The following is a 72,089-nucleotide window of genomic DNA, read 5'->3' as shown; positions in this document are numbered from 1 at the left end:
AGTCCAACTCCTAATCTCCAGCTCATCCTAATTTTTCCTCTATCACTCCAACCCCAAGGTCTTCCTCTCCCATCACAACTCACCCCCAGCCTTCAATCGAATCTCCCAAAGCCTCCAACAAGTCCCCAACCCGCACCCAACTCTTTACTCCTAAGCCCTCTCCCAAGATCCCATCAGGGAATACCATTCTTCCCTTAAGTGCCAGGTGCACCAAACATCTCTCATCCCACCACCTTGGCAAAAAAGAATCAGGGAGAGATGTGGACATGAGATGATCAAGGGAAAATCTCCCAAAGCCACATGAAATGAGGAAAGGTTTCAGATGCTGCCCACGGTGAGGGGAGAGGGAAAGGGGAGAAGTTCACGACCAGGATCCCAAATGCTTGAGAGAGACCCAAGTCACCTGATACCACTGGTTCCATGGCCAGAAGGATGGCAAGAAACAGGAAAAGAAACTTCATGGCTGGCAGGTCACAGGAGAAGGAGGTGGCTGTGCTGCAGGAGATGGAAATAGAGCTCTCTGCTGCAGGGATGAGTCTCGCTTTTATTGGCAGGGCCGTGGGCAGTGAATTATAGCAGGAGAGGATTTATATGAGATCAGCCAGGCCAAAGGACAGTGTGTAGCAGATATTGTAGCAAAGCACAAGATGCGAGTGTGGGCAACTGGCCAGCACCCATGCCAAAATGGCTTTCCCTCCTGGTAAGGAGATAGGCAATTAAAGCCATTTGGCCTTTTGAGACCCACAAAGGAATTAATTAAATTAAATTACTTAATTAATACATAAATATATCAAGAAACATTTAACTTTTAAAAATACTTATTCTTAGCTTTCTAACAGAAGGATACACATGTGTATGTCTTTCTGAACCTTGAACTTGCCCATCTCATTCCCAGCTCAGGGTGTTAGTTCAGGGTCTTAGCACTTGTCATTTATTCTTCCTGTAAAGTTCTTCCTTCATACCTTCCCATGGCTGGCTCCTGTTCATCATTCTGCCTCATCTCAAATGGTGCCTCCTTGGAGAGGCTTTTCCTGGCCACCCTAGACAACAGTACTCCTACCTGCAGTCGCTCTGTATCATAATAACTTGTCTTGTGACATTAATAGATTTATCTGTTCTTTTTAAATTTATTTTACACGTTTAATCTTTCTCTCTCCCATTGGAATGTCGTAAATTTGCCTTGTAACCCCAGTGCCCATAACATCACCTGGTGTATTAGTTAGGATATGAATTCAACTGTCTTAACAGATATTGTCTCCTCAAACAATGATTCCAAAAGACAGGCATTGAGTTCTTTCTTGTGTAAAAGTCTGAGCAAGCAGTCAAGGTAATGGCTTCACAATTCATTCAGCAGGAAGCAAGATTCCTTCTGGGTTGATACTCTGCCATCCTCAACAGGCATCTTCATTTGATGATCGAAAAGGGTTGCTCCAGACCGATTCCACTGCAGTCCATTGGCCAGAGCTCTTTCAGATGGCCACCCCTACCTGCAAGGTAGGCTGGAAATAATTTCTTTATTCTGGGCAACCACGGCTAGCTAAAATTCGGGGATGCCTTACTAAGAAGAAGGGGAAGACACACATTGGGGAACAGCTAGCAATCTCTGACACATCTGGCACATTTCAGGTGCTTAATAAATATTTGTAGACTGATAAATAACTTATACATTGAGTAAGACTTTGATAAGGGGAGACTAATTGGGGAGACAACCCAAGTCCTTCCAGAGGATAGAGAAATCACATGGACTGTGTCCTTTCAGCCAAGCTTCTGAAGAAGCTGGATAAGGGCTGGGCCTCACACAAAACTTAAGAGACTCTGAAGGGAGACAGAAAGAAGAGAATTCTAGAATCCTAGAATACTAGGATTGGAGAACAGGTTTTGGTTTCACACAGATTTGGATTTGAGTGTTGGCCCTGACACTTGATGCTCGCTGACCTTGAGTAAGGTAAATTTTCTGAGCCTCCTATAATAAAATATAAATCGTAACTGTATGTGATTTAATTAAACAGGATAACTTATGCAAGTTGCTTAGCCAAGTACCTAACATGTAGTAGGTGCTGAATAATTATTACCTATTATTATTGTTGTTTTTCATTATTGTAATCCTCATATTTATCATTATTATTATCCTCAGAAAAATCCTCAGAAGCAGAAATCATAAATCTCCAACTCACATATGACAAAATTGAGACTCAGTCAGGTGAAGTGAACTGCTCAAGGACTTCCTGGGTGGGGAGCAGAATGGAGAATAGAAAGCAGATTTCTATAGAGGCAGGTCAGGTGAGTGACAGTCAATACGTGTGGCTGTCAGTGTTTGAGACAGAAGAGGAACATTGAGGGAGGTGAGGCAGACACCAAGTCATCATGCGGGGCCTTCAACGCCCTGCTCAAGGCTTTGAAATCCATCCTGTAAGCAAGGGGGAATAGTAAGATGTTTTAGAGAGGACCGTGGTGGCATGGTCAGATTTTTTTTTACCTAGAAAAGTCACTCTGAAAGCCTGTGTGAAGATAGTTGCCAGAGCAGAGGCGAGCAAGGGAAGGTGAGTAGGAGGCTGTTTCTCACCCAGGAGAAATTACAAGATTTGCATTGTAGCTGAGAGAGCATAAACATAAAGGGTGTGAGAGAAGAAAGACATCACTGAAAGCTGGAATCCTCTGAGAAGACCCTCTCCCCCAAGCTGTAGAAGTAGCCATAGTGATCAGCTAATGAGCACTGACTCTGCTAGGCCGATGACAAGTATTTCACAGGTATAGTCTCATTTCATCCTCACAACAACCAAATAGAGTTTTTGCCCCACTGTACTGGTTTGAAAACTAAAGTTCAGAAGGGTAAACATTTAGCCTGAGTACCCATATGGGGAATCCAGGATTTGAACCCAGGTCTGACTGGTTCTCATTTATGGTGCTTCTATTCGCAACCCTGTCTCCTGTTGTTTCTTCAGACTCGGGATAGCGGGGGTCCCAGCTAAGTGAGGAAGCCAGTTGGAAAGAAGCCTCTAGTGATTCTTGCCTGAAAAATTTGAGGAGTCTCTGCAGAGAGAAGGTAGGGGTAACATCAGAGAAATACTTGTTTGTGGCCTTCACTATTTTATAAAAGCTTTACTGAAGTATAATTTCTACACCCTAACATCCACTCATTAAGTGTACAATTCAATGAGTTTTAGTAAATTTACACAGTTGTACTGCCATCACTACAGTCCACTTTTAGAACCTTTCCATCACCCCAAAAACATCCCTCATACCCATGTGTAGTCACTACCCATCCCCACCCCCAGCCATGATGGAACTAATGTTTATAATAGTATCGTTGACTACGTATTGGGCATCATCTGTGGTTAATCCTCACAAGGTGATATGGATGACTAAGGAGGAAGCCGTGGCTCACAGCGGTGAAGCAACTGAACTGGGGCCACTGAGGAGGTTGGGATTCAAACCCAGGATCCTCAGCAAAGGGGCCCAGATCAAGGAGAAGATCCTGAGGAAATGTGTTTGTAAAGATGTGGGAGATGTAACATTTTCTAAGCTGAGGAGAAATACACTGTATAATCAACATTATTGAAAATATAAAAGAGAGAGGAGTTTGTTGATGGAGAAAAATCCAAGGGAAGTGGAAGGGATAGAATCAAAGAATTAAATGGAAATGGTGGACTTCAACAGAGGGGGATCTCTTTTGAGAGGAAGGGGGTCTCATAGAATGACTGCATAACATTGCCCTAAAACCTCAAGCTTTTATGTCAAACAGACCTGAATTCAAATCCTGCCTGTGCTACGTGCTGCCTGGGTGACTGCCGTATATATTTATCTGTTTGGTTTGGTTTTGCTTTCTCTATGCACCATCTGTATCCATCTTCCCATTTTGGGGAAATCCCCTCACCATAGCAGTCTTGGGGACAGGCAGTGCTGCGTCATAAAGTTCACATACTTGTTTTCCTGCCTCTCTTGCAGCTGGGCTCTGAGCACGTGGCCTACGCTCAGCCCATCAGATGCCCCTGTTCTGTTCTTTGAATCAGGTCCTCTTGGTTCCAGGAAGCAGGAACATGGAGGGTTTATCTTCACAAAAGAGCCCACAGCGATAGCCAGCGTCCAGGGGCAGTAGGCAAGCAGGACAAGCAGGAGTGGAGCTCAGGGTCCCAAGCAGCGGAGTTCAGCGGCAGCTCTGTCCTCGCTGAACGGGGCCCGTAGGGTGATTTTTCACTCTGCCTTCACCTACCCCACCTCCCAACCCATTCTCTAAGCCTGACTCTCTGCGTTCTCTGAGCTGCCAAACAGCCAGGGGGTTCCTTTGCTAAAAGCTCTCATTGATACAGTGACCGTGGGAAAGTTGTTTAACCAATTTGGAGATAATAATAATATCTGCCTCATGGTTTGTTGTGACCTTTACATGATAAAAAATGCCTCTCCAGTGTTTAGCACAGGCCCTGGCAGGTGGTAAGTGCTCAATGCATTTTAGTTACGATGTCTTTGTTTTGAGGTGAGAGAGAAGGGAATGGGAACCTTGAGCAGGTTCAGCCTCTACTGTCTCTGTGAAAGCAGAGCTGAGTTCTTCTGCTGGGTGGAGGGTGGGGCTCGGAGAAGATGGACAGTCTAGAGAGGCCACTGCAGCTGACGGAAGAGAACCACCGGACAGAGAGCTGCAAGGGTGAAGCTGTGAGCGGGTCTGGATGGCCCAAGAGGAAAACTAAGCACGTGCTCAGGACCCTGGCAAGGCATGGGCCAAAAATAAAGTCAGAAAATCTAAAGAACACATTTTAATTTCAGCATACAAGAATGTTTTGTATCATTTCACAGAAGTAAAATTTTATATCAGAGTCGAGTGTTGTTTTATTTTGAATTCTACTTGGACAAGACTGTAAACTTCTCTGTGTTTAAGGTCACTCTCTAGAAGTGTTCACGAGAACTTGCTCGGAGTGCAATGGAGCTGATCAGGATGAGGGAGTATGGGGGGTAGTATCCAGCAGTGGGAAGGAGAGGCCAAGTACTTGGTCTAGTCCAGAGGTGGGGACTGAGCAACTTACCACGGGCCCTCGAGCATCTTAACGACTCAGCGTTGAATGAGACAACATAGCAGAATGCTGACGAGCCTGTCTTCTGAAGTTAGTCTCCTGGCTTTGTTACCTTGGAAAATTTAACTAACTCTGAACCTGTTTCCTCAGCTATACAGTGGGGTAATAACAGTACTTTCTTCATAGGGTTGTCAATGAGGTTATCAATGAATGAACACACATAAAGCACTTAGAACAACACCTGACACTTAGTGACTGCAGCGTTAAGTATCTGCTGATATTATTGTAGTAGACCAGAAGTTCCCAGCCTGGAGATTCCAGACCCTTCCTTATTACAGCTCTTTGCAATATTTCATAAGCCCTCTTACAAATCCTTGTATATACAAGTTGCCCAAGGAACACTGCGATGATTCAGAGAATGGCCTTGACTGAGATAATGAGATATTGAAAAAGATAGTGTAATTGCTGTAGCACAGTTGTGTTTGGGTCTCTGGGTTTATATCTGTATTGCATTTTGTTTTGTAGGTACTTGTGTATATGTGTGTAAATTTGTGCATAGCTGTTTGTGCTCAAATTTAGTATATTTTATGCATATATTGTGTGCATGTGTTATTTGTATATACTTTGTGTATGCCAGTACATGAATGTATATGTGTAAGTATGTTCATGCATGCATGTAGTTTCGTGTAGACATGTAGTTGGTGTATGGGTGTGTGTTTGTGTATTTTTGTGTACCTATGTGCATGTGAATTTGTTCTCGAATCACCAAATGCCATGGCCTAGAGCTCTGTCCAGTTCAGTTCCTCTGTTCTCCTCTACCCCCTTCATTCTCTGACTCTGGAATGTGACAGTTGCATGCTGATTTGCCTGTTATCTGGGCCAAGGCTAAGGGAAGGGGCTGGGGGGAGGGGGGCAGGGAGCAGGGGCTGCCAAGGTGGCCAGCAAGCAGAAGCTACTGTGGGAGAAGGGGCCAGGAGATAGGAAAACAGGAGGGCCTTGGTCAGAGAGCCAACTTGGCTCAGAGCCAACAGAGAGCCTGGTTACTGCGTGGTATCTCCTGAGACCCACCAGGGCTGGAACAGACTGTAGCCTCAGCCTTTGTAATGCCTCCCACACGGGTACAGCCTGGCCTGGCCAGTTCTTTAAGACTGGCACCACCTACCCCCTGAAATCTGTGCACTTGCATTTTTAAGTTCTTGAAAGGCCACTCACTCCCTAGAGCCTGAATCCCATGGTTGGGAACAGGTGGGAAGGGACTAGTTGTCAAGTTCCCAGCATGGGTCCCACACTGGCCAGGCACTTTCACTTTATCTCATTCAATCCTCCCTCTAAGCTATGAGGTTAATAATATGACAAGAAGGTAAAAGAAACGAGAACCATAAAATCACAGCCTTTTACAAACTTCTGTGACTTCCATGCATTCACGTTATCACTTCACTTTTGCAGTGTGGTAGGAAAAGTATCCAAGTGAGGGCCTGCAGCTCAGAGAAAGATGATATGAAGGCCGAGGCTGCATGAAAGTGTGGTGGGGCTATTGTAGAGGGGCTGGTTGCTAGAGAGACCCCTATACCAGTATGTCCCCAAATGTGTCCTGTTTCAAGCAATGTTCCATGGAAGAAATAGCTGCTAGTGAGAGTATTTCTTCTAAAATTCATTATAATATTAATAGTCACATACCAGTTATGAATGCTCCACCACACTCAAGGCTCAGGAAATGCTTTACTTGTTTATATTTATTTTAAATTCAGCTCCAAGGTATCACTTGCAAAGCTGGTGAGATGTCCAATGTCAGCTACTGTTGAGGTTTCCTGCCTTCCTCCACTTGATCCTGCTAGAACCCCACGGTTCTGGGAAATGAGGAAGGATCTGATCCTTAGTCCATGATGATGATCTTCATTTCTCTTGCTCCTCATGCTCGGGGTATTGTTGATGAGCTCCATCAACTGTTCATTGGGCAGCTCTGGGCAGCTGGAGAATTATTCCTCACCATGGCTCTCTCCACTGACCACAGGCCCAACCATGGAGGCCTTTGCTGCTTCTCCTAGGACCATGGCATTGGGGCTGTCTCCACAGTGGTTGCCTTTCATGCTGGCATGCTTCCATACATGTCACCTTGGAATGCTTTATCGAACTCCCTTGGAACCAAACCCCCATCTCTTCTCCCAGTCGTGTGGAGATTCAACACCCCAAATGCCAGGCTACTCCTCTCTTAAACTTGAAGCAAAAGATCTTCATCCCACTCCTCCCGAGACAATCCAGTCTAACTGCCCTCCTTGAACCTAGGCATCTCTAAAGACTGTGGGGCTGGGGGAAAGGAAGAGTTATGTTCAGGGCAGCTCCTGAAACTCATACACACAACACACACACAAACACACATACACACACACATACATTTTCAATTCCCCCGTGGAAAAGGGAGGCCGCAATTCAGAACACAAAGTCCTGGCTTCCCTTCCAGTAACTGGGTAGAAAAATAATTATCTTTTTACTCCTTTTTGCTGATGCCTGCTCAAGTAAAATGGAAAAAAATTATCGGGTAATTGCTACATTAAATTCTTAATATATCACCCTGCCACAATATTTGTTTAAAAAATACTAAATATATATGTATTGTTGATCTCATTAATATGCAACAATTTTGCTTTTAAGGCAAGGCATGATATCCTCAAGAACTCCAGACATTCGGAGAAGATACCACCTGACTCATGAAAGCGTGCCTTTCAATCTGCTCAGCAATAATGAAAGCATTGACCAATGACCACCACAGTGATGAACGATGTGACCCTCATCCTTCTAAGTGTATAGTCTTATAACTTCAATATGTATTTTTAGTATCATTCCAGAATAATAAGTCTGGGTATTGAATATCAGACATTTATACTATTTCAATGTACTGCTGAAAGAGGGAATTTTCTTATGAGACCATTTCTGCTGTCTATTTTAAGCCAAACATATATCTCACTAAGTCAAACAGTTGCTCAACTAGTATTGGTTGAATACCCAATTTGTGCCAGATGCTGTTCTGGGATGCAGAAAATAAATCAGTCATGGTCTCTATCTTCATGGAGATTACAGTCTATCATGAACAAATGTGAGTACAGGTGTGGTGGGTGCTGCAAAGGAGAAGTGCAGGATGCAGCTGGCAAGGCGGGGACCAGGGTAAGGTGAAGGAGGTGCCTCAGGTGCAACATTTAAGAGGCATTTGCATGATCCTATGAGCGCACGCCTCCTTATTTGTTATACCCTGGCCACCTCCTTCTCCTTGCCCTAGTCCTGGCCCTGGCAATCAGAAAGGTCAAAGTGGAAGGGAAAACACTGCAGGTAAAGGGAAAGACTTTGGGGTAATATTCCCTGGTAGCGATCATTTGCTGCATTTTTGGACACTCAGCATCTGAACCCCTTTCCACCTGAGAGTAATTCTCCATTCTTTGGGTCTTGATGGAAAGGAGGGCTGAGTTCCACTACAGAAAGCACTAAAGGCAAATACTATTTTGCACCACCTGGAGTTAGCAGGCAGGCACATGACCCAGGCTCAGCCAACTGGATGTTCCAACAAAGGACTTTGAATCTTCAAGGACTAAATCTAAACCACAGGGAAGGTACAAAATACTCACATGGTGGCCAGCAGGCAGAAGCCACTATGGGAGAAGTCCAGGCAAGAGTCCAGATGTGACACTGGTGTCCAGTGCCAGGATGGCAATGGTGGTGGGATCCTGGTAGATTATTTATGCTTCCCACTCTCTCTTGGTCCTTCCAAGCCCAATTATCTAGACTTCGAGTCAATTCTATGAGCTATATGTTATCCTTTCAAGAAATGCACTTTCTGCTTAAGTTGACCTCAGATAAACTCTAACCATTACATTCAATAACAAATTTAAGGTGTTTCCTCATCAAATATGTTGAGGGAATGTTGCTCTATTCAATAAGGAACCCTTGTGAGATTGGACGCCAGAAGGTGGGGCAATTGAACCTGGCAGGGCAATTAAAGGACCCACAGCAAAACTCAGAGTAGAAGGCCTGGAGGATGAGGAAAGAGGGGGGAAGATGCTAATGAGGGACTGAGCTGAGAGAGCAGCCCTGAAAACAGTGAGGAAAAGTGGGGTTTGTACAAAGACATTGCAGGGGAAGAATCAGGGGGCCATGAAGGCTGAGTTGATATGAGAAGTGACAAGGAGAGCATGCAAAGTCTTACGTCGCACACAACGGGCAAGCATGAGCACTTGGGAAGGGAGACCTGTTTGAGTGGGAAAGTGACTTTCTTGAGTTTTAAATATTCATAAAGTTAGCAAATATTTATTGCATTCATACTGTGTTTCAGGCAACAAGGTTGGAATGGTGAGCAAGACAGATGAGGACCCTGCTGTCATGAAATCCAAATTCTCCTGGGCAGATAGACAAGAAACAAGTAAATGAACAAAATAATTGCTAATTTTTGAGAAGTATCAAGAAAGAAGTTGGCAGAGTGGTAGAAAGGACTTTGTTAGATGTGATATTCAAGGATGACATTTAAATTAAGGCCTGGAGAGGGGCCGGCCTCATGGCTTGGCGGTTAGGTTCACGCGCTCCGCTACTGGCGGCCCGGGTTCAGATCCCGGGCGTGCACAGACGCACCACTTGTCCGGCCATGCTGAGGCAGCGTCCCACATACAGCAACTAGAGAGATGTGCAACTATGACGTACAACTATCTACTGGGGCTTTGGGGACAAAAAGGGAAAAAAAGAGGAGGATTGGCATGGATGTTAGCTCAGGGCTGATCTTCCTCACAAAAAAAATAATTAATTAATTAATTAATTAATTAAGGCCTGGAGGATGGGACAAAAACAACCATACAGATAGCAGAGGAAGAGCCTTATTAGGCAGAAGGAGAGGCATGTAGCAAGGCCCTAAGGCAAGAAAGGAAGGACTTGTTGATATGAAGGAACAGAAGGGAGGCCAGAGTGACCTGAGTGTAAGGAAGAAGGAAGATGCCACAGAGGTAAGCAAGGCCAGGTCAGGCAGGGCCTCACAGTCCATGGTAAGGAGTCTAGACCTTATTCTTGGTGAAACAGGAAGCCGTTGCTTGATGTTAGACAGAGCAGTGAAAGGATAAATTTACCTTTTGGCTGCTATGTGGAAAATTAATTAGAGGATCAAACAAGAAACCAGTTAGGAGACGATCATAGAAATTCAGATTAAGATGACAGTGGCTTGAACTAGGTGGAAAGAAATAGATGGTCTTGAGACGTATTTCGAGGGTAGAGCCAAAAGACTTGCTGATAGATTGACTGGAGTGAGGCAAAGTGAGGCACTAAGGGTGACTTCTGGGGTTGGAACACCTGAGTACATGTTGTTACTATTTACTGAAAAGGCAAATAATAGGATAGTAAGAAGTTTGGTGAAGTGAGGTCCCCATCAGAAGTTCCATTCTAAATACATCAGGCATCCGAACAGAGATGTCACTTAAGGAGGTGGATACAACATTCTAGAGGTTTGAGAAAGTATTGTATTGGAGATATGAATTTGGAAGTTATCAGCATATAGAAGGTGTTCAAAGAACCTAATGAAAAAGAATAGAGAAGAAAGAGCTTAGAAATAAGCCCTGGAGATTGGGAAGGGAAGGAGGACCCCAGATAGAAGGCTGAAAAGGAAGGGCCTAGCCAATCAGAGGAAAACTAAGAGAATCTGGTAACTTAGAAGTCAAGAGAAGAGAGGATTTCAGTGAGGAGGTAGTGGCCCCTATGTCAAATACTGCTCAAAAGTCAATAAGAGGAAAATAGGGATGCCTCTTTTGGGTTTAGCAACATTAGGGATAGTTCGTGACCTTCACAAGAGAAGTTTCAATGGGAGGATCAAGCCAGATTGAACTGAGTTGAAAAGTGAATGGGAAATGAGAAAATGGGGAAAGTGAAGGCAGACAACATTTTGAGAAGTTTTTCTTTGAAGAATTGAAAAGAATGAGGCATTGTCCAAGGAGGGATGTGGGATTATGTTTTGTTTTAAGATGGGAGGTACTACACCATCTTCACATAATGATAGAAATGGTCCAGTAGAGAAGGGGAGAATGAAGAGAATAATTGAAGACGAAGTCCTTGAGAAGGGGAGGAGAGATGGGCTGTGGACAAGTGGAGGGGTTGGTTTCTAAGGAGTAGGCACAATTCTTCCATTGTAAACAAAAGGAAGACAGGAGTAGGACCGGATGCAAGAATATGTAGACTTAGTAAAGAGAAGATGAAGGAGTTGTTTCTGATGGTTTCTATTTTCTAGAAATATGAGGCAAGGAGTGACATTTTAGAGAAAGGAAAGGATAGAAAATTGAGGAGAGAGGAAAAAGTCTGGAATAGCGATTTCAGAAAGTGAGAAATCAAGCTTCTTAGAAGAAAACAGGAGATTAGCTGGACAGTGTTGAGTGCTATTTGAGGTTTGAGGCCCTGAATTTCTGGTGAGGACAGTTAGACAATTTTCTCCAAGAATAATCAGCTGCTAAAGTGTACCTATGGAGAAGGCAGACAGGTGGTTACATTCCCCCAAGGTGGGAATTTGACAGATTGATACCATGCAGTGTGGAACATGGGAGTTGAGAATGTCTGTAGGAGAATTGTTATAGGGCTGGATCACGATATCCAAGCTGAGTTTGGAGGGAAGTGGAGTCAGGAGGTTGAGATGATCAGTGAAAAAGCAGTGGGGTGAAGGGCTTCATTTCAGTTTTAAGAGTGATAAATTCTGGGGAGTAGGAGTTGAGGAAAAGTGGGGAAGGAGGATCTTCATTTTTTACAGGCAGGGAATTTCTATGCAGCGTCTAAAAGGAGAAGATTAGAAAGTGAGATTAATCTAGATTCAACTCACATTTATCAGGAATCCAATGTGTGCTAGACTCTATACTGGACACTTTCCTATCTGTTATTTCCTTTAATCCTCATGACAAGCCTTGGGTAGGATCAATCCTCATTTTAGAGATGAGAAAATAAAGCAGAGAGGATTAAATGGCTAGCCTAGGGTTGTGCAGCTGATATGTGATCAAGCAAGGATTTGAATCCAGATTTTCTGATCCTGAATCCAATGCTCTTCGTTTGACACTGTGACACCTTGACACGGTGGTACTTAGACACTGAGGCTGGAGGTTTTCATCAAAAAGGTGTGCTAGGGATGACTGAGTCAAGCCATAGGCTGAGGCCAGGTTCAGTGCTCTCATATGAAGGGACTGGATAGTAGGCAGGTGACTCTGAACAGAACGGTCCAACTCAGGATAAAGAATCAATTTCGCGGGCCGGCCCTGTGGCTTAGTGGTTAAGTGCACGCGCTTCTCTACGGGCGACCTGGGTTCGGATCCCGGGTGCGCACCGACGCACCGCTTCTCCAGCCATGCTGAGGCTGCGTCCCACATACAGCAACTAGAAGGATGTGCAACTATGACACACAACTATCTACTGGAGCTTTGGGGGAGGAAAAAAAAAAGGAGGAGGATTGGCAATAGATGTTAGCTCAGAGCCAATCTTCCTCAGCAAAAAGAGGAGGATTAGCATGGATGTTAGCTCAGGGCTGATCTTCCTCACAAAAAAAAAAAAACAAGAATCAAGTTCGTTTTGATTAGCCACATAAGTAGCAAGGGTGGGGAATACTTGGGACCATGATGCAAATCATGGGTCTGGGGATGGTGAAATCCCTGTTGTCTCAGTTAAGGATCAGTCCTGGAAAAGGACTAACCAGCAGTTCCAGACCATGTGGCCCCAACCAAGGGGAAAGGAAAGAGATGGAGCAGGAATCCACATGGAGCCTGATGCCAGCTCTCTCCAGGGTGAAAAAAATTCATGAGACGCAATCCTGGAGTCCCTAACATGATAGACTTGCAGGTATTATCAGGGGAGAGTTGCAGCCTTTGGTGTGAAAGTAGAGAAAGAGAAGCAGCAGACTAAGAAGGCATTCTTGTGTTCATCACAGATTCTTGATTGCCTCCTTAACTCTCCCTAAAATACACAGAGATTGAGCCCCATAGCCTGCCTCAGCCACATATCTCTGGACTCTAAAGCTATACCATCCAATACAATAACCACTAGCCACATTTAGCTATATAAATTTAAGTATAGATTAAATTAAATTAAAAATTCAATTCCCCAGTCACACTAGCCACATTTCAAGTGCTCAGTAGCCAAATGTGGCTAATAGTTACCATATTGGACAATACAGATACGGAACATTTCCATCGTTGCAGAAAGTTCTGTTGGCAGTGCTGGTCTAGAAAACAAGAATCAAATGGATAGAATGAACATTCCTTATTTCTATCATCTGGGACCAGCTATGGGCCAGCAGACTAGGAGCTAAGTGCAAGACTGAGCTTATCACCACCTATTGGTCCATCCTGTTCTCCCTAATACCCCCACACACCTTCCTTTCTTCCTTATTTATTTTTAAGTACAGCTAAGTGGAACTGCCAGACACAAACAGGGTACAGTCAAAACTGATTTAATAGAACTGTGGATCCAATGATGTTAGACTCAAGGTTGGATGAGAGGTGTCAGACCGCAGAATTTAATCCTAGTTTTCCAGTTTCATTTGAGAATCCAGTTTCTACAGGTACATACTTGGGATTTACACAGCACTTAGCCTCAGTTCTGCATAATATATAGAATACTTCACTCTCTTCACATGTTTTTCTGCAACGTCCCAACTTACCCCAACACTTTGTGGCTGAAATTAAAAAGGAAGGAGGGATCAGAGTCAGTCTTGAAATAAAACAGAGGGCTGGGGAAAGGAGAGGCCAAGGCCCAGTAGAGAAGACAGTAGTAAGGGAAACGAGGAGACACGTAGGGAAGAAGCCCTCACAAGGCATCCTCCAGGTTTAGAGGAGATTATAGGCCACTATCCTTTCTTTTCCCACTTGTGTCCCTAGTCATAAGCCAAAGTCCTCCCCACTCAGTGGCCTGGGACCTACTAGGCAGCTTCCTCTCCCTGGCCAGCTCCCTTGGGGGAGGCAAGAAGACCCCTTGCCTCCAGGGTTTCATCTTCCCCATATTATGAAGTACCCAAGTGCCTAGTATCAATCAGTCATGTTTTCCCTTTTCCCTTCGGTACTCTCTTTGACCATATCAGTGCAAGGGGACAAGAATCTAAAACACACCCATCTGGACATCTGCAAGTCTTCTAGGGTAAAACTCTAGAAGAAACTCCCAAGGTAAAACTCCCAAGAATGTCACACTCCCTTCTCCACAATATCCTGGGCCTTTTGTTCGTCTTAACCAGCCAGCATAATTAGGAACAGCTGCTCTGGGAACTCACAACCTAAAGTAGCCCAGATAAATTGAATTTTCCTGAGACAGTGGAATCAGAATCCTCAAACAATCAGAAATTCGGGAACCATTTTCATGGAGGCAACGATAGATCAAAATTCAAATCCCCCTAAGGAATGTTTTTGGAAAAACTCCCATTTTCTCTATACTCCATGCCAAAGTCTCTCTTCTTCATGTACCCTCCCCCCAAGGTCATCATGTTCAACTTCTCCAGAGCCAACCAGAGAAAGAAAGACAGAGTGGTCAAGCAATGGCACTGGAAAGATCAGCTGGTACCAGAGAACTCGAACTTCCCCTTGGCTAGGGAGATCATCCAAAGGCTCCCAGGGAGCCTGCCAGGCTGTTCTCCCAGCCCAAGCTGTTTGAGCCTCCAGAGTTCCCTGAATATGCTCAGGTTCCCAGACCCCCTCCCCCTTGGGAGAGATCCTGGTTACCTGGGGTGACCTGGGCCAAGAGCAGGGTAACAGTCAAGACCAGAAGGAGCTTCATGAGTTATGAGAGCTCAGGCAGAGATAGGAGGCTTCTGGGCTGGCAAGACAGGCAGAGTCTCCATTCTGGGCGGTCCAGACTGGTATTTATTGCCCCAAAGAGCATCGCAGAGCCCTGATCAGTGAACCAGAAAGGGAACAGTCACTTAAGATTAGACAGACAGGCAGGTAATCAACCACACTGGTTGAATGGCTATCGGATACACCACCCTCTTCCACACTTCCAGAGGAAGCTGGGAGAGGGGGAAAAGAAGTTAACAAAGAGAAGACACAGCCTTGCCTTTGAAGAGTTTCATAATACAACTGGGAGCCAAGAAGGGGGAAAATGTTTTTACTATTAATTTATCTCTGATAAATGAAAAGAGAGAGAGAGAGCAAGTAAGACAGAAGAGGAGGGATATTTCTGTGTTCCTTGGGTTCTTTCCAGCAATAAGGACATCTTAGGATGTTCCCATATATTGATGGATCATTTTAAGTATACTAAAGGAAGGGCAGAAGCAGAGGGAAATACCTTGATAGGTCCATGGCCATCACTATTGGAAACTAAAATGTCAGCATTTGTGGAGTAGGATGAGCAGGAAGGCCACAGATCTTACTTTTAATAGTTCATGTGTAATAAGAACAAGTACCATCCTCCTAGATGGCAAAGGAAAAGCCATTTACTACTATTGTGGTATTTCTTATAAGGTTTGGTAGATTGCATTATTGACTCCAATTCTTCACCTCTACTTGAATCCACCCATTTGCCAAGGTCTCATGCTAGGAAGAATGTACTTCCCTCTCTCTTCACTTTTGTCTTGTCTCTGTGACTTGCTTTAGCCAATGATATATGGGCAGAAGTGACAGTGTGCCAGTTCTGAGCCTAGGCTTTAAGGGGTGATGAATTTTTTCATTGCCCTTTTGTGCCTCTGCCATCACCATGCCCCAGGGGTCCAAAGACAATGAGAGATACGTGGAGCAGAGCCACCCCAGATGACCCACAGACCTGCAGTGAGAAACAGAGCTGCCCCTGCCATGCCAGCCTCAAGCAGAGCAATCCAGTCGAACTCCAGTTTACCTGCTGACACGCGAGCAGTAATAAAGGATTCCGGTTTTAAGCCACTGAGTTTTGGAGCAGAATGTTACACAGTAATGGCTTACTGATACATAAGGCCAGCAGATAGATCAGAAAAGAGCCAAGTACTTTTTGGCACAATGATGGCAAGGTCTATCATTTCAAAATGGGCAGAAACAAAGGCATACCAAGAGGAGGAAAATCTTCTTTCTGCTATGGAATAAGATTGTTGTGTCTAAGAAAAATTAATGCTCTAGACCAAGGTCATCAGACTTTTTCTGTAAAGCCCAGATAGTAACTACTTCAGGGTTTGCAGGCCGAGCAGTCTCTGTCGCAACTCCTCAACATTGCATTTGTAGCAGAAAAGCAACCACAGACACCATGTAAACAAATGAGTGTGGCTCTGTTCCAGTCAGATTTTATTTATAGACACTGAAGTTTGAATTTCATATAATTTTCACGTCACTAAATATTATTCTTTTGATTTTTTTCAACCATGTAAAAATGTAAAAACCATTCTTAGCTCATGGACCATACAAAATCAGGCAGCAGGCTGGATCTGGACTGGCAAACATCAGAAAGCTGAATAATGCCAAATGATGGCAGGGAAATGAGGAAAGAGGAATACTCATGTGCTGCTGGTGGGTGTAGATCAGAGGCAGAGTGACTGTGAATCTCATGAAGGTTCAGGGCCCCTCACTTGCTTGGACCCTGGTGAGTGCTGGGAATTCTAGAATGTTCTGGGTAAGGAGGGGAAACCAGGTTGCAATCAGAAATCATTAGTATGTAAGCATTTCAGGTAAACTATCTTAAGAGATTCCAGTAATCTATTGCAATTTCTTAGCTCACTCTAAATAAATATTCACTTTGGGGCCTAATTTTGTGTTCTTCTTAAAGAAAATCCCAAAATTGTATTAGGCCCCACAAAACCTAGATCTTCCTCTGAGATAGAGGCAGCCATTCTGGGGAGGAATCTAATGACACTTATTCCAATTAAGTGTAAGCATTTGTTCTGACCCAGAAATTTTACTCCTGGGTACATGAACCAGAGAAATCCCCATACACATCCATATGGGAATATGCTCAGGATATCTATTAAGGCAAGGTTCACGGTGGCAGGGAGTTAAAGACAACCTGGACTCCATCACTGGGGGAGGTGAAAGGTAAAATGTGGTGGATGCACACCCTGGAGTGTTATATAGCAATCATAAGGTGGAGAATTAAGTGTATGCAAACAAATATGGATGGGTGTTTAAAACCAGTGCTGATTGTAATGGCATCGCCACTTCAGAAAACAGTTTGACAGTTTCTTATAAACATACACTTACTGTACAACCCAGCAATTCCACTCTTAGGTATTTATCCAAAATAAAGGAAGACATAAGTCTACACCAAAAATTATACATGAATTTTCATACCAGCTTTATTTATCATAAGTGGAAACAACCTAAATGTCCATCAACTAGTAAACAAATAAATTGTGGTCTATCCATACAACAGAATACTGCCCAGCAATAAAGAAGAATTAACTAATGCTACACACAGTATGGATGAATCTAAAAAGCATTCGACAGAGTGAAAGAAGCCATTCAAAAAGAGAATATACTGAATAAGTCCATGTGAATGAAACTCTAGAAAAGACAAATCTAATCTACAGTGACAAAAAAGATCAGTGGTTGCCTGGAGCCAGTGGGAGGACTGAGATGGGGCGTGAGAGAACTTTTAGGGTGATGAAAATCAAAATATTTTGAAAATAAAAATATATACACAGTAAAAAGGTACATTAAAACATCAGAAGAGTTGCCTATGCAAGACATGGATGGGAGTTGATTATGGGGATAAAAATCAACAAATCAGGGGCCGGCCCAGTAGCGTAGCTGTTAAGTTAGTGCGCTCCGCTTCTGTGGCCCGGGGTTTGCAGGTTCGGATCCTGGGCACCAACTAACGCACCATTTGTCAAGCCATGCTGTGGCGGCGTCCCATATAAAGTAGAGGAAGATGGACACCAACATTAGCCTAGGACCAATCTTCCTCAGCAAAAAGAGGAGGATTGGCAACGGATGTTAGCTCAGGGCTGCTCTTCCTCACACACACGCACAAAATCAACAAATCAGTAAAATAAAACAAGGGCAGGGCTTTGCATAAGACCAATGATGACAAATTTGCCATAAATAATTAACTCAATCCTCGGCAATAGAGGACTAAAAAACAAAAAAGTGCTCTTTTGACAAGGGGCTTACTTCTAAGAATTATTAGTGAGGAAATCAGCTCTCTGGACTAGAACTCATTTCCTCTTCTTCCAGAAAGAGCTGCAGAAAAAAAATTTGAAGTGCCTTGTGAGTTTACAAGGCCCAGGGCAAGATTAAAGGGCACAACTTACTCTGCTCTTGAGGAAGGAGATTGTTTCTAGTTAGAAGGGGAGGGTACTGGGCTGAGAGTCCTGAAAGACTGGAGAGAGAAGAGAGCAACTCATGGGGACACCATTCTTGCAGAAGCCTTAGTCTAGAAGGGACCCTCTTCACACATCCAAAGAACCCTTAGTGACAAAGAGTTTCCCCTACACTGAACTCCTGTTTTGAGCTTACTTCTCCTCCAATAAAGAACTCCATCCTATTCCTGCATGTTTGTTCTTGAGGATGCTGACTAGCAGAGTAAGGTGGCTTAATGAAGGGATGACCTGAATCCATCATGTGCCTTATTCAGCAGAATTGACACTGGTTTTCAGCAGTAGAGAAGACTCTCATAAAGACCCCTTCCCATCGGGCACAACGTACTGCAGGACAAAATGCCCTGATTGTTCCACAAGTTAAAAAGGGACTCCCCTCACCTGAGCTGTATTCATCTGCATCCCTGGGATGTCCACCATTGTTAAGATTCAGTATCTCCACTTCTTCACTTCTACTGATAGCCAACTATTTTGCCATAGCTCTCATTCAAAGCTCTCCAAGAAAATACTCTGATTGCTAAAAAGAATCCTATTTATTAGCTAATAGAGATAAACCATTGTAAAAGGACAAGAAGCAACAGAACAACCTCCCTTACTGATATCTGCAAATGTGAGCTTTTCTTTGGTGCCAATCATGAAGTCATATGCACTTGATGAGTGGGGCAAATGCCTGTCAGTAAGAAAGGAAAAGGAGCAAAGAAAGTTATGGAAGCAAAGCCAGAAAAATAAAAAATGAATAAATATTTGAAGGAATCTTGGTAGGAATGTGTGCTTTCCAGACAAGATTACAGAACTGGAAAAGAGGAGTCTTAAGTGGTCCATTAGGAAGATTATCAGAGGATGTGGAAAGGTAGGAGGCTTTCAGCAGGAAGGGGTTCACACTCATGAATGGACTTTGCTGTGAAGCGTCCAGGAACCTAGTCTCCATACTGAAGGTGTACTTGGTAACCTGAGGCCAATCAAATGTGCTTTACTCTTTAAATAGGCTCCTGCAGTGCTATGGTCCTTTACTCAACACCATTTACCTCTTCCTAAGCTTGAAGTGGGTACCTCTGCCATCTCTGGCCTAGTGAAAGATAGGGTAGTGTCTGACATTCAGAAAACTCTGCATCTCTTCCCTGCCTGGCCATTGACCCTTGCTTTACGCAGTATAAATCTTGAGCCTCCCTGGTTGGAGTGTGCCTAGCCTAGAAAATGAACCTTCTTATGCTTCTAGTGATTTATCACATCTTGTCCAGGATCCTTCCATTCCCTTCTCAGATTTCTGCCACCCTCCCCTGGTTATTCCCTGCTTCCAGCACTGCCACAGAGGAAAGGAAATACACCTACATTTCACTTCTTTAGGGGCGGGAGACACTGGAGGGTGTTAGGGAAAGAAGACAAAACCAACTGGTCCAAATAATGCTTGGAGATTTTCTGGCTTTCTATTACTCTCCAACTCTCTGGCTCCTGGTGCTACATGTAATTAGCTATGGCAGTGGATATGCTAGGGCTTTTTTCTTTAAGTTACTTGAAATGATGTTTGACAATCTATCACCAGGGACAGTGTGGGGTAATGAAAATAACATAAGCTTTGGAGCCAGACAACTCTGGGTTCAAATCCTCACTTTTCCACTCCTTAGCCATGTGACTTTGAACAAGCCAATTAATGTCTCTGAATCTCAGTTTTGCCATCTCTAATACAGAGACAATACTACTGACCTCAGAGGTTTGCTGTGAAGATTAATTGAGGGAATACTTGTAAAGCACATAGAACAATGCCTGGCATACAGGAAGCCCCTGAAGACTGGTAGCAATTGTTATTTACTATGAATTCTCACCTTCCCTGACTTCTTGGAGCATTTGACTGTTGATCTCTTTCCTCCCTGAAGCTCTCCTGGCTCCCTCCTTGTCAACATAGTCAATATTCAATAAAGGAGACAAGGATTGTCAGTGATTCAGAGACCTCTTTGCTCGTTGTGCTTTTTCAAATCAAGTTCGAAATTTTCAAAACATTGGGTGTGAAGTCTAAGGCTCTGAGTGCTTACCCAGAATCCAGGCTCAAGGACAGATCTTTCCTCTGTGTTTGGAGTGTGTACAATGTAACTGTGTTTGAGCTCTGGCGAAAGATGATCAAGAAGGTTCCCAAATTTTTATCAGTGCAAGTTTCCAAGCTTATCCCTGTTCCTCGCTCTCCTTGTGCCTCCCAGGATGTCTTCACTGGCTTCTTATCTTTCCTGTTACCTAAACCTTTCCAGAAGCTGCTCTTTCCCTCGATACGTCATTTCATGTGTCTTCTTTCCCAGGAACTAACCACTGCTCTCTCCATGTCAGGTCCTGTTTTCATCCCTCCTAGAATGCCCCTCTCTAACCTCCCCCCATCCGAATCTACTCAGGCCATTTAAGTTTCCTGTGGACTGAGGACTAAGGTGCCGGGGAGATGACGGCAGAAGAACTGTCTAAGAAGATCCCTGTCCTCACAATGCTCACAGCTTCTTTAGGAAAATGGAAAGCAAGCATTTTTAAATGAACTTCCTATCCTCCCAAAAACACTCAAGAAATGTTTGCTAAATAAATTGAATCTTGTTAGGCATCTACTATGTACAGGGTACTCTACTGAGCACCAGAAGTTTGGAGCAGTATAACCTACTATCCCCCAATAGCCAACGATGTTAGGATAAACTAGGTCATGATGCAGTAACAAAAAAATCTTGATGGCTTATAAGAACAAAGGTTCACTTTTCACTTATGCTGCATATCCATCACAGGTTGGCTGGAGACACTGCTCCACATCTTCTCACTCTGGAACCCAGACTGATTGCATAGCCACTCAATTGTTGCTGATCACCATGGCAGAGGAAAAGAGAGCTCTGGACGGTCCTGAACCGGCCCTTATATGTCCTGACCTTGGAAGTAATGTGTAGCTCATAACTCATTGGCTACAACAGTGACATGGCCCCATCCAACCACAAGAGGGCCAAGAAGTGCAATCCTACCATGGGCCTACAATGCAGAGAGCCAGAAATATAGTTGATAAGTAGCATTAATGACCTCCAAATATATCATCACAGTGGTTGGGCAGAATGGCCACATGAATAAAAACAATACAAAGTAGCCTGTGCTGAATCAAAATCAAAAACATATCACAATAGAACACAACATGGGGACAATCACAAAGGCCAGGGTGGTCAGAGAAGGCTTCATGGAGGACCATCTCCGAGCCTCAAAGGAAGATGGCTTACAGAGAAAAGGGGAAGAAGGCGAGGGTGTGAGAGGGTATTCCAGGCTGGGAAGCAGTGTGAACAGAGGAGTGGTGGCGGGGACGCTTGTAAGCCATTTGGAAACAATGAAAATACTGCATAGCTACAGCTGGGAGTTCACGCACCATATAATGCAGGAGAACCGCAGAGCAATAAAATTTAACACACCATATAATGCAGGAGAATTGCAGAGCTATAAGATTTAACACACCATATAACGCAGCAGAATTGCAGAGCTATAAGATTTTTCAAGTCCCTGAATGCAAATCTAAGAAACTTAGGCTTGGTTCTCTGTTCAAAATCAAGGAATTGAGAGAGGCTAAGAAGGTAGGGATCTGGTTCCTTCCTTCTCTCTTCCCACTTTAAGCTGAGCAGCTTCATTTTGATCTGTTTGATACACCGAGTTCCATGTAAGTTTTTGTTTTAAAGAAGTTTCCTGCTAGTTGCTAAGAAAGTAGATCTTAAAAGGCCTCATCATAGGAAAAAAAATTTTTATAACTATGCATGGTGATGGATGTTAACTAGACTTATGCTAATGATCATTTCACAATGTATACAAATATCGAATCATTTTGTTGTACACCTGAAACTAACATAATGTTATATGTCAATTATACCTCAATTTTTTAAAAAGTAAAAGAAAAAAAGTTTTCTGCTGTTTTAAAAAAATTTTTGAAAATCCCTGGTGTCAGCAACATGGAGCCCTTTTTTTTTTTTTTTTTTTTTTAGTTTTTAAGCATGGATTTCTAGAATTTGAGCCTCAGAGGCTGCCTCATCTGTTATGTATCAAAAGCAAAAATCCTCTCTAAACGACCTTTGCCTTCATTCTTAAAACACTCCCAGTGATAAAAAAAAAAAATTAGTATATGTCAAAATAGTACTTTCCATGCTTGGACTCCTCTCATTTTTAAGAAGTTATTTTCGTTGAACCAGAATTTACCTTCCTGTCACATTTACCCGTCATCCCAATTCCTGCTCTCTAACAGCTACGACAATGAATCTGAAAACAGTTCCATGTCAAACACTTGAGGACAGCTATCACGGGTCTGTTTGGTGTTTTCTTCTCCAGCTAATCATCCCAAGTTTCTTCTCCCCACACTCAAAGTAGGCAACATGTCCTCTTGTCATTCTGGTGAGATCCTTCAACATACTCATCTCTCTTTCTTAAAGCAGCAAACACCTGAAAGCAGGTATTTTAAGAAGGATAAGGCCCCATAGCTTGATTACACAGGCCTCCCTCCAAATTAGAATATATTCTGAGTCCAAAGGCTGGGAGGTAACTTATGTGGTCATTCAATTTGAACCTCCACGATTAACCAGGAACCTAGGATAATCAATGTGCCTAAGACAGGATTCTGTCATGGATGAGAACATAGGTGCTGGGAGTAGACATATCTGGTGATATCCTGAGTCTATCACCTATTAATTGGGTGACTTTAAATAAATCACTTAGCTTCCCTGGAACTCAGTTTTCTGATCGGTAAAATAGGTTGTTTTAGGTCGTATTTCCCTAGAAACAGAGTCTGAAACAGGGATTTGGGTGCACGTGATTTCTGAAGGGAGTATTCTCAGGAAAAAAGGGAGTATGGGAACAGGACAGGACAGGGGAAGGAGCTAAGCCAGGATGTGGTCTCAGGTGGAAACCATCTTCAGCCTGATCCCCCAGGGAACTCTGGAGTGTGAATCACACCACACAGTTGGTCCTACCTTGAGGCAAGGAGGCCATCCTTGTTCGTTCCTGTCTCAGTCAGTCTTGGCTACACGCCCCTGAGGGGAGGGTGATGCAGCCTTCTGCGCAATGCAGCTCCCATTCCATTTGGCCAAGGGCAACTCTCCTGAGAAGAAGGCAGCCATGACCCACAGCTGCAAGACCCACAGCAGCTGGGGATGAGTACCCCGTCCCATGAAGGAGTTTGGTCAAGACACCAACAGCAGCCACTACTGTTGACAATAATGTTAATAATAAAATAATGGTATGTATTGCAAATAATCAGTAACAAAGATTCTCTCCTTACCAAACTCTACTCAGGCTCCCTTGAATTCTTTTTCAACTAGGTCTCAAATTTTAGATTTTTGTGTTTGTCTCTGCACTGTCCAATTTTAGCAAGAACTCTGCTAAAGTGGTTTAACTAGAATTCCCCCATCCTCCATACCTGATCACCCTCAATATCTACAAGTTCCTCATCCTTCATCATCCCACCAAGGTGATGTCTAATCCCCTCTTACCCATGATTTTTCCTGCTCTGAACTGAATGCTTGTGTCCCCTCAAAATTCAAATGTTGAAATCCTAATGCCCAGTGTGATGGTATTAGGAGGTGGGGCCTTTGGGAGGTGATTAGGTCGTGAAGGTAGAGGCTTCATGAATGGGATTAGTGCTTTAGAAAAGAGAACCCACAGAGCTACCTTGCCCCTTCAGTCATGTGAAGTTATAGAGAAAAGACAACCACATATCTGGAAACAGGCCTTTGCCCAATACTGAATCTGCCAGTACCATGATCTTGGACTTCCCAGCCTCCAGAACTGTGAGAAATAAATGTTGTTTATAAGCCACCTTTGTTGTTTATGGCATTTTTGTTATACCAGCCTGAACAGACTAAGACATTTGCTCTTAGCAATTTTCCATTCACTGACTACACCCTGCTCCTTGGCCTTAAATTCCCACTTGCCCATGCTGTGTTTGGAATTGAGCCCAGTTCTACACTGAGGTCTCTTTTCCCCTATTGCGATAGTCCTGAATAAAATCTGTTTTTACTCCTTTTAACTACTGTTCAGGTCTGGTTTTTCTTTGAGAAAAGCAATACAGGCAAAGAGTGTTACACAGAAATTACTTAACAAATGTTAACATTTGTGATATAATAAGAAATATATATTTTGTTCTTTGTCCCATCTCCTGGCCAGAGCTCCTAAAACCTTTGTAATGTCCTAAGCAATAAAGATGGTAGGAGCATCTTTTGTTCTAATATTTGGTTATTGACTCTGGTTCCTGACACAGAATTTCTAAATTCCTTTGAATTTCCTGGGTGGTAGGAGTGCCTTTTATTCTAATGAGGCAACTCTTGGTGGGCTCCTGGATAGTTTCATTATGAGGGCTGGTCACCAGAAAGACCAAGCCATAATTAGAAGCTTGGAAATTTCAGCCCATCCTCTGAGGAGGGGAGAGGGGCTAGAAATTGAGTTAATAATCGATCATGCCTGCATGATGAAGCTTCCATATAAACCCCTAAAATACAGAGTTCGGAGATCTTCCTGGTTGAAGAACTTATCAACATGCCAGTGTAACCAAGCAAGAGCTGGTTCTGCTCACCACAACCTGATGCCAACCAATTGCAAGATGAGTTGGTGGTCAAGAAAGGGATTTATTAGATTAGCTAGCAAAACCGGAAGATGGTGGACTCATGTCCCAAAGACTACCTTAATTAATCAAACACAAAATCTTGAGGCAGTCATATGGGGAGGAGGGGAAAATAGGGAGGGGAGTCAGGCTACTTCTGGCATCCATTCTTCAGACTTCTCGTCTTCTGTTCCGCCTGCAGGGTCTGACGTTATTTCTTCCCTTAACAACAGGTTTCAGTCTCCACAGTGTCCTCATCCCTTTTGGTTCCTGAAAACTAACTCATTCCACTGTCAGCAAAGTTTCATGTCAGATTTGAGAACCTGCAGAAACGTGTTAAAACACATCCCTGTGGCCTTTGCACAACAGCCTGGTTACATTACAGGTTAATGATCAGCAACGCATGATTAGCAGTTACACCAGGAGGGTGGCACACCCCAACTCCATGAAGACAGAAGTTCCTAAGGCAGGATCCTTCCAGATCTTACCCTCTGTATCTCTTCCATCTGGCTGTTCATCTGTATCCTTTATTATGTCCTTTATTATATAATAAATTGGTAAGTATAAATAAGTGTTTCCCTGAGGTCTGTGAGCCATTCGAGCAAATTATCAAACCCAAGGAGGGGGTCATGGGAACACCAATTTATAGCTGGTTGGTCAGAAGTACAGATGACAACCTGGGACTTGTGATTGGTGTCTGAAGAGGGGGCAATTTTTGGGGCCTGAGCCTTTAACTTGTGGAGTCTGACGCTAACTCCATGTAGACAGTGTCAGAACTTAGTTGAGTTGTAGGACACCAGCTGGTGTTGGAGAATTGGTCGATGTGGGGAAAAACCCACAAATGTGGTGACCAGAGGTAAAGTGATATCAGTTATACAGAGGAGAAACAGAGTTTTTTCTTTCCAGCATTGTTGTTGATATTAAGATAAGCATTATTCTCTTCAGTCTTCTCTCTCATTCCGTAGGTTGCCTTTTCATTGTGCTAATGGTTTTCTTTGCCGTGCAGAGGTTTCTTAGTTTGATGTAGTCCCAATTGTTTACTTTTGCTTTTGTTGTTTGTGCTTTTAATGTCATATCCATAAAACCAATCCCAAGACCAATGTCAAGGAACTTTACCCTTAGGTTTTTCTTCAAGGAGTTTCATGGGTTTGGGTCTTACATTTAAGACTTTAATCCATTTTGAGTTAATTTTTGTGAGTGGTGAAAGATAGAGGTCCAGTTTCATTTTTTTGCATGTGAATATCTGGTTTTCCCAACACAGACTATCTTTTCTCCAATGAGTATTCTTGGCTCCCCTGTAAAATATTAGTTAACTTGGGTTTATTTCTGGATTCTCAATTCTGTTCCATTGGTTTATGTGTCTATTTTTATGCCAGTATCACACTATTTTGATTACTATAGCTTTGTAATATAGCTTGAAATCAGGAAGTGTGATGCCTCCAGCTTTGTTCCTCTTTCTCAAGATTGCTCTAGATATTTGGGATCTTTTGTGTTCCATACGAATTTTAGGATTTTTTCTATTTCTATAAAAAATGTCATTGGAATCCTGAGAGGGATTGCATTGACTCTATAGGTGGCTTTGGGTAGTGCAGACATTTTTACAGTGTTAATTCTCTTGATCCATGAACACAAGATATCTTTCCATTTATTTGTGTCTTCTTCAACTTCTTTCATAAAAGTGTTGTAGTTTCCAGTGTACAGATCTTTCATCTCCTTGGTTAAATTTATTTCTAAGTATTTATTGCTCTTGGTGCTTTTTGGGATTGTCTTTATTTCTTTTTCAGACAGTTTGTTGTTAGTGTATAGAAATACAACTGATTTTTGTGTGTTGGTTTTGTATCCTGCAACTTTGCTGAATTCATTTATTAGTTCTAACAGTTTTTTAGTGGAGTCTTTAGGATTTGCTATATATAAGATCATGCCATCTGCAAACAGAGAAAATTTTACTTCTTCCTTTCCAGTTTGGATGTCTTTTGTTTCTTTTTCTTGCCAGGTTGCTCTGGCTAGGACTTCCAGTACTATGTTGAATGGAAGTGGTGAAAGTGGGCACCCTTGTATTGCTCCTGCTCTTAGAAGGAAAGCTTTCAACCTTCCACAACCGAGTTTGATATGCTCTGAGGTCGGGGTCTGAGAGGTGCTTCTGCCTGTACTCCATGGTTGGGTGGACATGCTGGCTGGGCTCTGCATTCAAGCAAGGCTGCTGGCTGTGGTCCGTGGTCAGATGGGACTACTAGATGCGCTCTGCAATCACCTCTGGTTGCACGAGGTCTCAGGCTGTGTTCCCTGGCAGGGTCACTGTTCAGGATCTCTGGTTATGCAGGCCCAGAGGCTATACTTAACAATTGGGCAGGGCTGCTGGCTTGGCTCCCTGCCCAAGCGTGGCTGTAGGATGGGATCTGTGGCTGCCCAGGTTCTCTGGCAGGCTTCCTGGTCAGCAGGACTGGAGGCTGTACTCAGCGGTTGTGTGGGCTGCGAGTTTGCTTCCCTGCCTGGATGGCCATAGAATGGGCTCCACAGCTGGTATCGCTCATTGGCTGGGGACCCAAATCAGGTAGAAGGGCAACTGAGCTCCCTAGCCAGATGGGGGTCAGCAGCTCAGCTCTGCATAGGGGCAGAGCTGCTGACTGGGATCATTCCCGGGGCTTTGCTGCCAACAGGAATGTGGTCCACCAAGACCTGAGCACTGGTTGCTGTAAGCCCCACCTCCTTTGTCCATCTCTATCTGATCCCCTATAGTCAAGCCCAGCAGATTCCTCCAGTGATCCCCATGACTATCCCTCTCCTATCTCAGCAGAAAGCTAGAGCTTTATTGTCTAAGGAGACTAACACAAAGAGTCTCTGGATAGGGGGACAGGGGACATGATGGCAGTTGAAAGTAGGGGTATCATATTGAACACAGGAGAGTTAAGTGAAGTTTTACACATTTGATGTTAAGACTGGGCCTCCTTTCCTGTCTCAGCTTTGAGGACAGGGACAGGCAGGCTTATACACTCTGAGCAGGATTGTGGAGGATTCTTCCCAGGGAAATCTGACCAATCTCAGAAAAAACCTGAAGACACAGATACTGATGTGGTAGTCTGTTTGGGCTACAAACTATCATAAACTGGACAGCTTAAACAATAAATATTTATTTCTCACAGTTCTGGAGCCTAGGAAGTTCAAGATCAAGGCACCAGCAGATTCAGTGTCTGGTGAGATCCCGCTTTCTGGTTCATAGACGGCCATCTTCTCACCGTGTCTTCACGTGGCAAAAGGGGCGAGAGAACTCTCTGGGGTCTCTTTCATAAGGGCACTAATCCCAGTCAGGAGAGCTCCACTGTTATGACCTAATCACCTCCCAAAAGCCCCGCCTCTTAATACCATCACATTGAGGGTTAGAATTTCAACATATGAATTTGGCAGGGGGATGCAAACATTCAAGCCATAAAGATTGTAGAGGGTTCTTCTCAGGGAAATCTGGCCAGTCCAAGAGAAAAAGACATGAAGACACAGGCACTGTGTGTTCTCTGATCAAATAAGCCAGTTAGTGGAGGTCCACTCCAAAATATAAGCATATAACCAAGAACTGCTAACCAGATGAGGGAAGCTTCTAACATTAAAAAAAGGTCAAAGAGAAAAAAAACAAATAAAAAGAAATAGATTAGGTAGGGGATAATATCAGAAAAATCATCAAAATCCTCAGAAAAATAAGAGAAGCTATTGGAACCCTGAAACAAGAACAGGATGCTATTTTTAAAAAGAAAAGAAAGACAAATAAGCAACTACCAAGGCTGCTCATTAATAGCTAACTGAACTTGTCTACATATTGAAAAAAACAGACATATCATTCTACTACAACATACAAGAAAAACAATGTTAAAATAAATTATGTGGAGTAATAAACAATGAGAAAAAATTTTAGAGTATAAAAGTACAAAGATGAAAGTTCTAGAAATTTGATTAAATGACAAAAGTAGTAGAGAAAATATAAGAAAATTAGAGAATCGGTCAGGGAACCCAACATCTGAAAAATAAGAATTTCAGAAATAGATAACAGGCAAAACAAGGGGCAGGAAATTCAAAGAAATAAGTCAAGAAAAAAAATGGCCTTGAATTGAAGGACATGAGTTTCCAAATGGATGGGGCCCATTAAATTCTCAGCAATATTGATTAAAATAATCCTACAAGATATTTAGGCACATCATCATGAAATTTCAACACCCTGTAGTTAAAAAGAAAATTGTAAAAGCTTGCAGAGAGACGTAACATATCACATACAAAGAGATGAGATTCAGAAGCGCTTCAGATGTCTCCACGGTGACACTAGATGTTGAAAGATAATGGAGCAATGCCTTCAAGATTCTGAGAGAAAATCTTTCCAATACATAAGGAGCAACGAAACTACTAACCAAGTGTGAGATTAGTGCACTGAGGTCAGACATTTTCAGAAAGCTACCAGGAGGTGTTCTGCCAAAATAAAGGAGGAAATTGAGAAAGTCCTAGGATCCAGAAAGCAAGGCATTCATCTCAGGAGAAAATCAAAGAGAATCCCCAGAATGATGTGACTGGAGATCCAAGATGGCAGTGGGTCACCGGGTGTAGAGGCAACTAGCTTAGAGTGGAGCAGGTCCGAGCGCCCAGGGAGAGAGGTCTCCAGGAAAACAAAACTAATAAAACCCCTAATGATTCTGAACATATTCAAAGGAAATGAAAGACAGCTAAATTCTCATCTTCCATACCAGGAATTCAATGGATAATACCTAAAACTGAAAACAAAAATTAAGAAGTAACAATATAAATAAGCATATTATGTATAGATATGGAAGTAAAATCCAAAGAAACAACCAGAAGATGTGAAAGTGGTTTTCTTTGGAGAGCAAGAAATGGAGAAAGGAAAACAGGTGGCTCCTATATTTTATTATGGTCTTCTTTTCAAAGTTGATTCTTAAAACTAAGTGGATGTATAGTTTTGAGGAAAATTTAAACTAAATATAAAAAAATTAAAAGAATATATAGAGAGAGAAGCAATGGGCTAAGAATTAGGCTTGAGGACAAACAGTTTCCTGCTTAACTCTTCAGCTTCTATAACAATTCCAGAAAACGGGACCCCATTGTAATGCTGTCTACCCCTGCTTTTTTTGTGTGTGTGTGTGAGGAAGGTCAGCCCTGAGCTAACATCCGTGCTAATCTTCCTCTTTTTGCTGAGGAAGACCAGCTCTGAGCTAACATCTATTGCCAATCCTCCTTCTTTTTTTTCCCCCCCCGCAAAGCCCCAGTAGATAGCTGTATGTCATAGTTGCACATCCTTCTAGTTGCTGTATGTGGGACGCAGCCTCAGCATGGCCGGAGAAGCGGTGCGTCAGTGTGCGCCCAGGATCTGAACCCCGGGCCACCAGTAGCGGAGTGCGCACACTTAACTGCTAAGCCACGGGGCCGGCCCTACCCCTGTTTTTTACTTGAGAGATTCAAATAAATAAAAGGTGCATTTCTGTTTATATAATCAATGGTCCAGGAGGCAAGGAGCTATTTGCAAGCCTACACGCAGACCAGGATTTAATCCCTTACCTCCTCATGTTAGTTATGTGAGTGGCATTGGGTAAATCACTTCACCAGTCTGAGCCTCAGTTTCCCCGTCCATAAAATAAAAGTGATGACAGTACCTACCTCTCAGGTTGGTTGAAAGGAATAGCTGACGTAATAGACGTGCACCTAGCACCTAGTAGGTCCGATTTCCTCTCCTGTATGTACTTCCTTTCCCACACCTTTTCTGCTTGAGTTTGATTAGGTAAGGTATACTAAGAGAAAAACACAGAAATCAGCCAAAGGTGTTGTTTTTTTTTAAGATTTTATTTATTTATTTATTTTCCCCCCAAAGCCCCAGTAGATAGTTGTATGTCATAGTTGCACATCCTTCTAGTTGCTGTATGTGGGACGCGGCCTCAGCATGGCTGGAGAAGCAGTGTGTCGGTGCGCGCCCAGGATCCGAACCCAGGCCGCCAGCCGCGGAGCGGGAGCACTTAACCACTAAGCCAGGGGGCCGGCCCAGCCAGGGGGGTTTTAATAAAGCTCAGGAACCTACTCAGGTCAGACTCAGGGCAGAGTTATCTTCATTTTTGTGCCCTCAGGCTTCAAGCGCTAATTGACTTCGGTGACAAATCTGGCTGGAACTTGAGCTTCACGCAGCACAGTTTACCACTCGTGCAGAAAACATAGACCTTTTCTTTCTTGACGCATTTGTCACGGCAGGAGCCATGCAGATTCCAGCATTTTTCAGTGCTGCCTGATACAAAGAGAAAAAAGAAGAGAGCCGATATCAGTCCCAAGGGGAAATAGGTCCTGGCTGGAGAGGACTACCAGCCAGGAAGAAAAGCGGGGCCACAGAAAATGGAGGAGTCACCTCTAGATTTATTGGATGGTGGTGTATCTCCCATCCTTTCTGACAACCCACTCCCATCCCAGCCCTTTCTGAATGTTCTCTCTCACAGGTTCAGTAGGCCATACGAGTTAGGGGCATGGACTGTGGGAAGCCACAGACCTGGATTTGAAATCTGTCTATACCACCAGCCAACTGGAAGACCTTGAGCAGGTCATCAATTTCCTCTTTTCTAAAAAGAAGATATAGCACCTGCCTCAGAACATTGTTGTGTGGATTAAATGAAATTATAAGATGAGCCTGAAGTATTCTGCCATACTAGATACCAAGAAAGCTATCAAAGACTAACAGAGGTACATCCAAAAAACTTAGGAGCCGGGGCCGGCACCATGACTTAGCAGTTAAGTGCTCGTGCTCCACTGCTGGCAGCCTGGGTTCCATCCCGGGCGTGCACAGATGCATCGCTTGTCAGGCCATGCTGTGGCAGCATCCCATATAAAGTGGAGGAAGATGGGCACAGATGTTAGCCCAGGGCCAGTCTTCTTCAGCAGAAAAAAAAAGAGGAAGATTGGCATGAATGTTAGCTCAGGGCTGATCTTCCTCACACACACACACACACACAAAAACTCAGGAGCCAAATTGAAGAGGTTCCCACTGGTCAAGAATAGGAAAATTTGTGTTTCTTCAGGGATAATTGCAATAGATTGGACTCGTGGCTTAGAACCATGAGTTCAGAATAGTATTTAGGAAAAACTAATTGCTCAACCTCAGAGGTTGACATTATCAATTCATTATCTTGCAAACTGATAAGCAAAGATAGAGTCAAGCATTTATCCTGCCTTTCTTCTCTGAACCCTCTAAACTCTAAGGTAACCAAACAGTAGATGAAGGGAAATAACTCTTTCATAAGTAGCTCAGCTAATACGTGAATGCTCTTCCCAATGTATCTGCATGGCTCGCCCCTCACTTCTTTCAAGTCTTTGTTCAAATGTCACCTTTTCAGTGAGGCATTTCCTTAACATCCCTTTTTAAATTGCAATCCCACCTCCCCTGACATTTGCTCTCTTCTTCCTCCTTACTCTGTTCATTGCCTGCCCCATATAGAATGTAAGATCTGAGAGGACAGGGATTTCGTTTGATTGGTTGGTGGGTGGCTGGGTGTGTGGTTCACTGCTCTGTCTCCAGCACCTATCACAGTGCCTGGCACATGGTATCCACTAACAGTATTTATTGAATAAATGAATTATTTGACTAAGTAATGATATATCCATTGTCCCCTAAATCCAGCTGCCATCACAGGAAAAACAAGGGGAGGTTGTAAAAGAAGAAACACTGAAAGACTAAATAAACATTTATCCAAAGAAAAATGAATTAATCTAAGAAACTGTTTTAAACCAGAAAAGATGGATATAATTATCTGCTGAGTTTATGTACAGCCCCTGTGCCCTTTCCAATCTCCACCTTTCTTACCAGCAGGATGGAAGTTCCTGGGAAAGTTCAAATGAGTTATAGAAAATAGAGAAGCTACATTTGTTGCACACCAAAATTTCAGTGTATTCAATGCTGACCTCTCAACCTAATACATTATTTCGCATTGAGAAATGAGAAGATTGGAACTCAGAGCAGCCAAGTGGCTTACTGGGGTTCACAAAGCTAATAAATGGTGGAGCAGATTCTAACCCGGGATTTGGAGGGTCTTCCCTCCTCCCCAGGTGGATGGTGTTTCATGCATGTGTCTACCATCAACAGACACAGGTTTGAGTCCAGAGTGTTCTCAAGCAATCCACTCATGTCCTGACCCTGTGGAAAGGTTAGAGAGATGCTTGGCGGGTGGTGGGGGTGGAAGCTTCTGTCAGATGAGAAGGAGGGATGTGCTAGCACGTTGGGCTTGGAAAGTTTGATGAGGGCCCTTCTCTACTTCAAACCTTTCCATGGCTCTAATGCAGGGGCCAGCACAGACAGGCAACTGTAATTATGAGATTCTGTCTCCCTTTAGGCAGTTGTGAATAGCGTAAAATCCAAGTGATTTCAGGGACTATTGCGAGAAAGGGTTGCTATTTCACACTTTCCCTGCCCTCCCCCAATCCTCCTCACACACCAGACCTCCTGCCCCGACCCCTGGAGCTGACCAAAGAGAGAGGGTCTGGGGGTGCTGAGGGGAAAGTCTGGGATTACCGTTCTTGCCTAAGATCTGGCACCTGCCACCGGCAAAGATGGCTGTCCGGGTGCCAGGCCCCCTATTATGTGGGTTCAGAAAATGAAGAAGCTACATTTGTGGCACACCAAAATTTCAGTGTGTTCAATGTTGATCCTTCAGCCTGATTCATTATTTCAAATTGATAAATGAGTAAATTGAAACTCAGAGGAGCCAAGTAGTTTGCTGGGGGCATCACAGAGCTAGTAAATGGTGGGACAGGGTCTAACCCAGGATTTGGGGGCTCTCCCCTCTTTCCCAGATGAGTGGTGTTTCACCTGCCACCTGTCAGCCCATCCTCCCAGGCCCTGGAGTGCCCTGACCAAGACCCACTCTCCATCCCTCCTCCTCCCCCGAAGAGGTCCAGCTTACCTGGCATGACCTTGGACAAGAGCAACAGCACAGCCAGAGTCAGCAAACAAGGCTTCATGACTTCAGGTAGCCCCAGGAGCAGTCTCAGGTCTGGAGAGGTGACAAGCAAATGGAGGAGAGCTCTGGACTTTCTGTTCCCTCTATCAACTGGGACCGATATCACTTACATGTGCCCTCAGCTGCCCACGGGTACAGTCCGCGCTGGAACAGCCCTCCTCTCTCGGACTTCTCAGTCACTATCCCCATGCCCCCACACCACAGATGGACCGCATACCCCTGAGCTGATGTGCCTCCCTTTGTGCACCTTCTCCTTTTAGGGACCTGTAGGGAGAAATCATACAACAGCCAGAAGTATTTTTTTTTTAAATATATGTCAGCCCTTATTATAACTCAACTTAAAACCCTCCAAGACTCCACATCACATGCAGAAAAAAATGCAGTCTTTACTATGCCCTACAAAGCCCTGCATCATCTGGTCTGGAGATCTACCCTTGTCATGGTTTTGATGTAAGTTAAGCAGGCTCCTTTTTCTCAAATGTAATTTTCCAGTTTGGGAGCGGAGGAGTAGAGAAAGGCAGACACTCATTCAGACCTTGGGAAGAGTGTGTCTATCTGATTATTTTCTCTCTAAGAGAAGAGGCCTCACTTCCTAAAATGCTCTGTGTCAGGGAGATTTTGGCATTGAGGGTAAGAGAGGGAAGAGTTGAAAATAATGAGCTCCTTGTACTGGCTGTGCCACTCACTTGCTGTGTAACCTTAGGAGAGTCACTTTCTTTCTCTGGGCTTCAATCTCACCAATGAGTAGACTGGAACAGATGGGCTGTAGGGATCAACCCAACCCTCATATGCTGTGGTTCTCTGGACACTAAAAAAAAATCACAGAAAATGGAATGCTGCAGAATTCCATGTTTTCACCACCAATACGGGACAGGCTAATTAAGTTTATACCAAAGGATTCTCAAGGCTGCCCTCATCAGGCTCCAATCCTCTTTACACACTAGGGTCAGAGGCCTGTTCCCTTGATACCTCCGTCCAATGTGCTATATGGCACTTGGCAAACCACAATCCCCCTTTGGGGCTGCTCTTTGTATGGTCAATGCACCTCATTATTAGTTTATGACTTTATTAGTTTATGACTTTTTAAAAAAGATCTCCATAGTTGCTGTAATTTAAGTGGGATTTGAAGAGTGAATGACTAAAGATGTGTGTATTTTACCCAACATTTTTACCCAAAAGTCCAATAACATACTTTTAAAAATTACATATTTTTTTTACTTTTGATGCCTAAAAATGCTATTAATTTTTGCATTTTATTTTTCATCCCGAAACTATTAATATGGCAAATTATATTAACTGATTTTCTAATTTTAAATCAAAGCTGAATTCCTGGGATAAACCAAATTTAGTGACAAAGTATTAACATTTTTACATATTTCTGGCTTTGCTGTGCCAACATTGTGTCTAGATTTGCACATCTATGTTCCTACATGAAATTGGTCTTCCTAATCGTGTCCGCTTCAGGCTTTGGAGCCAAGTTATGCTGACCCCATAAAATGGACGGGGAAATATTCCCTTTTTTTCTTTTCTGGGAGAATTTGTGTAAGCTGAAATTTCTGTTGTTATTATTTTATTATTTGTCCCATGAATGTTTGATATAACTTGCAGGTAAACCATCTAGGACTGGGACTTCCACTTCTGGCCAAGATGGAGTAACAGGAACTATAAGAGAAGCAAGTCAATACCGTTCCTGTTACTCTGCCTAAAACAATTCTCTCCCACCTGAAACAACGAAACAGACAAAATATATGAATCAACAGCTTTTAAGACATTTGACATTGGGTAACAAAGGACAGCGATTCTTGAGATCTGATCAATAAACAAGATGAGCTCTGTGATTGACCCGCCTTACTGCCCTGAGAGAAATTCCAGTCCAGGACATAGGAATAGAGAAGCCAGGTGGAGCCTGATGTCTCCCAGGGTTGGTGAGAACAGAACCAGGAGCCAGTGAGATCAAAGCAGATAGAGTTCACAGGGCAGAATACTAGAGAGGAGAGAGCTGCACAGAGAAAGAGAGAGATCTCGAGAGACCTGCCAAGGATCCTCTAGTCTTCAGCTCAGTAATTACCAGAATACATGTGTTAGAAAACCACCCATGGCTGGGCCACCTGAAAGGAAACAATCCCTCAAATTCACATAGGGCTAGAAATAGTTCTGGTTCCAAATAGCCAGAGTAGTAAACCTCATAACTTACAGATGTCAGATAGAGTACTCAGAAGAGTTTTTGCCTTAGTGCTGGGGGGAAATTAACCGTACACTGAAATCTGCTTAAAAGAAAGATCGAAAATAATCCAACTTATTGCATTCAGAACGAATCTCAGAAATATTTATAAGAATATGAAAATATTCCTGACCCAAAAAGGTAAAAAACAGAATGTCGCATCCAATCAACAGTTACCAGGCACATAAAGAAGCAGAAAGATATGACATAAAGAGGAGAAAAATCAATCAACAAAAACAGGCCTAGAAATGACACAGATAACAGAATTAGTAAACAAAGACAACAAAATAGTTATTATAATTGTATTCTATATATTCAGGAAGATAAAGAAAAGATTAAACATGTTAAGTAGATGTATAAAAAAATACCCAAATCAAACCTAGTATTAATTAGGTCAAGTTGACTGATAGCAATTTTAACTATCTATATCCTTACTATTAGTTTCATAATAATAGAGGAGTCAATTCATCAAAAGGACATAAAATACTAAATGTTATTTACCTTAAAATACATCTTCAAATTATATGAAGCAAAAACTAATAGAACTACAAGGAGTAATAGAAAAATCCACAATTATACTAAGTGACTTGAACACTTCTCATTCAATAATTGATATAACAGAGGCCTTTGATGACACCTGGATTGCCCCTTATGAGACCCTGAAGCAGAGAATCTGGCTAACTAGGTGACTCCTGACCCACAAAAACTGTAAAATAATAATGTACGTTGTTTTAAGCTGCTACATTTCTCGTAATTTATTATGCAGAAATACAAAAACTGTTACAGAGATATTCTAATTGGTTGTCACTCCCCAGTTAAAAAAACAAAAACATTCTCTTTAGGGTTGTTCTAGAAATTTTAGCATGCATACTTAATTTGCAATAGTTTAAAGTTAGTATCTTGAAGTGAACTTCTAATGTGACAAAGTTTCTACTGGAACTAACCTCCCACAAATAACAACTATAAACTCTAAACAAAATACAAAAAAAATATGACTTGAAGGAACTGCACACAAAACAAAAGCAGATAGATTCTGGAAGGGAGTTGACACTTGAAAGAAGGAGATGGCATGAAGTTAGTTTTCCACCTTTTTCAGCTTTTAGTCTCAGAGCAGACCACACTTGGCACCATGTGGGACAGCTAAAACTCTGATAGAAAACCTGCAGTCTTTCTGGCCTGAAAAACAGAGGACAGAGTTTGGAACTACCACAGACACTGTAAAGTCAGGGAGGGAATCCCAGAAAGGAGAGAGCAAGACAGAAGGAGGCACAATTTCTGTCTACAAACTTGGACCAGATCTCGGGCTGAACCTCACAAGTATAGAGCAGACTTCAGACAGCCCAGCTAAGAATAAAAGAACTGAACTAAGGTTTGAACTGCTACCCAAGAGACAGAGTTTGCATTTTGAGTCCAACCAAATTAATTATATGCCCAAAAAGTCAACATTCTTTGGGGAGATATCAGAGAATTCAAAATCTCCATTACATAGCTTTCATAATATCCAGGATACAATCCAAAATTACTCAACATACAAAGAAAGTGGAAAAAGTTACCCATTCTCAAGAGAAAAACAACCAACAGAAAGCAACCCCAGGATGACTCAGATGTTGGAATTAGCAGACAAGGATTTTAAAACAGTTATTAGGAGGAGGAAGTCAAGATGGCAGCGTAGGCAGACTCTGAACTCACCTCCTCCCGCGGACACAGCCAATTTACAACTACACGTGGAAAAGTTACCCCTGAGACAGAACTGAAAACTGGATAAGAGGAACTCCGGCAACAACGGACAATCCTAATTGAGGTAGAACAAGCAGAAACTCCCTTCTGGAGAGTAAAAACGCTGCCTTCACAGGCCGCAGCGCCTCACGGCTGCCCGGGAGCAGCCCACAGGTACGCAGCCTCCCTGGAGGAGCGGGGCCCTGAGCCGGGGAGCACCCCCGCTGGGGGCATTTTGTGGACCCAGCACAATCCAGACAAGTGGCATAATATCTAACTTCGCTTGCTACTAAAACATTGGGGAGTACCCCCAGAGAAGCTGGTTTACAAAGAAATTAAAACCAGCTCTTAAAGGGCCCATGCGCAAACTCACTTATTTCAGAAAGCAACCTAAAATCACCAGAAAGAAAGGTGCACAGTGCTTTGGTGAAAAGAGACTCACCTAATAGGCCCTGAGTGCATCTCAGTGAGAGATGAGACCTCTCCAGGGACTGGGACATGGGCAGTGGTCATTGTTGTGGCCTGGTGTGGGCGTGCTGACACAGACACCATTGGAGTTCTCCCTGAGGCCTGCTAGCCCAGGATCTGCCCTACCCGCTAGAACACCAATTTAATCCAGTTCAGCCAGGGCAGGCAGCCCACCCTAGAGACTGGCCCCACCCAACAACAAGCCCTCAGGCAACTTGTGGGCCTGCATAGATTGGTGACTGGATTCGCTGCAGCCTGGCAACTGAGCTCACTTCAGTGGGGCAGGGCATGCACAAGGAGAGGGTGGAGAGTGTGGGGCAGTGGTGGAGTGTGTACGGCTCCCGCAGTGGAGAGACTGGGTCCGCTTCAGGAAGTCGGGGCACGCACACAGGGCAGGACGTGTTGTCTGTGTGTGTGGACCTGTGGGCGGCAGGGCTTGTCAGCTGCAGAAGACTTGTGCTTCTCAAAGACCCACATAGGGGGTTTGCACCACCTTCCAAAGCCTGAAACAATTGGGTGCTCCCGTGCCTGAGGCCAGCCGCACCCAGCTGCAATCCTCAGAGAGCTGACAAGAGACCTAAAGGCTGGAGGCTTATAGCAATTGTAAGGCCCTGAGCCTAACAACCTGCCACGCTGGGGGCCTACTCACTTAAAAGAAATACTGAAGCACAAATGTGGTATTAGAACTTGCAGCCAACTGTGCTGGGGCTCCCCCCACCTGATAAAGAGACTGAAGGGCCCACAACAACTACAAGCAGCTGAGCATTACAACACCTGGCCAGGAGCATAACTCGGCCTCCCTGGGTGCCTACAGGGAGAGCAAACAGGCCACAACAGAAGGACACACGTAGCCCACATAGGGGTCACCCCTGGAACATTGAGAACTGAGGGAAGCACACTGCAGGCCTCCTAAGCCATCACTTACATAAGGTCACCTATCCAAGAGCAGGAGATGTAGCTGACCTACCTAACGTAGACACAAGCACAGGGAAAGAGGCAAAATGAGGAGGCAAAGGAATACATTCCAAGTAAGGGAATAGGACAAAACCCCAGAAAAGGAACTAAGTGAAACAGAAATGAGCAACCTCCCCGACAGAGAGTTCAAGCAAAGAGTGTTAAGGATGCTCACTCATGTGGGGAGAAGAATAGATGAACTCAGTGAGAATGCCAACAAAGAAATGGAAGATATAAAAAAGAACCAATCAGAAATGAAGAATACAATACTGGAAATGAAAAATTCACTGGAGCAACTCAAAAGCAGAGTAGAGGATACAGAGAATGGATCTGTGAACTGGACAAAAGACTAGAAGAAATTACCCAAGCTGAACAGGTAAAAGAGAAAAGAATTAAAAAGAGTGAGAACAGTCTAAGGGACCACTGGGACAACATCAAGCACACTAACATCCATGTTATAGGTGTCCCGGAAGGAGAAGAGCGAGACAAAGGGGCAGAGAATCTATTTCAAGACATAATAGATGAAAACTTCCCTAACCTAAGGAAGGAAACAGACATCCAGGTACAGGAAGCACAGAGAGCCCCAAACAAGATAAACCCAAAGAGGCCCACACCAGGACACATCATAATCAAAATGTCCAGAATTAAAGAGAAAGAGAGAATCCTAAAAGGAGCAAGAGAAAGTCAAGTTACATACAAAGGAAACCCCATAAGGCTATGAGCTGACTTCTCAGCAGAAACCTTACAGGCTAGAAGAGAATGGCATGATATATTTAAAGTGCTAAAAGGAAAACACTTACAGCCAACAATACTCTACCCAGCAAGGTTATCATTCAAAATGGAAGGAGAGATCAAAAATTTCCCAGACAAGCAAAAATTAAAGGAGTTTCTCACCAAGAAACCAGTGCTACAAGAAATGATAAAGGGACTGATTTAAGGGGAAAAGAGAAGACCACAAATAGGAAAAATTATCTATTTCGATGATAAGACAGTAATGGATACAAATGCACAAAAAAGAGGTTAGACATGATATCAAAAACATAAAAGGAGGGAGGAAGAGAGTTAAAGAGTAGCGCTTTCAGACAGAGGTCAAACTAAAGAGACCATCAATTCTGTATAGAAGAAGAAAGAAACAGAGAAGGACTACTAAAACACTGAGAAAAAAAAAGTTAAAAAATGGCAGTAAGTACATACTTATCAATAGCTACTTTAAACGTCAATGGACTAAATGCTCCAATTGAAAGGCATAGGGTGGCTGATTGGATAAAAAAACAAGACCCATCTACATGCTGCATACAAGAGACACACTTCAGAACTAAAGACACTCACAAACTGAAAGTTAAGGGATGGAAAAAGATACTCCATGCAAATGGCAATGAAAAGAAAGCTAGGGTAGCAGTACTCATATCAGACAAAATAGACTTTAAAACAAAAACTGTAAAAAGAGACAAAGAAGGTCATTACATAATGATCAAGGGAACAATCCAACAAGAGGATATAACACTTGTAAATATCTATGCACCCAATGTAGATGCACCTAAATATATAAAGCAATTATTAACAGACATAAAAACAGAAATAGACAGTAACATAATAATAGTAGGGGACTTTAACACTCCACTTACACCAACGGATAGATCATCCAAACAGAAGATCAATAAGGAAACATCGGCCTTAAATGATACACTAGAACAGATGGACCTAGTAGATATATACAGAGCGTTCCATCCAAAAACCGAAGAATACACGTTTTTTCCAAATGCACATGGAACATTCTCCAGGATTGATCACATATTAGGCCACAAAACAAGTCTCCATAAATTTAAGAAGATTGAAATAATACCAAGCATCTTTTCTGACCACAATGGTAGGAAACTAGAAATCAACTATAGGAAGAAAATCAGAAAAGCCACAAATACGTGGAGATTAAACAAAATGCTATTGAACAACGACTGGGCCAACGAAGAAATCAAAAAATACCTGGAGACAAATAAAAATGAAAATACGACATGCCAGAATTTGTGGGGTACAGCAAAAGCGGTTTTAAGAGGGAAGTTTATAGCAATACAGACCTATCTCAACCAACAAGAAAAATCTCAAATAAACAATCTAACAATGCACCTAAAGGAACTGGAAAAAGAAGAACAAACCAAGCCAAAAATCAGTAGAAGAAGGGAAATAATAAAAATCAGAGCAGAAATAAATGAAATAGAGACCAAAAAAACAATAGAAAAAATTAATAAAACCAAGAGCTGGTTCTTTGAAAAGATAAACAAAATTGACAAACTTTTAGCTAGACTCACCAAGAAAAAAAGAGAGAAGGCACAAATAAGTAAAAACAGAAATGAAAGAGGAGAAATTACAACAGACACCTCAGAAATACAAAAGATGGTAAGAGAATACTATGAAAAGCTACATGCCAACCAATTCGACAATCTGGAAGAAATGGATAAATTCTTAGAATCATACAACCTTCCAAAACTGGATCAAGAAGAAGTAGAGAATTTGAATAGACCAATCACCAGTAAGGAGATTGAAACAGTAATCAAGAACCTCCCCAAAAATAAAAGTCCAGGACCAGACGGCTTCCCTGGTCTACCAAATATTCAAAGAAGACTTAATACCTATCCTTCTCAAACTCTTCCAAAAAATTGAGGAGGGGGAAAGCTCCCTAACTCATTCTACGAAGCCGACATTACCCTGATACCAAAACCAGACAAGGACAACACAAAAAAAGAAAATTACAGGCCAATATCACTGATGAACATCGATGCAAAAATCCTCAACAAAATACTAGCAAATCGCATACAACAATACGTTAAAAAGATTATACACCATGATCAAGTGGGATTTATTCCAGGTATGCAGGGATGGTTTAACATTTGCAAATCAATCAACGTGATACACCACATTAATAAAATGAAGAATAAAAATCACATGATCATCTCAATAGATGCAGAGAAAGCTTTTGACAAGATACAGCATCAATTTATGATAAAAACTCTAAATAAAATGGGTATAGAAGGAAATTACCTCAACATCATAAAGACCATATATGAGAAACCCACAGCTAATATCATCCTCAATGGTGAAAAACTGAAAGCTATCCCTCTAAGAACAGGAACCAGACAAGGATGCCCACTGTCACCACTCCTATTTAACATAGTACTGGAAGTCCTAGCCAGAGCAATCAGGCAAGAGAAAGAAATAAAACGGATCCAAATTGGAAAGGAAGAAGTGAAACTGTCACTATTTGCAGATGACATGATTTTATATATAGAAAACCCTAAAGAATCAACCAGAAAACTTTTAGAAGTAATAAACGAATGCGGTAAAGTTGCAGGATACAAAATCAACATACAAAAATCAGTTGCATTTCTATACACTAACAATGAAGTAGCAGAAAGAGAAATTAAGAATACCATCCCATTTACAATGGCAACAAAAAGAATAAAATACCTAGGAATAAACTTAACCAAACAGGTGAAAGAGCTGTACACGGAAAACTATAAAACATTGCTGAAAGAAATTGAAGAAGACACAAAGAAATGGAAAGATATTCCATGCTCTTGGATTGGAAGAATTAACATAGTTAAGATGCCCATACTTCCTAAAGCCATCTATAGATTCAATGCAATCCCTATCAAAGTTCCAACATTATTCAGAGAAATAGAACAAAGAATCCTAAAATGTATATGGAGCAACAAAAGACCCCGAATAGCTAAAGGAATCCTGAGAAAAAAGAACAAAGCTGGAGATATCACACTCCCTGATTTCAAAATATACTACAAAGCTATAGTAACCAAAACAACATGGTACTGGCACAAAAACAGACACACAGATCAATGGAATAGAATCGAAAGCCCAGAAATAAACCCACACATCTATGGACAGCTAATCTTTGACAAAGGAGCCAAGAACATACAATGGAGAAAAGAAAGTCTCTTCAACAAATGGTGTTGGAAAAACTGGATAGCCACATGCAAAAAAATGAAAGTAGACCCTTACCTTACACCATACACAAAAATTAACTCAAAATGGATTAAAGACTTGAAGGTAAGACCTGAAACTATGAAACTTCTAGAAGAAAACATAGGCAGTACGCTCTTCGACATCCGTCTTAGCAACATATTTTCAAGCACCATGTCTGACCAGGCAAGAGAAACAATAGAAAAAATAAACAAATGGGACTACATCACTCTAAAAAGCTTCTGCACAGCAAAGGAAACCATCAACAAAACGAAAAGACAACCTAACAATTGGGAGAAGATATTTGCAAACCATACATCTGATAAGGGCTTAATCTCCAAAATATATAAAGAACTCATACATCTCAACAACAAAAAAACTAACAACCCAATTAAAAAATGGGCAAAAGACCTGAACAGACATTTCTCCAAAGAAGATATACAGATGGTCAATAGACACATGAAAAGATGTTCAAAATCATTAACTATCAGGGAAATGCAAATCAAAACTACAATGAGATATCACCTCACACCCGTCAGAATGGCTATAATTAACAAGACAGGAAACAACATGTGTTGGAGAGGATGTGGAGAGAAGGGAACTCTCATACACTGCCGGTGGGAGTGCAAACTGGTGCAGCCACTATGGAAAACAGTATGGAGATTCCTCAAAAAATCAAGGATAGAACTACCATATGATCCAGCCATTCCACTGCTGGGTATTTATCCAAAGAACTTGAAAACACCAATGCGTAAAGATACATGCACCCCTGTGTTCATCGCAGCATTATTCACAATAACCAAGACTTGGAAGCAACCTAAGTGTCCATCAAAGGACGAATGGATAAAGAAGCTGTGGTATATATACACAATGGAATACTACTCAGCCATAAGAAACGATGAAATCCAGGCATTTGTGACAACATGGATGGACATTGAGGGTATTATGCAAAGTGAAATAAATCAGAGGGACAAGGTCAAATACCGTATGATTTCCTTCATTAAGTAGTTGATAATAACAACAATAAACAAACACATAGAGACAGAGACCGGATTGGTGGTTACCAGAGGGGAAGGGGGGAGGGAGGAGGGTGAAAGGGATAATTCGGTACATGTGTGTGGTGATGGGTTGTAATTAGTATTTGGGTGGTGAACGTGATGTAATCTATGCAGAAATAGAAGTATAATGATGTACACCTGAAATTTTTACAATGTTATAAACCAATGTTACTGCAATAAACAAAAAATTAAAAAAAAATTGACATGAGACAGAATAACAGGAGAAAATCAAACAAAGCTTTATAACATATATACATGGAAGAAACCCAGGAAGATTGGGCAACTCGCCAGAATGGCCAAAGCCACCACCTTAAATACCATATTCAGCTAAAGACAAAGGAGGATGTTGGGGCATAGTGGTTTGGGGCTTCAAAGGGGAGGAAGGCAATTCACGTGGAAATGGAAATGCAAATGCTTGGTAGACAGAACTTTGATAAGAACAGGCTTAGGAAGGACCCTTGCAGTCTACTGATACCCAGAGTTATCTATGGTGGTGGACTGTCCTGGGTGCAGGCTTTCTATCTTAAATTTTTTTAGGCAGTCAGGGGGAAGGTCAAAGTTACTTTCAGAGTCTTTTGTTCTTAAAAATAATCAAGGCAAAGAGACACATTTTGGGGTGGCCAATTCTGATCCCCCACAGAGCCAATCACAAGAAAATCAGGAAGAATATTTCAGGTAAAGGAAATAGCAAGCACAAATGCCCTGAGATAGGAACAGGTTTAGTGTGTTCAATGGAAAGAAGAAAGGCCAGCATAGCTGAAGAATGGCAGATGAGAGGGAATTGGTATGAGATAAAGTCAGAGAGGTATGAAACAACCAGATCAGGTAAGCCCGGGAGAAGAGTTTGAATTTTATCCTGAGTGCAAAGGATAGCCATTGGATAAAGAAACATTATCTAACTTATATTTTTAAAATATGAGTCTGCTTGTGGAGAAATGGAATGTCCAAAAGCAAAAGCCCTACCTGTATATGAGAGTTAAGCAGAGATGCTTCCCTAAAGGAAAATCAAGGCGCTGTCACTCAAAGGAAGGGGACTCGCTGCTGAGCAGGCAGGCGGCCACTACCAGGTCCTAGAGGTGAAGCTGCTGGGTTGCAGGGCATGCATATTTCAGGATTTTGATATTGGCAAACACCTGACAAAAAAGTTGCACCAGTTTGCATTTCCATGATCAAGGTATTACCCTTTCTGTGTATCCTACAAAATTCTGGAATTATCAATAAAATAGGATTCTTGCCAATTGGATTGGAGAAATGATACCTCGCTGTCATTTGAATTTGTTGTTCTGTGATTCCTAGTTATGTTGAGAAGTTGGCCCTTCTGACTCACCAGGGACAGGCTGTGATGTCTGAGGTGTGCCTAGAGGAGCACATGTGGCAGAGCCTTCTCCTGCTCCCTCACCAGTCTCCCTTGTCTCCTTGTCCCTGTAAGCCCATTGTGATTATACCTATTCTGGGGTCTTCAGAAGGATAACAAAGGCTTCAAAACCAGCGCAAAATGAGTACATTGACTATGCAAGGAGCAGGCCCAGAGACAGACTGTGGTTTTGCAAGAGCCACACAGTATATTTGGGAGTCTGGGTCAAGAGAAAAAAATCCTCTGACCTAAATGTTTCAGAGACTTGGGGGCAGCCCAAGAATCCTCAGGTGCAAACCAATTACCTTGCCCTGTTTTGGCATTGAAAATACAGATTACTGTATTATTTTACTTTTTTGAGTCTTTTTAGCATCTAGAGAACTATATATGGTTGATCCCTACTGCTCATCTGCTCCAAATACTTGATTGAAGAGACTGAGGCCCAGAAAATTGGTGATTCTCCCAATGTCACATAGGAAGTTAGTGGCAGAGTCAGGACTAGTAGCTGGATATTTTCAGCTCTGCATCTTCCATTCTCAATACCAAAATCCTCCATATATCCAGACATTGTAGGCAGTGGAGTCTCTTCTCTTAGGGAGAAAAGAATCCAATAGAAACATTCTCCCTAAGAGAGAATGTGTATCCTCCCTGCCCCATTCCCTAGCCACCAGATTAGAAAACTGCATTTTGCAAGGTTTTTTTTTTTACAGCTTTTTTGAGGTATAATTGATATACAAAATAACTGCACATATTTAATGTATACAATTCGATGAGTTTGGACATATGCATTTTGTGATGTTTTTGTAGCACAGCCTGGAGGGTACTCAGACAGCTCTAGCTAAGATGACATTACATTTTACAGTTCCTTTCCTTGTAGGGAATTGAGTTAGGGTTTGCCACAAACTTTTTGTTTATTGCATGATATTTGGAAGGTGGAAATGGAGCAGCATCATTGTGCTCTGAAGGTTGTCATTGGTTAGAAGTAGTGAGGACAGAATCTGGGGTGTTGGCAGGTTTCAGTTTGTCCTCACCGTTCCCTGCTACGCATCAGCTCTTCTTCGCAACTGCCAGCCCTGCTGACACAAGTGACCCCGGGGCCCGGGCCCACTGCTAAACACTTCTCTATGAACTCAGACAGGCAGTAGTCTTGAAGAGCAAACAACCTTCACAGACTTCTACACTAGCTCCCTTAGCTACCCCAAGACTCCCCTGGACAGATCTTTACTTTCCCAGCTCCTCCCACAATTGAATAGAGTCTAATTCTTATAATAAATTCCTTATTCTGTAATACTGATAAGGGTTCTGCTGCTTCCCTGGTTTAGCCTTAACTAACACATGTTTGAAAAAATGAGCCTCCTTAACAGAAATGAATAACACGACAATGGTGTATTTCTGAGGCTCAGACACTGAGTCCCTTCCTAGCCACTGTCTCCTTTTCATTGTAAAGGTTTTAGAAAGAGTTGTTTACACTTACTGACCTCACTCTTTCACTTACCTTTCAGTCTTCAACCTCCTCAATAAGTTTTCTGCCCCTACAGAAATGGTTTTCAATGTTATTTTGTCTTGTACACCCTATATATGCTTTTATATCTTTGACCTCTGTATCAAGTAGGGTCCAGTAGGAAATGGAAGCCACATAGGATATTTAATATAGGGAATTGGTTACACTGTTGTTGGAAGGCTGAACGAGCAAAAAGACGCTGAGGAAACAGGTATTATTAACGATAGGATGCAGCTACCCCCCTCCAGCTGTGGAAATGAAAGGGAAAAGAATGGGTTTTCAAAACCTAAGAGTTCAGAGGAGGGACCCGGAATAGCTGGTTCTTGGATTCTGAGAAAGAGCACAGCCTGGTTCCCAGAGGGCACGACCCTATGGATAAGGTCCAGTGCATGGTTAGTACTCAGACGGCAGGGAGCTGAGGCTGCTGGTACTTCTGAGAGGGCACAGTCAGGCGGGAGCTGGGAGACTCATCTCTTACGACCATTCTCCTCCAGTTTTAGCTCCAGTTACGTCATATTTCTCATTTTCAAGACCAGCGTAAGCCTTTGTACAGGCTTTCCTCCGCCTGGAACACCGTTTTGGCTCATCTGCCTGGTGCTTTTGTACTTCTTCAAAACACTGCTCAGTGTGACCTTTGTGAAGTCTTCCCTGACCTTCCTGAGTCCGTGTGAGTGGCGCCCCCTTGTGGTCCCTTGGTTCAGGCGGTTTAGGGCTGGGTGGAAGGACGCGTACTGAGTCTTGGACGTTGGACCTTGTTCCCTGACCTCTCCCTGCTGACCTAAACGAGAAATGAGGCGTGCCAGCTCAGCGTATGCGGCTGCACACTGTGGGCTCAGGGGGCGCGGGGGCTGTACCCGTGGGCAGCTGAGGGCACGTGTGGGTGACATCTGTTCCCGTTGAACAAAGGGACCGCGAGCCAGGGAGGCCAGAGCTCTTCTCCATTAGCTTTGCCATCGCATCGGTCTTGCAGCTTCGCCCTGGGCCACTTCCAGCCATGAAGCTCCTTTTGCTGGCTCTGGCTGCACTGTTGCTCTTGTCCCAGCTCACCCCAGGTAACCTGGACCTCTTCAGGGGAGGGGCAGGGTGTGGAGAGTGAGGCCTGGGCACGGAATCCCAAGGGCAAGGAGGATGGGCTGCCAGCTCTCGGGAGGTCACCTTTCAGAGCCACGTAGAGGAGGAGCCCTCACCTGAAGCAGGTGCCAGATCTTAGGTACTAAGTACAACATCCAGAGCTTCTCGCTCAGCAACCCCATCCCTGCTTTGCCAGGGAGCATGCGCAGGTGGCCTAGCGTGTGAGCAAGAATGGAATGGGTGGGCAGGCGAAGCAGGAAGAGGAGCCGGCAATAGTGGCTCTCTTGTAAAATAGTCCCCAGAATGATCCAGGCTTTGTAAAGATCACAACCACCTTAAAGGGTGAGAAAAGCTCATATTTACTCTTGCTGTCTCTGTGCCAGACCCTGTTTTGGGAGCTAGGACCACAGAGATCAATGACGTGGCCTTGGGGGAGACGATAAATAGCATTTACAATCTGAGTGCCATGAGCTGTGACAGAGGGGAGTCTGCGGGCTGGGGTGCACGTGGGAGGGACCAGCCCAGCCTGAGGGCCAGGAGAGTCCTCTTGGAGGGATACCCGGAGTCCTGAAAAGTGTGTAGAAATTAGAAGGGGAAGCAAAAGAGGGGGAAGAAGGAAGGGTGTCCCAGGCAGAGACCAGCTTATGCAAGGTCCAGATGTGGGAGAGCATGGTGCCTTCAGGGAACTGGTACAAAATGGAGGAGTGGGTCAGGGGTGTAAAGGGGTAAAGCTGAGGGAACAGTCAAGGTCTGGGTCTTGATGAGCCACGAATGCCAGTTAAGGGAGCCATGGGAAGGCTTAAGCAGAGAAGGGTCATGGTCAGACTTTCCCATTCCACCAATGCCAGCATGAGCTACCTGGACCCTTCTGCTCAACTGGTAGAAGCTTCTGCCCGCCCCAAGGTTTTCATCTAACCTTTCCACAGGGTCGGGATACATGTGAATTTCCTCAAACAAGCTGTCCTTAGTTCTCCCATCTGTCTGTGGCAAATACCTGAAACACCCTCACCTGGGGTAGAGAGGAAAGCCCAGAACCCGGATTAGAAACTGCCCCACCATTTTCTAACTCTGTGACCCCCAGCAAGCGGCTCAGCTGCTCAGAGCTTCCATTTCCTCATTTCTCCAACTGCTACAACAATAGCGTGTGTATAGTAATATCAGGTTGGGGGAACAACATGGAACACACTGAAATTTTGGTGTGCAAAAAAAAATGTAGCTTTTTTATTTTCTGCAACTCATCTGAATTTTCCCAGGAACTTCCTTCCTGCTGGTGGGACAGTTGGGAGGAGGGCCCAGGGGAGGGTGCACAGGGTCTGTGCCTAAACTCAACGGTTAAATACTTATCTTTTCTCCTTTAAAACAGTTTCCAAGATAATTCAGTCTCTTTTGAGTAAATATTCAGTCTTTCAACATTTCTCCTGGTTTCTGTCCCCCTCCTCCTTCCCAGGATAGCATCTGGGTTTAGGAGAAAGTAATTTATGTCATTAATTAATCAATTAATTGGTACATTCAATAAACAGCTGACCACTAGTGGGGACAGAGTGGAAGGCCTTTGTCCCTAGCTTGCTGGTGGGTCTGCCATCAGCCCGGCTGGCAGAGGTGAGGTGTGGGTTCTAGAGGAGCTCCCAGGCCTGTTACTGCCGCTGTGGCTACAGAAAATGAATTTAAGCGTCCCAGTTTCCCCTAGGAAGAGCCTTTCCCTCCTACTTCCTGTTGGGTGTGGTGGTGGTGCTAACGAAGACTGCCTTTGCCGCCTGTAGTTTATGGGGAGGTGGTATTTCTTGAATCCACCAGGCTCACCTAATAATATATAAAGGAGCTCTTTGAAATTTGGAAATTCTTGACCTTTTTTGATAAATTTTGGTTCTTAAAATTATTGTCTTGCTATGAACTAAAACAGCTCATCTCGGGCCAGCCCTGTGGCTTAGCGGTTAAGTGCACGCACTCCGCTGCTGGGGGCCCGGGTTCGGATCCCTGGCACGCACCGACTCACCGCTTGTCTGGCCATGCTGAGGCTGCTTCCCACACACAGCAACTAGAAGGATGTGCAACTATGACATACAACTATCTACTTGGGCTTTGGGGAAAAAAAAATAAATAAAATTAAAAAAAAAAACAGCTCATCTCATTTAGGCTGAGCAAGAATTCTGTCATTCTAACTGTTGTTTACCATTCCCCCAGAGCCCAGAATCTCTGCCCAATTCTGCTTTTTGGCAACCAAGGGGTCTCATGATTAGGGGGGAATGAAAATATATATCACTTTAATATTTTCAAAATATTAAAGTTAGGTTAATGGTGGAAACCCGGGACATGTGTGTAAAGCCCAAGAACCCAGCAGATATTAGGTTTAGGTGGCATGTCACCTACCTCTCCATTATACCTCCTCACAGCACCCAGAGTTCTCCCTTTATAACTTGCATCACAAATCTAGTCAGTCAAATATCTGGTTAGCTATTTCTTTAACGGCTGTTTCTTCCCCTACTAGACTGGAAGTTCTCTGAGGGCAGGTGTTCTATCTCTAACTTGTTTATAGTTGGATCTCCAGTAAATAGGCTTCTCAGTCTATACATGTGAGTATTTCTCTAGGATAGATATCTAGAAAGGAAATTGCCAGGTAAAGACTGTACACAATTTTTAAATGTGTGAGTTATTGCTAAGTAGCCTCCAGAGAGGCCAAAACAAAGTATATGAGACCGTCTTCTCTCTCACTCTCACCAACAGTTCATCTTGACAGTCTTGAATTAAAAATTGAGATTTCGTTGTTAAATGGTGGGTTTTTTGCTTATCTTTTTTGTAAAATAAAACACAGAAGTACAGATACTGAAAACCACATAAAACAAATGTGCAGCTTAATGAATTGTTATAATGCCCATGCCCTTGTAACCACCATCCAGGTCAATAAACAGAACATTGACAGTCACCCCAAAAGCCCCTCCACCTACCCACTATCACAACTGTCTCCCTCCCCCAAATTAAGCACTGTCCTGACTTTTATAGCAATCAATTCTTTGCATTTCTTTATAGTTTCCTTGCTAAGGATGCATCCCTAGACACCCTATCTTTGTCATGCCCACTTTTAAAATCTGATGTCTCTTAAGATTCTTCTAATTTTTTAATTTACTGGTTACATCTTCATCCTTTTCTTGTCTTTATAATTTATCTGACAGGTCATTTGACATGTAGTTTCCCACAGTGTGGATGTTGCTCATTGCATACTCAAGGTGAAGTTCGACGTATTCCTCTGACCTCTGTATTTCCTGCAGATTGGTACCTGGATCCAGGGACTTGATCAGGCTCAAGTTCTACCCTTTTTGGCAAAACTTTGGTGGTGATAATGTGTTTTCATCAGGAGGCACATAATATCTTGGTTGTCTTTCTTTTAGTGACAATTACAGTCACTGATGCTCAAAGCCTAGATGCATTAATTCTTTGGGCATTGCAAAATGATGATATTCTGTTATGTGCTTTTCACTAGTGGGCTGGAATATTAATATAATAAAGACACTCCTCTATCTATTTTTGGTTACTGAGCAGTGCAGTTCGTGGAAGGACAGAATAAATGCTTGGTGATTTTTCTTTATGTATGAATCTGCAAGATAATGCTTTATTTTCCTATCATCCCCCAAATGTGACAAAATAGTTTTTAATATCATTATAAACTGATGGATTTAAATATATTTGATGAATTTTCATTCTTTGCGATCTTTACTCTTACTGAAACTCAAATTGTCCCACCCTTGGCTAGCAGGAGCCTCTTTAACATGGTTAAAGAGCCTTATTTGACATATTCCTGCTAGTCTTTGCTAGTTTCCTTTTGATAAAGTCCATCGTATAAGCACCACAAAGGACACACCTGCAGTCTGACAAAGTTAGATATGCTAACTTGCTGCAGCAAAGGAAAACACATACCAAAGGAATTGTAGGGCATCTCACCAAATGAAGGAATGGATAGGGTTACTATAGGATTAAGGGGAAGGGCAGAGTTTAGGTAAAATGTAAATGAAGCAGTATTTGATAGACTTCAAGGCAAGGCAGGGCCACAGGATGGGATTAACATCAGGTTTAGGCTGAGAAACGGATTCAGGGTCCCATTTCCATGGAAAGTACAAAATTAAGAGAGATGCAGAGCTTCCTATCCCAAAACCCCTTCTTTGACACTCCGTCCCTGGCTCTGAAATCAGGGCTGCTTTTCTGTTTGAAAGACTCTGTTCCTCAGGAAAGAATGTAATGTTCCAGTCTTGCTGATATGAGTTCAAATACAAAGTTTCTGATAGGCGTGGTTTGAAAAGACAAGGTTTCTCAGCACTTTGTCCTTTTATTAAGTAACAAGAGCAGTTCCACTGGTTCACAACTGTTTATCTGGTGTGACAAGATACTATAGGCTCATCTTGTACAATTCCTGTGCCAGATCTTGAATTAGCCATTTCTTCAAGAAGCTCTGATTTTTTTAGTAGGAAAATGGTATTTCAGAACTATAATCTAGATGCTAGAAATATTCAAGGCTACTAAAGTGGTCCTTCTTTTCACATCTTTTTAATAGACAGAAGTAGGTAGGAAAATCAATACATTGAATATATATAAAATACCTCATGAATTCATATTGATACTTCCTATTCAAGGTGAGGACTACAGGATTTGTACTTAAAATATTCCATATTACTTCTGTATTTTCTTTCTTCCACACCAATATTCTCAGATATACCGTACACTCCTTCAGCATTTGCAAGTCATCTTTTATTTAAAGAACGTTTTCTTGAATTACAGTTTGTAGTATTCTTTCAGTATCTTGCTCTGGTTTTCTTTCTTAGGGGCTCGTCTTGTCTCTATGTTGAATCTCCTTTGCCTATCTTCAATATTTCTCTCTTTCTATTGAAATTTTTTGCTAATTATTTCTTTTTTATCAGTTTTATTCAGTTATAATTTACCTAAGATAAAATGTCCACTTTTAAGTATACAATATGAGTTTCAACAAATGTATATATTCATGTAACCACTACCACAATCATGGTAATAATACATTTCCATTGCCCCCAAAAAACTCTCATGCCCCTTTGCAGTCAGTCACCTCCCCTGCCCCCCAGCCACCAGCAACCACTAATCTACATTCTGTCACTTTAGTTTGGCCTTTTTTAGAATTTCATATAAATGCAATGATACAACATGAAGGCTTTTGTGTCTGACTTCTTTAAGTTTAAGCATAATGCTTTTGAGATTCATCCGTGTTGTTCATGTATCAGTAGCTTGTTCCTTTGTGTGGCTGAGTAGTATTCCATTGGATGAATACACCACAATTGTTTATCAATTCACTAGTTGTCAGATATTTGGGAAGTTTCCAGTTTTTAGCTGTTATAAACAGAGCTGCTGTGAATAGCCCAATACAAGTTGGGCTTGTACTCTAGAAAATAGAATTTTCTAGAGTAAATACCTGAGGGTGGAATCGCTAGGTCGTATGATAAGTCTATGGTAAACTATATAAAAAACTGCAAACTGTTTTCCAGAGTGATTATACCATTTTGCATTCTCACTAGCAATAAGAGATTTCCAATTGCTCCACATCTTTGTCAACACATAGTATTGTCTGTTTTTTAATTTTCGCCATTCTAGTGGGTGTGTAGTTTTAATTGTTGCTTTACTAATGGCTGAAATACTTAATGACTAATCTTATTGAGCATATTTTGATGTGCTTATTTGCCATGTATATGTCTTCTTTGGTAAAGTGCCCGCTTTTAATCAAGTTTTTTGAGTTGTGTGTTCTACATATTCTAGGTAAACATTCTTTATAAGATATACACTTTATACAGAAGCTAAAACATAATGATGTACACCCGAAATTTACACAGTTATAAATCAAAGTGACCTCAAGAAAATAACAAAAAAACGATATACACTTTATAAATATTTTCTTCCAGTCTGTAAATTGCCTTTTGATTTACTTAACAGTGTCTTTTAAAGGGCAAGAACTTTTATTTTTGAAGTAGTCCAATGTGTTCATTTTTCTCTTCTGTGGCCCATGCTTTTTGTTTATTTTTTTTTCCCCAAAGCCCCAGTAGATAGTTGCATGTTATAGCTGCATATCCTTCTAGTTGCTGTATGTGGGATGCGGCCTCAGCATGGCCGGAGAAGCAGTGCGTCGGTTCGCGTCTGGGATCCGAACCCAGGCTGCCAGCAGTGGAGTGCGCGCACTTAACCGCTAAGCCACGGGGCCGGCCCGTGCCCATGGTTTTTGTATCCAACATAAAAAAATCTTGCTTGACACAAAGTCAGAAATATTTTCTCCTATGGTTTCTTTTAGAAGTTTTATTGTTTAAGCTCTTACATTCAGGTCTATGATTCATTTCGAGGTAAATTTTGTGTATAGTGTGAGGTAAGGGTTGAGATTCACTTATTTGCACGTGGATGTGCTAGCATCATTTGATGAAAAGAGTTTTCTTTTCTCCCTTTGAATTACCTTGGCACCTTTGTTGAAAATCATTTGACTGTACAGGTTGGGATCAATTTATGGACTCTCTCTGCCATTCCTCTGATCTATATGTGTATCCTTATGCCAGTACCACATTGTCTTGGTTACTGTAGCTTTAAAATAAGCCTTGAAATCAGGTAGCGTAAGTCCTCCAACTTTGTTCTTTTAAAAACTGTTTTAGCTATTTTAGGTCCTTTGCATTTTCAAATAAATTTTAGAAACAGCTTGTTAATTTCTACGAAATAGGCTGCTGGAATTTTTCTTGGGACTGCATTAATCAATCTAAGGAGAATTGAGATCTTATCAATATTGAGACTTATCAATATTGAGATCTATCAGCTTTTTTTATGGTATCTCTATCCATATCTTTATGTCTTCTTTTTTTCTCTGAAATGTTTTATAGTTTGTATTTAAAACATTTTGTATATTGTAGTAGACATGCCCAAAGATGTCCAAGTCCTAATCCTCAGAACCTATGCATATGTTATCTTACATGGTAAAATGGACTTTGCAGATGTGAGTAAATTAAGGACCTTAAAATGGGGAGATTACCTGGGTGGACCCAATGTAACCACAAGAGACCAATAAGAGGGAAGCAGGAGATCAGATTGTGGAGCAAGAGATGTGATAATGGAAGCAAGAGATTGTAGTGATGTGAGGAAGAGGTCACAAGCCAAGAAATGCACGTGGTCAGCAGAAGGTGAAAAGGGGAAGGTAATAGCTTCTCCCCTCAGAGCCTCCAGGAGGAACCAGCCCTGCTGGTACCTTGACTTTAGCCCAGTGAAACAGAATATATTTGTGTTGATTTAAGGCACTAAGTTTGTGGTAATTTTGTTACAGCAGCGTTATAATATGAAACGAATACAGATATATTTTTGTTAAAGTTATCACTGTTACATGTTTGTTATGCTGTTGTAAATGATATTTTTTAAATTTCAATTGTTTGTTGCTAGTATATTGAAATACAATTGATTTTTATATGTCAATGTGTCAATGTTGTATCCTGCAACCTTGCTAAACTCACTTATTAGGTTTAGTAGCTTTTTTTGTAGATTCCTTGGGATTTTATACATAGATGACCATGTTGTCTTGAAACAATAACAGTTTTGCTTCTCCCCTTTAAATCTGTATGTCACTCGTCAGTAGCTATGGTAGTGTCTGCAGGATTTTCATAGATGCCCTTAATCAGGTTCAGGAAGTTTCCTTCTATTCCTAGTCAGCTGAGAGTTTTTTTATCATTAATGAATGATGAATTCTGTCAAATGCTTTTTTCTGCATCTGTTGAAATGATCATATGATTGGGGGGGCAGAGTTTAATCTGTTGATGTGGTGAATTATATTGATTGACTTTTCAAACGTTGAACTGACATTGCATTCCTGGGATGAATCACACTTATGAAGTATCATCCTTTTTATACATTTCTGGATTCAGTTTACTTATATTTTGTTAAGGATTTTTACATCTAGTTTATGAGGGATGTTAGTCTCTAGTTTTATTTTCTTGGAATGTCTTTGGTTTCTGTGTCAAGGTAATGCTGGAAGATTTTAAACAGAACTGGTGTTATTTCTTTCTTTCTTAATGTTGGGTAGAATTCACCAATGAAGCCATCTGAACCTAGAGTTTTCTTTGTGAGAAGGTACTTATCTACAAGTTCAATTTATTTCATAAATAAAGGGTTTTTTGATTTATCTATTTATTCTTGAGTGAGCTTCAGTAGTTTGTGTTTTTCAAGTAATTTGTCTGTTTCATGTAGGTTGCCAAATTTGTAGTCATAAAATTGTTCATATTATATCCTTATTATCATTGTAATATCTATAGACTCTACAGTGAGATCCTCTTTTTCATTTTTGATAATAATAATTTATGTCTTTTTTTTTCCTAATCAGCCCTGGCTAGAAGTTTACCAATTTTTTTATATTTTCAGGGAACCAGCTTTTGATTTTATTTTGTCTATTATTTTTCTATTTCCTATTTCATTTACTTTTGCTCCAATCTTTATGATTTTCTTCCTTTCACTTATTTTAGGTTTAATTTGCTCTTGTTTTTCTAGCTGCTTAAGACATAAGTATCGATTATTGATTTAAGACCATTCTGTCTAAAATAAGCAAACTATAAATCTCCCTCTAATTGCTGGTCTATGTCGGTGCCACAAATATTTTTACGTATTATCCTTTTAATTTTAGTCATTTCAAACCTTTCTAATTTCTCTTGTGATTTCTCTTTCACCCATTAGTTATTTAGAAATACATTGTTCAATTTCCAAATATTTAGGGATTTTCCAGATGCATTTCTATTACTGGTTTTCAGTTTAATTCTACTGTGGACAGAAAACAGACCTTTGCTTTGTAAGACTTCAATCCTCTTATTTTTATTGAGACATTGCATTACCCAGAATATGGTATATCTTGGTGAATATTCTGTGAGCACTTGAAAAAAAAATGTAGATTTTTTTGTTGTTGGGTAGAGTGTTATATAAATATCTATTAAGCCAAGTAAGTTGATGATGATGTTCAAATCTACATCCTTACTGATTCTATTAACTTATTCTGTCGATTATTGAGAGAGGAATGTTGAAATCTGAAACTATAATTGTGAATTTGTCTATTTCTCCGTTCAGTTCTATCAGCTTTTTTTAATTACTTTTTTTTAATTATTTTATTGAGGTCAGTACATGGCTCAATATGGCTTATAACATTGTGTAAATTTCAGGTGTACATTATTATGTTTCAGCTTCTACATAGACGGCTCTACTAGCTTTTTGTTTCACGCATTTTCAAACTCTTTGATTCATTCATATTTAAGATTAATGATCTTTTTGATAAATTGAGCCTTTATCACCATGAAATTACCTTTTTTATACTTGGTAATTTACTTAGTTCTGAAATCTATTTTTTAAAATATTAACATGGCTACTCCAGCTTTCTTTTGATTAGTGATTTCACTGTATTTTTTTTATCCTTTTATTTTTAACATAGCTGTGTCTTTATATTTAGAACATATATGTATATACACAGCATATAGTTAGGTCTTCCTGTTTTATCCACTCTGACAATCTCTGCCTTTTAATTGAGATGCTCAGATCATTTATGCTTAATATAATTATCAATATAGTTGCATTTAACCTACCATCTGTTTTCTGTCTGCCTGTCCTTTCTTTGTTCACTTTGTCTTCTTTTCTTGCTCTCTTTTGGATTAGTTGAGTTTTTATGATTCCAGTTTGTCTCCACTATTGCCTTTTTAGCTATACCTCTTTGTTTTTATTTTAGTGGTTACTCGAAGATTTACACTTCACATTTGGATGGTTGTCGAATTGGTGTTTCTATAGGAGGACGAGGGGTGGGGACCTCCTATTCCACCATCTTGCTGACATTACTCCTCAAATTTTCTTAGTTTTTAAAGATCCGAAAAAAGTACGTTTCTCCATTTTTGGAGGATTTTTGCTGTGTAAAGAATTCTAGATTGTCTTTTTTCCTTTCATTGCTTTAAAGATATCTCTATGCTGTCTTCTCGTGTGCAGTTTCTGACAAGAAGTCTTCTACTATTTTTACCTTTTTTCCAACCAAAAATTTGATTATGATATGCTTTTGCATGGTTTTCTTTAGGTTTTACTCTGCTTGGGGTTCACTGAGTTTCTTGATTCTATAGGTTTACAGTTTTCATCTAACTTGAAATTTTTCAACCATTATTTCTTTAAAAATTTTTTCTGTCCTTCCCCCTTCCTCTTCTTTTGATGCTCTAATTGTATATATGTTATACTGCTGGTTATTGTCCCATGGGTCACTGATGCTGTTCTTTTTTTTCAATATTTTTTCTCTCTGTTTCATTTTGGATAGCTTCTGTTGCTATGTCTTCAAGTTCATTACCTTTACTTCTGCAACGTCTACTCTGTTGTTAATATCACTGAGTATGTTTTTCATTTAATATTTAATGTCTCATCTCAAATATTTCTATGTGAATATTTTTTATGTCTTTATTTCTCTCTTCATCATGCTCATGTTTTCCTCTATCTTCTTAGATTGATTGTGTTTATAATAGCTGTTTTATTGTCCTTGCCTGCTAGTTCCATCATCTTTGTCAGTTCTAGGTCTGTTAATTGATTATTTTCTGGTTATGGGTCATATTTTCCTGCTTTTTTTTTACATGCCTAGAAAATTATTTGGATGATATGCACTGTAGCTTTTACACTTTTGATGGCTGGATTTTGTTTTATTCCTTTAAAGAGTATTGGATTTTGTTCTGGCATGCAGTAAGTTAGTTGGAATCAGATGAATCTTTTCAAGACTTACACTTAAGCTCTTTAGGATGGGTACAGAACATCCTTTCATGGCTAATTTAGCCCTACTACTAAGACAATAGCCTTCTGAGTACCAGACACTGCAGATTTTACAAGATCTTTCCACTCAGGCAGGTGGGAACACAAACTATTCCCAGCCCTGTGTGATCGCTGGGAATTGTTCTGCCTGCTTCTTTCTGGTGGTTCTTTCCTAGGCCTGTGGTGGTTTCCTCTTACACAGTCACAGATAAGTACACATGCACAGGGGTACTCTCTGCAGATCTCCATAGCTCACTTGCTCTGTGTGTGTGTGTGAGTGTGTGTGTATGTGTGTGTGTGTAGCTCCCTCTTCTCTGATACTGTGACGAACAAATCCTAGCTAACTTGGCTCCTTGAATTTCAATTTCTACCTCCTCCATTCAGTAAGACCATCAGGCTCTATTTGGGTTCCTCTTTCTGCACTACATCCCAGAAACTGCTTCCAGGCAGTAAACTGGTACATAGGACTCATCTTGTTTGTTTCTCTTCTCTCAAGGATCATGGTCTTGTGCTGCATGTTGTCCAATGTTTGAAAACCATTGTTTCATATACATTTTGTCTAATTATATTGTTGTTTAAAGCAGGAGGGTAAATACGGTCCCTGTCACTCCATCTTGGCCTGAGGAGGAAATCCATTTATTTTGAATTTTTACATTTTTTTCTCTTTTTCATCTTCTATTTCTCTTAAAACATTATCTGTTGAGATTATTTGCTTTTGTAGCCTTTCCAGGTCAGGCTTTTTTCTAAAAAGATATTTTTATTTTATTCCTAATTATTTCTGTCTCCTTATTTCTGAATTTTTTTCTGCTAGTGCATTCTATGCTATTTTATTTAGTATACACAACAACTCTATGAAGTAGGTGCTATTATTCTTTTTTTTTTTCCCCAAAAGAGAAAAATGATGGGAGTAACTTTCTCAAGATCTCCCAATTTACATGTGGTGGGACCAGGTTTCAAATCCAGGCTTTGGGGGCTTTAATAGTCCATGTTCTTAACCGTTATGCATTACTGATCCTCTGAGTGGAAATATCCATGAAAATCTACAATCGGGACTGGGTGTCCAGAGAAGACATGAGTCTATACCACCCCTACAAAGCCTGCCCCCTGCCCTTTCCATTCCCCAACACTTTTTCCCTGTTTTGGCCCTCTATCAAACCTGTCCAAGGGAAAAAGCTTACGTGACTCAAATAGAGGTTAAAGGCTTTATTCAGCTGATGCACACCAAGGTGACTCTCTAGTCAAAGCAGGATTGGAGTTTTTATACGTGTCATTTGCTTTGCCTCAGGTAGCAGATGTTGTCTTAATTGCTGCAAAACCTGTGGTTGGAATGGTTGGAGATTGATTCCATTTGTCATGCTTCTTACTCAGGATCATTGGTGCAATCTCATCCCAATAATTGTCAGAACAGTTCTTTCAAGGGTGGTTTTTGAAAGCATCATGAGTTGTCACTTAGTTAAGATTCATGAGCAGGGTAGGTAGCAAAAAATGGGATAAAGGAAAAAAATGATAAGAGTCAAAGGCAAGGAAAAATAGGGATCCTCTATCATATCTGTTTAATCCTTTTATAGTCTCTTCTTTTGGCCAAAATGAACTCTTTTTATCACCAGTCAAATCTGTTGGGAGAGAAAACAAAATTACAGAGATGTGTAAATTCTTGGAACCATGTCAAGAAGCCCATTAGTGGGTTGGAGATGCAGTTTGTTCTTTGGAATTTTGTTCTTTAATTATAGCTTAGATCATCTGTTTCGTCAGGACAATATTGCTGGTCTTGATTAGACATGATAGGGCACACTTACTGAGTAGTATTCCTATCAGGAGAAAAAGAAAAAGGAGTACTAACCTTTGGAGAAAAGTGTGCACCCAGGACCAGAATCTTGTTGGTAATATCCAAGAAAAGCCACCAGAAGCAAATCCATAGGTCCCAGAGGTCAGACTATACTATTCACTCAACAAATGTTTTGGTTGCCTACACAGATGCACTGACACACCAAAAAATTTTAAAAATCAGAGAGGTTTTGGGACATGTGCATGTGGCAATGATCATCGACAACTGTACATGTGGCTCGTCACGTGGCAGGATGATGTCTAATGCCAGTTGATGGTGGACAACAGCTTTCTGGAGTTCCTAGAATTGTCAAGTGATTGTGACAATATTTTTAGTAACATTGTTAGTAAAAAGAGTGCTTGTGTCACTAGAAAGGTAAATAGTGTTTCCCAAGTAGGAAAGACAAACTATAACCATTTTTCAGCCACAGGAAGAGCTGTTGCCTTCTGGCAAGGAACAGTGTCTGGTCATTCACAGAAAAGGCAGACAATAATAAGTACATATGCAAATCCTTGAGATTTAGGGAGTTGTATGAAGGGTCCCCAAGATGGTGGTTCCTTTTTGTGTCCCACCTTTACAGTTTTCTAGGGTTATGAAACTGGCAGGTGAGACATATACTGGAGCTATCCTCATTATCCAATTAAAACTTCCCACCAATGTTGTCTTAATCGTTTTTAAGTTTTCTTTACTGTGACGGGTCAAATTTTTCACCAAGGCCCGTTTCAGACAGTCCAGAAATACCAGGTAGCCTTCTTAGGGTCTCCATAATCTGATTGAAGTAAACACCTAGATTTCTCTCAATATACGTTTTTTCAGAATCTGGTGCTTGTAATTGCAGCTTGCTCAAGGTTCCAGAGAAGTTTTAAAAAAAAATTTTTTAGGCAAACTAATGGCTCTCATACAGATATAAAAATGAATACGTGTTGAAGATTTTAACTTATAACGAGAGAATGAGGCAGATTTTATAACTAGTTCAAAGCACAAATGTATATATGGAGTAAAGGAATATTGATATAAATTTACAAATAGACAGAAACTGGCTCTTTTTTTCCCGTGGGTCAGGGGAAGGGAGGGAGTCAATTGATCCTCTATGGAACAGGATATGCTTGCAGATATATAGAAAATAATTATTTTTGCATTACTGTCATTTATCAAGAGCTCATAGAGTTGTAAAATAACTGCCACATAATCAGAATCAGATAACTCTGAAGGTTGTGCTCTATCTAGTCCAGAGACTATTGACACTATTGGCAATTATTGACATTTTGGCACTATTGACATTTTGGGCTGGCTAATTCTTTGTTGTGTGTGTCCTGTGCAATACAGGATATTTAGCAGAATCTTTGGCCTCCATCCACTAATTGCCAGTAGCACGCCACACCAGTTGTGACAACTAAAAATGTCTCCAGACATTTCATTGCCAAACATCCCTTAGGAGCAAAATCTCCCCAGTTGAGAGCCACTGTGCCAGAAAATACATAGTTTTCCATTGAAGCACAAACTTTCCCTGATAGTCTCCCCCGTATTGGCCAAAACATAATCTCGAAGAAAGCTTGTTCCTAATCACAAAACAAGCCTTGTCTAAACCTACAACAGAAAGGAGGAAATAATAAAGATTTAATTACAAATTAATGAAATAATAGTCATGACACCAAAGTGTCTGAAGAAAACAGTTTGACACAAATAGAGGTTACAGGCTTTACTCAGCTGAAGGACATCAGGGAGCACCTGAAGACCCAAGTCAGAGCAGGCTTGGAGTTTTTATAGAACAAAGAGAAGTGAGGGGTACAAGTCCTCGTTTGGCTCAAGCAACAGATTTCCTCTTTAACTGCTGCAAAACTTGTAGTTTGTCAGTTAGTCAAAATTCTGGGGCAAAAAAGGTAATGATGTGGATGGGTTGTTTTGCCAGGGGCTGGAGGAGGGGAGAATGGGGAGTTATTGTTTAATGAGTATAGAGTTTCAGTTTTACAAGATGAAGAGAGTTATGGGGATGGATGGTGGCAGTGGTCGCAAAATAATGTGAATGTGAGCCAGCCCTGATGGCCTAGTGGTTAAAGTTTGTTGCACTCTGCTTGGCAGTGGGACCGGTTCCCAGGCACAAAACCACACCACTCTGTCAGTAGCCGTGCTGTGGCGGCAGCTCACCTAGAAGAACTGGAAGGATTTATAACTAGAATATACGACTATGTACTAGGGCTTTGGGGAGGAAAATATAAACAAATTCTTAGCTCTAGATTAAAAACAAATGTGAATATATTTAATACCACCAAACTATACATTTAAAAATGATTAAGATGGTAAATTTTATGTTATGTGTATTTTACCATAATTAAAAAAAAAAAAAAACGTTAAGTACAGCCACTGTCTTGATGATAGGCCTTGGCAAAAACAAAACAAAACAAAAATAAAATTATGAAGAAAGTGATGGAATGTTATCCAAAAAAACCAATACGGATGAACCTTGAAAACATTATTCTAAGTGAAAAAAGCCAGACACAAAAGCCGACATATTATGTGATTCCATTGGCATAAAATATCCAGAGTAGGCAGATCTGTAGAGGAGGACAAATTGGTGGTTGCCCAGGGATGGGGGGAGGGAGAAATGAGAATGCTTAATGGGGACAGGGTTTCTGTTTCGGATGATTAAAAATTTCTGGAACTAGATGGTGACGATGGCCACACAACATTGTGAATGTACTTAATGTGCCCGAACTGTACACTTTAAAATGCTTAAACTGGTAAATTTTATCTTATTTGTATTTTACCACAGTTTTTAAAAAGGGAGAGGAAGAAAAAAAGAGAAAAGAAGCCAAGGTCGAAGTCAAAGGAAACTGAGGACCATCTACCACATCTGTTTTAATCCTTTTACAGACCTTTTAAGTCTAGAACCTACCTCTTCTTGGGACTGACGCTGTCTCCATTCTTCTTTCTTTTTTGTGTCAGGTGGCACCCAAAAATGCTGGAATCTTCGTGGCAGGTGTCGCCACAAATGCTCCAAGAAGGAAAGGATCTACGTTTACTGCACAAATAATAAAATGTGCTGTGTGAAGCCCAAGTACCAGCCAAGAGAAAAGCCGTGGTCACTTCGAGGTCCTTGAAGCCTAAAGCCATGAAAATGCAGATGAAGCTGCCCTGAGTCTCATCCAGGTGGATGCTTGAGCTCTATCAATAAACACCTTTGGCTGATCCCTGTGTTTGCCTGTTAGCCTACCCCAGCAGTTCCCAAGAGGTCCGTGAAGTCAAAACTCTTTTCATAATAATAATAAGACATTATTTGCCTTTTTCGATCTCACTCTGTCACAACTGTGCAATGGAATTTTCTGGAATCTATATGACATATGAGGATATCATTGTTTTTGCAGCTAATGAAGGGTGTACTTATGTATCCTTATGTTTCTAGAATTTTTTGAGGTATCAGTGTGTTAATTTTCAAAGATTAACCCAGGTTGTTCTCAGTAATTCAACTATGCTTTTACTAACTCTCTTTAGTTATATTATTAATCTCTGTAACCTCATTATATCTAATAAATTATCACTTTGAAATTCCAAAATTTTCCTCATACCTGTGTGGAAACACAACAAGAAGTAAGGATGTCTTGTTGTCTTGGTTTGTAGAGGTATATTAACAACGAGCGCCAACTGGCTAACAAAGGAAAGGATATGCTCTCCCTAAATGAAAATAATACTTATTCTAATCTTTACAGTTCTTTTAAATACAATTTCTGGCACATAATTAAAAAAATTAAAAGACATGCACAGAAGAAGGAAAATATGACTCATAGTCAGGTATAAAAATAGTCAATAGAAGCAGACCCAAAGATGGCACAGTTGTTGGAATTAACAGACAACTTTAAAATAACTATTATAAAAATGTTAAAGAGGGGCCGGCCCGGTGGTGCAAGCGGTTAGGTGCGCGCGCTCCGCTGCGGCGGCCCGGGGTTCGCTGGTTCGGATCCCGGGCGCACACCAACGCACTGCTTGGCAAGCCATGCTGTGGCGGCGTCCCATATAAAGTGGAGGAAGATGGGCACAGATGTTAGCCCAGGGCCGTCTTCCTCAGCAAAAAAAGAGGAGGATTGGCGGATGTTAGCACAGGGCTGATCTCCTCACAAAAAAAAAAAAAAAAAAAAAATGTTAAAGAAATTAGAGGAAAAGACTGATTGAAAGGATGAATAATTTAAACTAATACACAGAAAAAATAGTGTATTAGTTTTCTATTGCTGTATAACAAACCACTCCAAACTTAGCAGATTAAAATAACAACTATTTATTATTTCTTAGAGTTGTGTGTGCTAATTGAGTGGTTCTTCTGATAGTCTCACCTGAGGTCACTCATATGACTACATCTCTTTCCATGTGGCGTCTCCATTTCAAGGAAGTTAACCTTGGCTTCTTACATGATGGCTAGGTGTAAAAGGGTAAGCCCCAATATGCAGCATTTATAAAACTTCCATTATTATGTTTTCTCAAGCCCCATTGGCCTAAGCAAGTCGCATGACCCAGGGTCAATATGGAAAAGGACTACACAAGGGCATGAATACTGAAGGAGCGATTCACTGGGGATCACCAATGTGTCAGTCTACCACAAGTGGAATCTCTAAGAATAAACTGGCCATTCTAAATTTAAAAATACAAAATCTAAAATTAAGAATTTATTGAATGGGTTTAACAATAGACTGAGCATAGTAGAAGAAAGAATCTGTAAACTCAAAGATAGATCAATAATAAGTATAATCAAAGCACAGAGAGAGAAAGAAAGAATGCAGAACAAACAGAACAGAGCATGAGAGACTTATGGAACAATATCAAATGGTCTAACATATATGTAATTGGAGTTTCAGAAGGAGAAGAGAGAGGGAAATGGGGAAAAAGAAATATCTTTAAGAGATAATGGCTGAAAACTTTCCAAAGTTGTTGAAAGACGTCAATCCACAGACTCAAGAAGCTTAGTGATCTCCAAGCAGGATGGAGACAAAGAAAACCAAATCTAAGCATAGCATAGCCAAACTGTTAACAGCCAAAAGAAAAAGTACTTCCCAATACCTGTGAACATTTCAAACAAAACATGTTCAAGAATTTTGTGAAGAAAATTAGAAGCTCTTATTGAAAGACAATATAGAAAGCCTAAATTAATAGAAAGATATACTATCTTCATAAATTAGAAGACTCAATACTTTAAAGATGTCAATTCTACACTGTTTCCTAGATTAAATGAAATTCCAATCAAAATCCTAACAGAATTTTCTCCAGAACTTGTTCAAAATTATGCACACATAAATATTTTGTTAGGGACATAGACATAGATGACAAAACTATCAATATAGTACAAATTTAAGATAATGGTTATTGTTTTTTATACTGTTATACGTTTTTAAAATATTCTTTTCCCTTCTCAATATATAATAAAAATCAAGCTTTTTGAAAAAGAGATAAAAGCTATGAATATATTAAGTGCTTTAAGAATTGTAAGGCCAGAAAAAATGAAAAAGCTAAATCAGTCATACAGGCCTAGAAAAGAAAATATTTGAAAATTATATGTCCTATGAAGGATTTTTTGGGGAATATGTAAAGAACTCTCAAAACTCAATAAAAAGAAAACAAACAATCCAGTAACAAAATGAGCAAAAGATCTGAACTGACACTTCACCAAAAAAGATACACGTGTGGGAGATAAGCACGTGAAAATCAATAGATATTAGAAAAATGCAAATTAAAATCAAAATAAAATACTACTACACACATATTGGAGTGTCTAAAATTAAAACAATTGACCATAACAATTGTTGACAAGGAACAAGTGTTGCAACTAGAACTCTCATACACTGCTGGTGGGAATGTAAAATAGTACTTTTTTAGAAACAATTGGGCAGTTTCTTAAAAGTTTAATGTACCATATGATCCAACCATTCCACACCTACGTATTTAGCCAGGAGAAATGAAAACATGTCCACACAAAGACTGGTATGTAAATGTTTACAGCAGCTTTGTTTGTAGCAGCCAAAAACTGGAAACAATCCAAATGTCCATCAACAGGTGAACGGAGGGGCCGGCCCAGTGACGTAGCAGTTAAGTTCACGCATGCTGCTTCGGCGGCCTGGGGTACGCCAGTTCAGATCCTGGGTGCAGACCTACTCACCGCTCATCAAGCCATGCTGAGGTGGCAACCCATATAGAAGAGCTACAACTCTACAACTATGATACACAACTAGGTACTGGGGCTTTGGGGAGAAAAAGGAGGAAGATTGGCAACAGATGTTGGTGTAGGGCCAATCTTCCTCAAAAAAAAAAAAAGAATTTCTGGGGAAAAAAAACAGGTGAATGCATAAACAAATTGCAGTATATCCATACAATGGAATACTACTCAGCAGTAAAAAGCAGTGAACTATTGATACTCATAACAACATGGATGATTCTCCAAATAATTATGCTGAGTGAAAAAAACAAACAAGAAAGAATATATATTGCATGATTCCATTTGTAAGAAAATCTGGAAAATTTGAACTAAACTGTAGTAAGAGTATATCAGTACTAGAAGAGAGTGAGCAGAGGAGAAACAGAGAGAGGTATTAGGAAGAGATTACAAAGAGGCACAGGAAACTTTTTGGGGTGATGGATACGTTCATTATCTTGATTTTGATAATAGTTTCATAGGTAGACACATATGACAAAACTTATCAAATTGCACAGTTCAAATTAGTGCAGTCTACTGTATGTAAATTGTACTTCAATAAAGCTATTAAATAAATAAATAGCCCAAGATGTGGAAAACTATGTTTTTTTAGGAGGAAAAAAAAGCTAAAGGAAAATAGAAATTAAAGGAAAGAGATAGAGTAACTGAATGGTATGCGATGAAACCAAAGAGGTGAACAAGAGCTAGATCTTGGAGGACCTCCCAAGTTAAAGAATTCTTTTGCAAATGGAGATACAAATGGCAGATAACCCATTTCCAGAAGTGGAGAGGCAGCAGAGCAATCCCCAAATCCTCAGTGTTTTCCCAGCCCAATTTCCCCTGATATCTTTTGCCCATTTCGTTATGGGACGACATCCAACTGGAAGACTCCTGGAGTCACTGCTGATATCCTAGAAAGTTCATCCAGTCCTTCCCTCTCATCCCCACCTCCCCCAATCCAGGATCCTCACCATCAATATTTAAACTGGAGCCACACTGCCTCCAGGTGGATCGATGCACCACAAAGACAAATTTGGACCTCACAGGAAGAACCAGAACTCCAGCCTGCTAGCTGCACAAGCACTCCTCAGTCATTGCATTAACTCTACAATAACGAGACCCATACTCTACCTGTTGACTTTTGTGGAACCCCACTTGTAACATTATAGCCTAGTTTACTGCATACCCACTCTTCAACCATTTCTCATGAGCACTTCCATTGCTCCTACCTTGGTCCAAACTACCATCATCTCTAACCTGGATTATTACAGTAGCCTCCAGCTGATTCCCCTCCCCCTGTCTATATCCACTTTCAGTCTATTCTCAATAGAGCAACCAGAGTGATTCTGGCTCTCCTTTCCTCAAAACCCTCCTGTGACTTCCCATCTCACACAGAATAAAGGCAAAGTCCTTACAATAGCCTACAAGGCCTCCCACCATCTGGACTCCATTATTTCTCTGACATCATCTCCAACTGCTCCTCCCCTGGTTCAGTCCACTCGAGCCACGCTGGCCTCCTTGCTATTCCTCAGACACACCAGGCATAGTCCCAACTCATGGCCTTTGCAATTGCTGTTCCCTCTGCCTGGAGCTCTCATCCTCCAATCATCTGCATGACTCACTCTCTAATAGCCTTTAGGTCTTTGTTCAAATATCAACTTCTCACGGAAGCCTTCTCTAAGTACCTTATTTTAAATTTTTCTTTAAAAATTGCTCTCCCTTACTTCCTTTTCTGCTTGCATTTCTCTGTAGCATTTATCAGCAGCTACTCTGTTTTTTTCTTTATTGTATTTATTGTCTCACCCCTGCCATGAGAATGTATTAAAGGTACACTGAATACACATTCTGGCTACTTGTCAAAGAGCTGAGCATTAAAATCAATATTTGACTAGAGACAGGGTGCAGTCAGGAGAATAAAAACATAACAGGTATCTCAAAAAAGGGATTTAATACAGGAAATTGGTCACACATTTGTTGGAACTCTTAAAAAAACCAAACATGAAGTTGAGTTAATCCAATATTAGTAACTACAGGAAGTAGCTACAACTCCTAAGGCTCGGAGAACCTTCCATTTGCCCCTCCAGTTCCTCCACTTCCATCCTTTACCCTTCTCCACTCTGCTATCTGACCCTGGAAGGACTGCATCAATAGGATCTCTTATCTCTAGCTTCCAGTTGGGTTTAAGCAATGGAGTAATCTCAGCAAGATTTTCAGAGGAGGGAGGGAGTAAAGTCAGGGTATTTACACTACCAGCTCTCTTTCTGCAGAATCACCATCCGAATAAGTTAACAATAATTCCCCAGGCATACAGTATTGCTTTTGGTTTTCTATTATAGTATGTAGGGAAAGTTTCAGTGACCTTCATTTGTCCCTTTTCTACCAAAATAGCCCTCACTCCATTGGTCAGGGAGCCAATGTGAAGATTCTGCCAACTACCAAATATGTAAATTCTAATTATATATTCAGAAATGGGGGAAATCACCAAAGGGTTGAGGGGGATCCAATGGTTCAACTGTGAGATATTCTCAGTCCAAAAGTGTGTGTATTTTCTGACCTCCACACATCCTTCAATTTTGACACATGACATTTTGAGTCCCTAGTCATTAGTGTCAACTCAGAAATAGCATTGCCTTTACCAAATACATAATCACCCTGGTAAATGGCCACAGGTGCCTTGGCCTGAAGGAAGATTTTCAGTATATACTTCTGGTATTGTTACAGAGTCCTTCCTCAAAGGGACCTGGCCTCCACTTCAGTCAGGGCCTCTGGGTCTGTAAATTTAAGCGAGAAGCCGTGATTCTCCATTGAGGCAACTCAATAAAGAGTTTATCCCAGAAGGGCAGGAACTCATCTGTTTTGTCCACTGCTGAATCCTCAGTAGCTAGAACAACGCCTGGCACATAGCAGATATTCAATAAATATTAGTTGAATTAATGGAAAACAGAAAAAATAGAGTGCTCATGCTAGTGATGTGAAAGGGAAATCATAAGTTCAATACCATTGGAACAACAATGGAAATCGTTAGGCATGCCAAAATCAGGGAATCCTTAGCCTCAACCAGGTGCTCACTGGACTGTGGGTTCAAATTAGAAAGAATTGGAGCAAAATTAATGAACATATACACAATGCTGGAAATATATCATTGAAAATTGCATGTAGGGCCGGCCCCGTGGCTTAGCGGTTAAGTGTGCGCGCTCCGCTGCTGGCGGCCCGGGTTCGGATCCCGGGGACGCACCAACGCACCGCTTCTCCGGCCATGCTGAGGCCACGTCACACATACAGCAACTAGAAGGATGTGCAACTATGACATACAACTATCTACTTGGGCTTTGGGGGGAAAATAAATAAATAAATAAAATCTTTAAAAAAAAAAAAGAAAATTGCATGTAAAATGTTGTGAAACTAAGGATTTTTTTTTACCTTATCTTAGATCTACTGAACCATAATCCCCATAAAACATATTCATTTATTCATATAACAAATATTTATTGATCACCAACTATTTGCCAGGAACCATATTAGTCTCTAGTTATACAATGGGAAATAAAACAAACATGGGCTTTGCCATCATGGAGTCTACAACTTGTGCAGGAAAAAGGCATTAAACAAGAAATAAATTCACAATTACATATGGTGGTAAGGGCTATGAAGAGTATAGTGATTGAGAATAAAACGGGGGTTGGGGGTGGTCATTAGGGAGGTGGACCTCCATGAGCCATCAGGGTAACCCTCTCCGAGGAGGTGGCATTTAGCCTGGGATCTGTAGGATGAGAAATCGTGCTTGCAAAGAGTTGGGAGGGGGTTTGCAGAAGAATATTCCAGGTAGAAAGGCATATGCGTAGGCCTTTGGGGGCAGCTGGCTTGTTCCAGAAACTAAAAGAATGGCCATGTGGCTAAAGTCTGATGTGCAAGGGAAGATAGAGACTAGATGACATTTGAGAGGCAGGCAGTGTAATAGACCACACAATACTTTGATGTCTGGATTTAAAACCCAAGTTCAGGAACAATTTCTATATTAAAGTAGAGGACTCTCGGCCTTTCCTCCAATTGCTTCTATTTACTCAAAGCTTTTGCTTCCTCAAATTATGCTTTACCCCAACTCTCCTCCCACCACCCACCCCACTCTTCAACCTTGACTTCTACTAAGGCATCTTTTCAGCTTCAACTCCAATTGTAAACTGCTTTATTCTCTGTATTTCCCAATTCAAATTCTTGTAACAGAGAATCCGATTGATCCAGTTCATCATTTTGTACCAACCCACCTCGTATGTCGCTGGCCAACCTATGGGACTGGCTTGGCTTGGAGAGGTGCTCACCAATCAACTGAGTCTGGGGCATGGGGGAGAGGGGCTTCCTGGTCTTCATATGACTGTCACTTCAGTCAAGGCTGTCAGCAAGACTAGAAGAGTATAAATGGACAGTTCTTTCAAAGTGTCCTGTGTATTCACATTTCCGTGTATGCTTGCAATAAATTTCAATAGGGAGGAATATGTCTGCTCTTCTCCCCATGAAACGCTGAGACCCTGTGCTTAGAAGGAAATGAACATCAATGAAACGTGGGCTTCTTGGTGGAACTCGCAGGAAGGGGACGGCCCCTCTCTCCAACCCCTCATGAGGTCCCAATAATCTGCTGGTGAGAACTTGACATTCGCTGGGTCCTGTTAGACACAATGTTCCTTTTTATAATAAATATTTTGCAATGCCCTCTTTCTGTTCTAAAGTAAAATTCATAAATACTGTAATTCACATAATTTCAAGAAAAATCAAATTAAGCCCTAACTATAACACAAAGGAGGAGAAAAGAAACTATTTTATAATAATATGTATTTTGATGTGTAAATCCACTTAAAGACATAATGAATCTTGTACCTACACATAGCACGAGTGTAACAGCTACAAATGCAGGTTCACGTGGGTGTGCCACACGTGCAAGGCAAATCCTACCCAAAGTGTCTGCTACCTGTGTCCTGACTTCAGCAAAGCTTGGGTAAAGTTCTAATGAAAACAAAATATAATCAGTCCTTGATTTACACAGTAGTTTCATTCCAGGAAAATTCAACGTCCAAAAAATACTCGCAAAACAGCCTTAGGTTCTGGGCTCAGAAAATTATAAATGGGTTTCTTATCTACATAAATGTCTAGCAGGACATTTGAATTTTGTTTGGGAAATGGGTCAATACTTCATTTTCCAGGACAGTCACACACATTGCAT

At 41.4% G+C, this 72,089-nt stretch overlaps 3 protein-coding genes across 3 annotated transcripts in view; 1 reads left to right on the top strand and 2 right to left on the bottom strand.

Moving 5' to 3' along the window:
• Window positions 1–461, bottom strand: part of DEFB119 (defensin beta 119) — a 1,413-nt gene extending 952 nt beyond the window's left edge. Inside the window, exon 1 of the mRNA XM_058562187.1 lies at window positions 404–461. Coding sequence (XP_058418170.1) covers window positions 404–461 — 58 coding nt within the window. The remainder of the gene's footprint in view (window positions 1–403) is intronic.
• Window positions 462–13,492: 13,031 nt separating this feature from the next.
• On the bottom strand, window positions 13,493–14,753 carry DEFB121 (defensin beta 121). The gene is made up of 2 exons (XM_058562186.1): window positions 14,699–14,753; window positions 13,493–13,665 (listed from the first exon to the last, which is right to left on the bottom strand). The coding sequence occupies exons 1-2, from the start codon at window positions 14,751–14,753 to the stop codon at window positions 13,493–13,495; spliced, it is 228 nt and encodes a 75-aa protein (XP_058418169.1).
• An 18,993-nt stretch (window positions 14,754–33,746) lies between these two features.
• On the top strand, window positions 33,747–63,806 carry DEFB123 (defensin beta 123). Its single transcript, XM_058562185.1, has 2 exons — window positions 33,747–33,807; window positions 63,652–63,806. Exons 1-2 carry the CDS (start codon window positions 33,747–33,749, stop codon window positions 63,804–63,806), a joined length of 216 nt encoding a protein of 71 aa, XP_058418168.1.
• The last annotated feature ends 8,283 nt before the right edge of the window (window positions 63,807–72,089 follow it).

Source organism: Diceros bicornis, chromosome 19 (genome assembly GCF_020826845.1).
Source record: "Diceros bicornis minor isolate mBicDic1 chromosome 19, mDicBic1.mat.cur, whole genome shotgun sequence".
In the NCBI taxonomy this organism is placed as follows: Eukaryota; Metazoa; Chordata; class Mammalia; order Perissodactyla; family Rhinocerotidae; genus Diceros; species Diceros bicornis.
The sequence above is the reverse complement of the archived record's forward strand: the minus strand, read 5'-3'. Positions and strand labels throughout refer to the sequence as shown.

Coding starts and splice junctions, on each gene's coding strand:
- DEFB121 (XM_058562186.1), bottom strand. CDS start 14,753: ATGAAGCTCCTTCTGGTCTTGACTGTTACCCTGCTCTTGGCCCAGGTC. Junction 13,666..14,698: donor CTTGGCCCAGGTCACCCCAG/GTAACCAGGATC, acceptor TTTTAATTTCAG/CCACAAAGTGTTGGGGTAAG.
- DEFB123 (XM_058562185.1), top strand. CDS start 33,747: ATGACCTTGGACAAGAGCAACAGCACAGCCAGAGTCAGCAAACAAGGC. Junction 33,808..63,651: donor ACAAGGCTTCATGACTTCAG/GTAGCCCCAGGA, acceptor TTTTTGTGTCAG/GTGGCACCCAAAAATGCTGG.